This window comes from Sus scrofa, chromosome 6 (genome assembly GCF_000003025.6).
Source record: "Sus scrofa isolate TJ Tabasco breed Duroc chromosome 6, Sscrofa11.1, whole genome shotgun sequence".
Lineage (NCBI taxonomy): Eukaryota > Metazoa > Chordata > Mammalia > Artiodactyla > Suidae > Sus > Sus scrofa.
In genome coordinates, this window is record NC_010448.4 from 64476991 (window position 1) to 64546299 (window position 69309).

At 57.9% G+C, this 69309-nt stretch overlaps 1 protein-coding gene across 1 annotated transcript; it reads right to left on the minus strand.

Annotated features, from left to right (window-relative positions):
- TTC34 (tetratricopeptide repeat domain 34) lies at positions 1127-22044 on the minus strand. The gene is made up of 8 exons (XM_021095208.1): positions 21223-22044; positions 14243-15077; positions 12414-12639; positions 10985-11189; positions 10235-10401; positions 7926-8196; positions 6984-7198; positions 1127-3917 (listed from the first exon to the last, which is right to left on the minus strand). The coding sequence occupies exons 1-8, from the start codon at positions 22004-22006 to the stop codon at positions 3390-3392; spliced, it is 3231 nt and encodes a 1076-aa protein (XP_020950867.1). The 5' UTR covers positions 22007-22044; the 3' UTR covers positions 1127-3389.

Genomic DNA, 69309 nt, shown 5'->3' on the forward strand with positions numbered 1-69309 from the left:
TTAGATTCACATATAAGTGATACCCGATGAGGTTTGTCTTTCTCTGGCTTACTTCACTTAGCATGATCACCTCTAGGTCCATCCCACGGCATTATTTTGTTCTTTTTTATGGCTGAGTAATACTTCATTGCATATATGTGCCACATCTTCTTTATCCATTCATCTGCCGATGGACATTTAGGTTGTTTCCATGTCTTGGTTACTGTAATTAGGGCTGCTATAAACGTTGGGGTGTATGCATGCACCTTTTTGAGTTATTTTTTTTTTTGTCCAGATATAAGCCCGGATTGCTGGATCATGTGGTGACTCTATTTTTAGTTTTTTGAGGAACCTCCATGCTGCTCTCCACAGTGGCTACACCAACTTACATTCCCACCTGCAGTGTAGAAGGGTCCTTTTGTCCCCATGATAGGTTATTCTGGCAACGTGCCACTGGGTTCAGAATTGCTGGTATTTCATTGAGGGTTTCTGAACTGGGAATTTATAAATGTAACTGGTTTGTGGCTCTCATTTGGTTGAGATTGTGCTTTCTTCAAGAAAAGAACTATACTCAATCCCTTGTAACAAACTAAAGAAGAAGAACACAGACGTATACGTGTGTGTGTACTGGATCACTTTGCTACACCTGAAACCAACACGGGATTGTCAACCAACCATATGTCAATAAAAATAAAAAAGAACTTGGAAGCTTGTCTTCTTTTTCTTGGCTATGAAGGTGTTGAAAGCAATTACGAATCGACTGTTCTTTAAAGGCTGGCAGAGCTTCCCGACACCATCTGGAACGGGAGCCACTTTGGGGAAAGTTCCTTAACAGTCTCCCTTTCCCTCCACTCTTTCCTCCGTGGTGATGGTCCTGGGCAGTTTTTACGTCTCCTCTGGAGTCAGCTTAAGCAGTATTTTCCTAGGAACCGAGGCACTTCACCCCGGGCTTCAGACTTATTTGCCTGCACCTGAGAAAAGTCATTTCCTATTTACTTATGTTTTGCGTTTTAGGGCTTCACATGTGGGCTATGGAGGTTCCCAGGCTAGGGGTCCAATCGGAGCTGCAGCTGCCGGCTGACACCATAGCCACAGCCAGCCACGTGGGATTTGAGCCATGTCTGCGACCTACACCACAGCTCATGGCAATGCTGGATCCTTAACCCACGGAGCGGGGCCATGGATGGAACCTGCGTCCTCATGGATGCTAGCTGGGTTCATTACTACTGAGCCACAGTGGGAACTCTAGTAATGTCCTATTATTCTTTAAACCTCCTCCGTGTGATTTTGTCCCTGCTACTTCACAATTTTGTGTATCTTTGTGTTTTCCCATCTTTTTAGATTAAGTTAGCTTTCGGTGCATAAATTTGATTTGTGAAGAATTATATTTTGGATGCATTAGCTCCTCCATTTTCTATTTATGATTTATCAATTTCTGCTTTTATTGTTATTAACTCCTGTCCATTGACTTCCTCCAGGTTACCGTCTTTTTTTAACTTCTCGTATTGCGGACGTGCTTCATTTTCACTGGTCAGTAACATGCTCAGGCTGAACGGCCATGGTGGGAACCCACAGCTGCTCTCCTGGACTGGTTTCGTTACTATTATTTTCCCAGGACCTCGAAATTTCGGATTTGTTTCCCTCTTGGACCCAAAATTGTTTCACTTGCAGGGGATCAAGACTTGATTGTCTGGAATTAGGGGGTCCTCTCTCTATCCTCCCATGGCCCTTTCTTGGTAACCTAAACTGTGATTTTGAGAAAAGAAGGTGCAGCCTCTGCTCTCGGCTAAGAGTCTGGCTTAGATCAGCTCCACCTGATGGAGGCTGCCCAGCGTCTGCTGGTTTTTGTCCACGCGAGCGCCATGGCGGGAGGTTGGGGTGATGACACATCCCTCACGTGTACCTCCAGACGTGGGCACGGCCCTCCGCCCAGCTTGACGTGGGCAGGGAAGACTCGGGCAGGAGAGGCTCTGCCAGTGGAGCTGGGAGGATTAGGGTTTCTCTGCAGGGCCCCCCGCTCCCAGGTTGTGCTCTGTTGCTGCTGCCTGGAGAGCCAGGAGCTCAGGAGTAGCTCCCGTACATCCTGGCTACCTTGACTGTGGCCACGTGCAAATCTAGCTTACAGGACAAGACTCCCCAGTCTCCAGGGAAAAAAGAAAGCAATTTACACACGTGGAAACCTCCTGGGAAATGCACCCAGCACCACTCAAGTGCCAGGTGGGGCGGGGGTGGACAGTGTTGGTTCCGAGCTTCTGCCCCGGAGCTGGGGGAGAGGAAGCTTCAGGCTGAGAGCCCACCTGCGTGCTGGCGGAGATGAGCCAGGCGGCACGGCTGCTCTGTTGGGGCACATCCAGGCCTGGCTCCTCAGCCTCCAGCCAGGGAGTGAGGAGTTGGGGCAGGGGGGTCTGCAAAGAGCACCAGCTCCTGGAAAGTCAGGGCGGAAATCAGGCACCTGCAGACGCAGCGTGACGAGCTCTGGTCCTGAGTGGACGGATGAGGGCAGGACGTCTTGGGCAGGGGGAGCAGGAGTGAATCCACCACTTCGCCCAATGGCCCATCCAGCAGTCATGCTCTCGAACACGGGGGAGAAACTGCAGAGCTGGGACCTGGCTTCTTTGAACCTCCCGAGGTTGCTGTGAGCCTATAGCAATTGCAGCTGTGCCAGGTGACATCCGTGACAACGGGACAAGGGCTGGGCTTCTCTGTTCCTTGCAGGAGAGGTTGTCCAGGCAAACTGTGGTGGGGGCGGGTGAGCTTCCCCCACGTAGGCTGGTCCTTTCCGTCAGACAGCTTTGCCAGAGCTGGCTGCTCTGCCCATCAGGGGCTCCTTGGGGGTCTCTGCTTGGCAGGGGCGGGGGGCACATCCGCTCTCCCAAGGCACTGGGTTCCATGGAGAACAACCTGGATGAAAGAAAAGGTCTTGCCCGGCTTGGGAGTTTTGGCCTTGAGGGGCCCAGGCCCTGTAGGAGGCTGGCTGGAAGGTCGGGCCAGGGTCAAGGACTGCTTCACACCTGGAGAAGGGCTTCCTGGGCTGGCATCGTCTCCCCAGGGCCACAAAGGGCCACCCGAATCCTGCCCAACCTGCAACCAAGCAGGGGACAAGGACCAAGACTGCTCTCTGAGGTCTGAGCCCCATGTGTGGGTCAAGACGGCCCCAGCTTTGGGGACCAGGTAGCCGCAGAGGTGAGGGGCTCTGAGCTGCCCGGGATGGTCACTCCAAGCAAGCAGGAAGCTCTTCCCAAGGCTGGTTGTCCAACACCGACTGGCCCAGGAGGGGGAAGGGGAGGAGGGTAGGTGAGTGCATCCCTGACTTGGGGGCAGGGTGCACGCCGGGGGTCTGGACCAGGAAAGATAATGACCGGGTGGCCCCAGGACTGGGCCTGGAGGGCGCGGGGTCAGTGGAGCCGTGGTCAGTGGAGCCGGCAGCCTGAGGATGTCTCCCTCCTGAGTCTCGCTTTCAGCCTCTTCAGGCCCCTGTGCTCTGGATCCACCAGGAGGCCGCCCTCGGCTGCGGTCCAGGCCTCGGTGTAACACTGCTCCTCCAGGCAGCGCTGTGCCCGGCACAGAAGCGCGCGGGTGGTGGGGGCCTTGCCTGGCTGCTCCTGCAGGCTGCTCTGGGCTAGGGTTGGCGCCAGCTTGAGGGCCTGGGAGAAGGCCCTGGCAGCCCCAGCCTCGTCCCCCAGGTTCAGCAGCAGGCGGCCCTGGGAGCAGAAGTCCGCTGCCTGAGTCTGGAGGTCGCTGTCCCCTGAACCCTCTTGGAGAACGTGGTCCAGGTCCCTGAGTGCCCGGCCAAACTCGTGCAGCTCGGCTAGGCAGGTGGCCCGCAGGCGCAGGTGACAGGCCTGGCCGCCACCTGCCAGGACGGCCAGCGAGCAGTAACCTAGCGCCTGGCCCGGCTGCCCTGAGTTCAGGAGGGTGTCAGCTTCCTGGGCTGCAGCCTGCATGCAGGGGACGGAGGGAGGGGAACCAGGTCATCCCAGAACATGGCAGGCCCCTCGCTGGCCCTGCACAGTGGCCACTGCTTGCTCCCTGTGCAAAAGCTGCCCCTTGCTCTGGAGGGGGTGGAGGCCCAGGGCAGAGATGCACTCCCACCCCTCAATTCCACCACCCTGGAAGCTCTCCAGCGGGCAAGGCCTGCCCAGAAGGCGTCCTCCCCCTTCTCACTGCCCTACCTGCTGGCCCAGCTTCTCTACCTGGGTGACCTCCTCCCTTCCCTCCCCCTCCCTCCACTTCTCCCCACAAAGTCACCTCCCCGACAGGCCCCACTGATAGGGCTGCCTGGCCTCCCACCCTGCCAGTTGGGTAGAGGTGCTGTTTGCTGCTGTCCTGAAGGAGCCCCTTCAGCCCCAGGTCAGAAAGGCAGGTCTGTTTCTCACTTTGCTCATCAACAAGCCACTCTTGCAGACTCTGTGGCGCCAGAGTCAAAGCAGGGGAGACCCTCATCGTCCACTGCGCTGCCAGCGCCTGGCAGCATGACCCCGGGGCAGGGGTTCAGCGTTTGCTCCCCTGGAACTGGAGCTTCTGGGAGGGTGGTGGTGGACTGGACCTCAGCCTGGGTGGATGCTGCAGGGCGAGGCCAGAAGGCGCTGTCCACCCTAGCACTTCTCTCTGGGGACTGCTGGATTGAGGCCTGGCCCCCTCTGCCTGGGTGGCCCAGCTTGGAGGGCCCACGCCTCCCCTCTGCCCCTCAGGCTCACTTTCCTTTTCTGAGTGTAGCTGAAGCCCCCTCTCGACGAAACCCGCCAAAATGCCCACCCGCCCCGCATAAAACCTCTTGCCTCATTCTTCATCTCCTGCTCGCAAGAACCCACCGTGGCTCTCCCTGGCCTGAAAGGGCACATTCCAGACCCTGCCATTCCCGCTCTCCCTCCTTTCTCCTTGCGGCCAGGTTGTACCAAGGCCTCCGCCCTCGCCACGTCCCCAGCAAAGCACAGGGCACAGGGTGAGCACGTGGCCCTGCCTTCCCACCCGTCAGATCGCGCACAGAGCGGGCAGCAGCCGGAGCCGGGACGGGAGCAAGCTTGGCCCTGCGGTAAGTGGATCGGCAGCCAGATTTCTCTGTGCAGCGCCCCCCTCCGCCTGACTCCACCTGGTCCCTGCTCGACTGCGCAGGTGCAGTGTAGCCGGAAACGGGGATCAACCACTTCCGGATTACTTCCGGGTCTGTCCGTGTCGCCCGGCAACGACTTAGCGTCGAGCTAATTCTCCCGGTAGCAAAACCCGCCTCCAGGCGGCCCCGCTCAGGGCTCTCCTGCAGGTTCAGAGACCCCCGCCCAGCCCCTCCTACGAACTCAGAGACAGACCCCTGCCCAGACCCGTCCTGTGAACTCCGAGACCCTATCCTAGATCCCTCCTCCCAGCTCAGAGCACCCCGTCTCCGGGCTCTGGGACCTCAGCCAGACCCCCTCCTCTGAGATCCCCAGGCTCCGCGGCCGCTCCTGGGAGTGATAGGGCCTGGAAACTCTGCTCCTTGGCCCCCTCGGCCCTGCCAGGGCTCTCCCCACTGCATTACCCATTGCTCGCGTTGCTCTTACTGCTCCCAAGGCCTGTTTAGCCAGCTCCTCTGTTGACCCCTTCGTGGAAACACCTAGTGTGGTCTGTTATCCTGACGCACCCTGAGTGATAGAGCCGCCAGAGCCGTCGGCAGGCGAAAGCCTAAGCGGGTGAAATACTTGCCGCAGGCCCAGTGGGAGCTTGATTTTGAGTCACTAAGACTCCAAAGACTGCAGACGCTACTGGCCACCCCCCCACGCCCCCCAGCGGTCCCCTCCCCATCCACCACTCCTCTGCCCCTCAAGCAAAACAAAAAGAGGAAATTCGGCCACTGCAGGGAAGTCCACTGTGCAGTTTCTGTCCCCCAGCCTGCCTCTCCTACCTGCCAGGCTGGGTTCTGCCTCCGGCAGGTGGAGGGGATAAGGTGCTCACGGAGGACTCGAGGACACCCTGTCCTCTGCCCCTCCCCACCCGCTCCTCCATCTGTCAGAGCTTAGCCTGGAAACCTTTTCGCCACCCGAAGCAGCTCCCCCTGCACTCCACGCCAGCTACATTTGTTTGTTTGTTTGTCTTTTTAGGGCTGCACCAGAGGCATATGGAGGTTCCCAGGCTAGGGGTCGAATTGGAGCTGTAGCTGCCCCCCTACACCACAGCCACAGCAACGTGGGATCTGAGCCTTGTCTGTGAGCTATGCCACAAATCACGGCAATGCCAGATCCTTAACCCAATGAACAAGGCCAGGGATCAGAGCTGCAACTCATGGATACTAGTCGGGTTCCTTACCACTGAGCCACAATGGGAACTCCCACTCTGGCTGTATTTTGACTGCCTGTTTCTTGAACACTTGAGCTCCTTCCTGTCCCCGGGCCTTTGCCTTGGCCTCTGACACCATCATGGGCTCACCTCCAGGGCCACCCCATAACCTACTGCCCTGTTTCAGGGTCTTCCTGATGCCACCACCCTCTGAGGGAGCCCCCTTCCCCCAGGAGTCCTGCCTGAGAGGTGACACCAGTGTGGGCAGTGGCACCACCCAGTGCCTGGTGGAAGTTACTTTTATATTCTTGCCAATAAGCCGTGGAACAAAAAGTCACACAGCCAAAGGGGCAGCTGTCCAGCCCAGTCCACTCAAGGACTCTCAGCTCCCCAGGTGCTGGAACCCGCCCCACAGCCACCTGCTCACTGGGAGGGACCTGCCTCTCCTGGCCAGACCTGGTGGGCTGCCGGCGAGGGCCAGGTGTCCTCGGCTGGCTCAATCTGCTCTGAGGACTGGGTCCCCTCCCTCTCTTGGATCCTGAGTCAGCTGTGGCTACACGCCTCATGCGAGGAAGCCTGGAGGTGGCTGGGTGATCCGCTTGAGCTGGCCAGACAGCTCAGAGGACAGACACATGTCCACCCCGCCCCACGCCCAGCTGAAACCAGGGGCATGGGGAGGTGGAGCCGCCCTGAGCCTGGGGCCCGGGGGGTCTAACAGCAGGTGCTGGAAAGGGGCTGGGCTAGGGTGCTGGGCGCACCTGGGTGAGACGCTGCTGCTCTGAGGCCTCCAGGAGACGCAGCAGGAAGCCGAGGTCCTGGGTGTCCGACTCTGCCAGGCACTGCAGGTCATGTGCAGCGGCCAACACATCTCCCTTCTTGAGCCGGAGCAGGCCACGCCGGGCCCGGGCCGCCTCTGTTGGAGGGGTGGGTTGCAGGACTTTTTGCAGGCAGGTGCCAGCCTCCTCAAAGCTGCCTGTCGGGGATGGGGAGGAACAGTCACGGTGGGGGCTGGGCCGGGGGGCCTTTTGTCCTCAGTGCTGGCTCTGGGAGCGGCCAGCTGATGGAGGGGCTCAGCCCCAGAGGGAAGAAGCACCACATGGACTCACCTGATGACCCAGTCCCCTGACCCGGGGGCATCCCTAAAAGCTAAGACCCCAGGTAGAGCAGCAGGGCTCTGAGCCCCCTCAACTCGGACACCGCAAGGACCTGCTTTCTCTCCTGAGCAGGGCTGCTTGGGACCAGGGCAGACCCGGGTCCCCGAAGGTTGTGGCACCTGGAGGCACCTCACAGGCTTGGAAATGACAGTGACAGGTCCAGAAATGCAGGCTGCAGAGAGATCCCCTTTCAAAATAGCGCTGAAATACCTTCAAGATTTTGCAGAAAAGACTGACATTTTGGCACATGTGGGCCCAAGATAACCTCACCTAGAACAGGGCGCCCAGTGACACCTGCTGTGCAAACATGAGCTAAGGAGGAGGCCCGGGTATCTGACTAAGCCTTTTATGAGACCCCAAAGCACTCCTCTGCCTCCCTCCTGGCAGCCTGCATGGGGACCAGGTCTTGGGCCCTGGGATTCCCGGTGGAAGGGAACTTAGAAGCCACTGAGTCCAGGGTCTCTCTCTCTCATTTTACAGGAATGAACCCAGGAGTGGGAGGGGCCGGGCCGGGCACCCACATTCCCCGCCTGGGCTGACACCTACCCACTGTGGCCAGAACATCTGCCAGGAGGACGTGCCAACCGGGCTGCCCCGCGTCAATTTCAATCAGCGCTTTCCCCGCCGCCAAGAGGCTCTGGGTGTCCTTGTCGCTCAGGCGGGCCCCGGTGTCCCGCAGCTGGCTCAGTAGGGCCCGGCAGCGGGAGGAGAGGCCCTGCGTGATGAGGGCCTGGGCCTCTGGCTTCAGCGAGCGGATCTCAGGGACTGCGGTGCTCGGGCCGCGCTGCAGAGCCGATAGGATGTCGTCCACGGCCTCCTGCGAGGGGGATGGTGGCTGCGGTCATGCCAGCCTCATCTTCTCCACCGCCCTTCCTTGCACACTGAACGACAGGAACGCCTCCCCAGGCAGAGCCGGGGACCGTGGGCTGCCCTCGCGTGGTTCCCCTTCTCTCAGGGCTGCTGTTCCTCACGGCCTGTCATTCAGGGCCTGAGGGTAGTTTCCATGTGTTTTATCTTCAGCAGCCCAACACCAGTTACCCTCTCCTGGCTGGAACTGCAAGTTTGCCCAGAGACTTTTTTTCTTTTCTTTTTAGGGCCACACCTGCGGGACATGGAAGTTCCCAGGCTAGGGGTCGAATTGGAGCTGCACCTGCTGGCCTACACCACAGCCACAGCAATGCCTGATCCTTGACCCACTGAGTGAGGCCAGGGATCAAACCCGCATCCTCATGGATATTAGTCGGGTTCTTAGCCCACTGAGCCGCCACAGGAACCCCTGTCCAGGTACTTTTAAAGTCCAGGCCTGGGGCTCTTCTGGAACAGGCGTGTAGGGGATGCAGGTTTTGGAGAGACAGAGACGTCAGATGGATGGATGGCAGGACGGTCCTTTCTGGTCCTTCCTACACCGTGGCCAGGGCTTACCTTCCAGCAAACCTGACCAGCTGGTTACCTTGGCAGGGAAAAAGCCCAATTCCTTGCTGGCTCATGGGAATTCCAGCTGCCACATATGGAATCCTCATTAGGGATCAGGTACCAGGCTGAGCATCCGACGGCCTTGAAGAAGCCCTTCAGCCCCATTTCACTGATTCTGAAACACGGCTTGGGGTGGCACAGGACTTGCTCAGAAAACTGGAGGTCGGGGAGCAGCGCTCTGGATTTTGGACCCTGGCAGGCTGCTCACAGCCCCTCTCATGGTCAAGGGCCAGAGGGCATGTGGGTGCTCGGCCTCAGCCCATCGCCAGGAGGAGGAAGGTCAAGGGTGTGATGGGTGGGGTAGCCCCTGCTCCCACGTCCTGATTCTCGGCCATGTAGGCTGACTTTCCCTGCAACCTGCCACTTGCCCGGCGCAGAGTGAGAGAAGCGGCTAATCTGAGGCATCTCTCAGAGGGGCTGCTGGCCTGCTGAGGGCAGTGGGGGTGGGTTTCCGGGGGTGTGTCTCCTGCAGCAGGGCCCTCCTGGCTGCAGCCGTCTCTGTTTATGGGCTTGTCCCTGAGAACCACGGTGTTTGCCCAGCATAGGAAGGGGCACGCGGTGGGCTCCTAACCACAAGTGTGTGCCCAGCTGGAACAGAAATCAGGCCGCCAATGCCCTTGGGGGAAACCGCCCCTGACAGGCACACACACCTTCCTGAGATGCTCTCTCTCATCCAGGGGCATCTCAGATGGGCGTGTCTTGTTTCAGGACTCCGGCCCTTAAGAAATTCAGAAACCTGGCAGGCAGGCCACCTCTGGGCTGTACTTTGACCCAGTGAAGAATCAGGGTGACAGTCGATTTCAATTAGTCGCCAATGACATTGCCTTTGGCTGAGAAGTGCCCTTGTCCAGGGCTGTTGGGCTGCGGCTGCCTCTGGGCACATCTTCTCTGTGGAAAATACCTGCTCTGTGCCTGGCAATGGACGATGTCTGGCCGCTGCGCGCTGCCCACCTGCACCCACAGTCCCCGTGTAGACAGTGCAGGGTGGTACCCAAGAGGGCAGGCAGGCTTCCATTGCTCTCATGACTCGAAAGAGAGGTGGCATCTGGGAGGGCTGCTGGGCACTGCAGCTGCAGGAGTGAGGCCAGGGGTGGGGCCGGGGAGGGGGAGGAGGGTCCACAGGCTGGTCACGGAATGGCCCCCAGGAGTCTCAAGGAGGCACGTCTGTCCACCCTGACTTGCACTGGGAAGCATGGGGACTCCAGATGACAGGCAAGGACGCCTCGAAACCCAGGATGTGAGCCCCAGTGTAGGCGGGGTTTGGATGTCTCACCCTCAGCTGGCCCGGCCCTGCTGCTTGTGTCCTCGGGGGTTGAGAGGAGGATACCTCCCCTAAGCGCCCCCCGCCTGCGCAGCCCCAGATGGGGAGGTGGGGCCGGTACCTTCTGCTGGTCCAGGGCCAGGTGCAGGAGCGCCCGGCCGCACAGCGCCTGCGTGTTGCCCGGCTCAGCCCTCAACACAGAGTTGAAGTCGAACATGGCCGTCTTCTTCCGGCCCAGGAACCCGTAACAGCGGGCGCGAGCGAGCAGGGACTCACTTGCCTGACTCCCTGGAGGAAGAGGGGCGGCATCAGGATGCGACCGAGGCTGGGCACTGCCAGGTCCTGTGTGTCTGCCCGCATCCAGCACTTACTGCACCTGTCCTGGTGCCCAAAGGGGTCGGGGCAGGGGTGTACCAGTCCTGGGGCCACCAGGGAGCTCACAGACCCTCGGCACCAAGATGGACAGAAGGGCAGCCTGGACTGACCTGGGGGCACTGGCTGCGGGACATGGGGAGCCCACCCCGGAGAGGTGGCATCTGGGAGGGCTGCTGGGGCACTGCAGCTGCACCTGAGGGTGGGAGCTGGGAGGGGAGGGTCCAAGGGCTGGTCACCGAAGGGCTGCAGGTGTGAAGGTGCCAGGACCAGAAGGCCCCGCTCGTTGACCCTCGGGCACCCAGCGCCAGGGGCACGGCGGGTTGCCTGGGTGTGTGGCGAGAGCAGGCACATGCGCATCTGCCCCCCCATGCTCCCAGGAAGGGCTTAAGGGAGAGGCGCTCCCCCTGAACAACACTCCCCCCATGGCAGAGGCTCCCCTTGCTGCCACATACCCCGCACAGGATGGGAGCCCCAGGGACAGGCGGGGCTCTCCTACCTGCAGCGAAGATGGCCAGAGAGAGGTAAGCGATGGCCTCCCTGGTGTGGGCCCCACCCTCGGCACCTCCCGGTCGTGCCCGCAGGATGGACAGGGCCCTCGCGTGGCAGTGGCCGCGCAGCCGCTGCCGGTCCTCGTGATGGAAGACGTCCAGGGTGGGCTGGAGGCAGGCAGTGTCCCGGGACTGGACCACCTTCTTCACCAGCTGCAGGGGCAGGGGCGTCACCGCAGTGCCGCCCGGTGCACCCCCATCCAGACCTTTCCATCCCAGTCCTCCGGGGCCCAACGGGTGTGAGTGTGGAGGGGGCTCCTGGGGGCGGGGCTCAGGGATGTAGCCCTCAGGGGCGTGGTTTGTGGGCGTGGCTCACGGGAGAGACTTCCGGTCCCAGTACCCCCCCCCACCCCCCGATTAAGCTGGGGTCCAGGTGGTGTGGTCCGGCTCTGGGCGGCTTGTCTCTACTGCGCCTCAGGAGCTGCGGGGGTGGGCGTGGAGGTCCCCGTGTCCCTGAGCTGCCCCTCCTCCTCTGTGCCATGGGGTGGAGATCTTGCCTCAGGGCCCAGCACCTCTGGTCTGAGAAGTTTAGGGAAAGGGGGCTTTCAAATGGTAAAGTGACAAGGGGCGGGGGGGGGGAGTCCTTCAGAAGGCACAGAGCAAAAGCCCCGGACCAGCCCCTGCTCTGGGCTGAGTGAGACCCTGCGGGTGGACATAACGTCACAGAGGCCCACGGACACTGCCCCTGCCCTGCGCGGTGGCCGCGGGTCCCAAAGTAGAAGGACGGGTAGGCCCAGAGCACCCACCCTCCCACCCTTATGGCTCAGGACAGGGGGGTGGGACCCAAACCAGGCCAGAGCAGAGAAAGGAAGCGGTTGGGTCCTGCAGCCCCCGCCCCCAGCCATGTCTCCCGCTGGGGCACGGTCTCCTGCCCAGGCTCTGGGAAGCTCTCCTAACACCTGAGGGCGTGAGGGCAGCCTTTTCCTGGGGGCAGAGCGGTCTTGGAGGGAGGGGAGGCAGGCCGGGCTCAAGGGCCTGGGGGTTCCTCTGCTCCCTCCCCAGGACAGGGTGACCGCCAAGCCTAGTTTACCTGGGAGACTGGGGACTAAGCCCTGCTTACACTCAACTCCTGGCCCTTTTTCTAAATAACACAAGAGCAGCGAGCACCCACTGCTGGCTGGAGACCGGCTGGGCCTTGGGCCGCCTGCTGCAGCTAATTCTCATGAGAACCTGAAAGACCAGGGCACTGATGCGGAGACTGAGGGTCAGAGAGGCCAGGCACCTGCTGGAGGTGGCAGAGTGGGGCTGGAACAAGCTTGGCCTGTTCCCAAGTCTGGGCTGTGGGTGATGAGTGCGCAGCCGCTGGAGGCCAGGTGCCTGCCACAGAGCTGGGCCCCGTGTGCGCCCACTCTGCTGAAGCCCACTGGGCCCCCTCACCTGGTTGGCGTCGTAGAGGAAGCCCCTCCGGAGCTGCAGCAGGGCCAACCGCACCAGCACGGGGGCCGCCTGAGGCCTCCGGGAAAGGGCCACCAGCAGGGCCTTGTGGGCATCATCCAGGCGGCCCAGGCGGTACAGGGCATCGGCCACCAGGAGGCGCGAAGCCTCATCTTCTGAGTCCAGCTCGGTCAGGAGCGTGGCCAGCTGGTACACACCGTGGGCAACCCTGCAGAGAGAGCAGCTGACCCTTCCCTGCAGCCCCTTCACCTGCCCAGGGAGGGGGGCTGCAGGCAAAGGGCAGCCCTGTGCCCCTGGTCCAGGCAGCTCCCTTCCTGCTGGGCTTCAGAGACCAATCTGCTGATAGGACCCTCGCCCACCCCATGCCCAGAGCCCATGGCTGCCCTTTCGGACACAGAGCCCTCACCCCCCATCCTGCCCACCACGTGGGGCAGGCATTTTACAGATGAAGAATTGAGGCTGTATGCTGACCCCCAGCCAACCCCGCCTTGGTTTTCTTTGCGGCAAAAACAACATAAAAGTGTTGGCCGCGCAGGGCTCAGGAGGGCTGCAGCACATCTGGGTGACAGAGGCAGCACTGGGAAGAACCCTGGTGCCCTCTTGGGAATGGGGATGAGCTCCTACTGGAAAAGGGGCGGCCGGAACCTTGAGATCTAAAGGGCCTGGAACAAAATGGAAAGTTCCTCCTTAGCAGCAAATCAAAGCAAGTAAATTAATGCACTGGGAGGGCTTGTCTGCATGTGTGCGTGTGTGTGTGTGTGCGCGCGTGTGTGCGTGCATGTGTGTGTAGGGGGCTGACATCAAACATGCCTGCCAGGGGGCCTCCAGCTCAGTGCTCTTAGCGTTGCTAAAACACCTTCCTGCCACCAGAAAAAGCAAATCCAAGCAGCTGCACGCGCACTCACTGGGCTACACTAGCCACAGTTTTTGTAAGAGGAGTATCGGGGCTGGAGTGCACGGCCCACATGGGCAGCTGGGCAGCTCCTGAAGTCAAGGACCTCACGGGAGGCCATGCTCTGGACCCGGGAACTCCATCTGTGCCTCCACCTTTGGGCAAAGCATCGTGGAGACCGGACGTCACCCGGCTGGTTACAGCCAAGGGCAGAGCTTCTGGGACGCCCGAAGGGCTGATGGCTCAGTCGCAGTGTGGGCGCTGGTGGCCCGAGGAACGTGTCCAGTGGCAAAGAAAAGTTCATGATCTAGGGGGTTAAAAAAGTGGAGTATATTTGCATGCAGAGCACAGATTCAGTTTTGTGAACAATTTTTCTTTCTTTTTATGGCCTCCCCTGCGGCATGTGGAAGTTCCTGGGCTACAGCCACAGCCATGCAGGATCCAAGCCACATCTGCAACCCATGCCACAGCTTGTGGCAACGCTGGATCCCTAAACCCCTGAGCGAGGCCAGGGATCGAACCCGCATCCTCATGGAGACTATGTCAGGTCCTGAACCCACTGAGCCACAATGGGATCTCTGTGTACAATATTTTATATGCACAAAGAGACACAGCTACACGGAAATGCTAACAGTGGGATTACAGATACGTTTTATTTTCTCACTTCCATTTTTGAGTTTCGAATTTTCTACGTCAACTAGGTCCATAACGCGTCCTGCTGTTTGGGATCGGAGGTCCTAAGACCTGGGCCCGGGCACTAAACCTGACCCAGTGCTTTAGGGAGATGGCCTAGCAGCTCCCTGCCTCAAATTACTCATCTGCAAAGTAGTAGGAAATACCGCCCCCCCCCCCCCCGATGACCTTGGAAGAGACCAGAATGAAGCAGCAGCCCAGGTGAGGGCTCAGGGCTAGTTTTTACCCTTCCTGTGCCACAGGGCCATGTATCTCCGCAGCCTTACGCCGGCAGCCTGGCGCGCTCTTGGATCCTGGGTCCGGCCTCCGCTGCAGCATCCTGCGGCCCTCTTCCCGCAGCACGGTCAGCAGCAGCCCCCGCTGGTTCCAGGGTACATAGGCCTTGGTGACGAGCAGGGCCTCCTCTAGCCGCAGGCGGCAGGCAGTGACATAGTCCAGCGCTCCCAGGAACTCGCTGCCCGCCAGCACCCGCAGCAGCCCGCGGCCGCACAGGGCTCGCAAGCAGCTGCCTGGGTGCGGCGGCCCCAGCTCCACCACCTTCTGGAAGTCCTCCTGGGCGCGCTGAGTGTCGCCGGTGTGCAGTGCGCAGAACCCGCGCAGTGCCAGCAGGGGCGCGCGGTCCCTGGCACGGTCCCCGGTGTGTGATGGCCGCAGCAAACGCTCGCACAGTGCCCGGGCGCCTGCTGCGTCCCCTGCCAGCAGCAGGCACTCGGCTAGGCGGGTGCCCAGTGCTGGACGCGCCCCGGGTGGTGCCATGCGCACCAGGACACGGAGCGCGCGGGTCACTGGGGCCAGCAGCTCTCGGTCCGAGTCCTCCCGGAGCTCTGGACGGTTCCGCACGGCCTCCTGGAAGTGGGTGAAGCCCACCTCCGCGGCCTCCAGCACCCGGGCCCGCAGGCACGCCTGGTCTGTGGTGGAGAGCACGGACTCGAACTGCTTTCGTGCTGCCGAGGGGCTCTCATGGAAGGCCTCGTGCAGGTCCCGGAGAAGGTCCTGGGCCCTGCTGTTCAGGAAGAAGGCTGCGGCAGCGCGGGTGACCAGCAGGGTGGCCAGACGCGCCCCTGGGGAGAGAACAGAGCCATTGGTCCTGCTCTTCGGGCCACGTCCTCCAGCCGTGCCACCTGCGGGCCCCACCCCCCCCGAGTGCTCTGGTCCCTCTGAAGCATCTCATGGCGATACGCTTGAGCCTCCTGGGAGCCCAGCACATCACACCTGTTGGGGGGGCGGTGCTGGCGGGAGGCCCAAGTCCATTAGCAGCATCAGAAGCAGGGGGCAACCAGGGTGGCACCTGCCTGGCGTACCTCCCCAGCGCAGTCCTCCACGTGGCTTCGAAGCCAGCCCAGCCAGCGTGGACATTTAGTCATAACCTCCTGGCTCTTTCAGTGATAGATTTTAGGAGTAAATTCCCTCTTCTGCCTCCCCGCCTCCCCCCACCCCCAGGTCAGAGCTGAAGTTCTGACCCTGTGACTTTCCTAGGGACCAGCTGTCACCGCAGCAACGTTGCTTCATGTGTTCTTCGGTGACTTGGGAACCCAGTGCTTCCATCTTTGAAATGAGGTCGCCCCATCAGGCCCCGGAGGGAGGAATGCTGCAGCCAGGGCCGCTTAGCGGTGGTGGTGGAGGGGGGACGCTGTATCGCCCGCACCTCGGCTTCCTGTCTGTTGGCAATGGGACAGCAAGACGCCTATGCCCACAGGGCTTCGGGATGACATGGTTGATGGATGTCCAGTGCCTGGAACAGGGCCAGCTTCTGCTGACTCTTTCTTCCTTCTTTTTAGGGCCGCACCCTCGGCATGTGAACGTTCCTGGGCTAGGGGTTGAATCAGAGCTGCAGCTGCCTGCCTACACCACGGCCACAGCAACACCGGATCCGAGCCACATCTGCAACCTATGCTGCAGCTTGTGGCAAAGCCAGACCCTTAACCCACTGAGTGAGGCCAGGGATGGAACCCACGTCCTCATGGATACTAGTTGGGTTCTTAACCCACTGAGCCACCAGGGAACTCCTCTGTTGACCTCTTTTTTTCCTGACTGTGGCTCACGTTTGATTTTCCCGTTTCTTTGCATGACCAGTAATTTTTTTAAAAATTGTATCCTAGAGATCTGGTTGATTCTTTGTGGAAGCTGGGTTTGGTTTTGTTCCTCTGGAGAGAACTGACTTTTGTTTTAGCAGGCACGTCAGGTGGCTGGGATCAGACCCCCTGCTCTCTGGCTTCTCAATGGGGCCAAGACTGAAAGCTCCCCTTAGTTCGTGCAGCAAAAAGCCAGTGTTGCTTTTTCAGGCCCCGCAGTCTCTCCCACGTGTGTAGTTTGAGGCCAGCCACGGATTTAAGTGGATTTTATACACAGATCTGGGGTCTCACCCACTTCCCTCTTGAATATCGCTCCTCCTCTCCAGGAGTTCTAACCTTACGGCTGCATTTCTTAACCCCAACTTCTGTCTGATTTCAAGCCAGTAAAGTGGCAACTTTCTGTTTTTCATGGATAAACCGCGGATTGAGGAATTTCCCCAGGCGAAAAGCTGCAAGCCTGCTAATCTGACCTTGCACGGTCTTCATCTTTTAAGGATCAATTTCCAGTTTCTGCCTGCATTTTGTCACTCTTCAGTTTTGCGAAATATTTGCATTTGCTTTTTCTTTGTAAATTTTTTTTGGCCACACCGTGGCATGCAGAAGTTCCTGGGCCAGGGATTGAGCCTGTGCCATAGCAGCAACAACCCCACCCCCTTCACCCACGGAGCCACCAGCGGCCTTCCTGCATTCTCTAGTTTGCCCAGATGTTACAGTTCTCATCTGTGGGGTACACAATCTAGTCAAGCTACTTCACCATTACCGAGAGCCGGAATCTTCATTGTTAGACTGAAACATTTCGACCGTCTGGTGGTGGGGGGATAGAGAATGCTATAATGCCGCCCCCTTGTTGGTTTAATTTTTCTTTTCCTGATCGCTGGTGAGTCTCCTTTATTTCAAAATGCTTCCTTGCCAATCCGGTGGGTAGGAGATGGTGCCGCAGTGTTTTAATTTGCATTTGCCTCGTTACTGTGATGTTGGACTATCTTCCACAGGTGTTTTAGCCATCTCGTGTTTTCTCTTCGGGCAAATGCGTTTGCCAATTCTCGTCCTGCATTTTTTCTTATCGGTAGGAAGGGATTCTTCAAATACGCTGAGTACTCACCCATCTTCTGCCCACTGAATATCGTGCAGGTGTTTTCTTTCTGTTGGGGCTTTGTCCTTTCATTTTCTTTCCTTCCTTCCCTCCTCCCTCCCTCCCTCCCCTCCTTTCTCTCACCACGCCTGTGACATGTAGAAGTTCCTGGGCCATGGACAGAACCCACGCCACCACAGCGACCCGAGCTGCTGCAGTGACAAGGCCGGACCCTTAACCTGGTGAGTTCCTGCAAGGGAACGCCTGTACTTTTCTTTTCTATATTTACAGGCGAAAGAAAAGTTTAAAACTTTCAATGTCATCAAAGGTATCAAATTTTGCTTTCTCATTTCCTCCTTCAGTATGTCTTTTTTTTTTTTTTTTTAGGGCTGCATCTGAGGCATATGGAAGTTCCCAGGCTAGGGGCTGAAACGAAGCTGGCACAGCAACACCAGATCCAAGCCTGTCTGTGGCTTATGCCTAAGCTTGTGGCAAAGCCGGAGATCGAGCCCGCATCCTTGTGGATTCTACTTGGGTCTTAACCTGCTGAGCCACAGCAGAAACTCCTCGATTTATTTCTTTTAAATTATAGTTGATGTACAGTGTTTTGCCAATTCCTGCCGTACAGCAAAATGACTCAGGTATATACATATATACATCCTTTTATGTATTTATTTTTTCTTTTTACTGCGCACCGGTGGCATGTGGAAGTTCCCAGGCTAGGGGTCAAATCGGAGCTGTAGCTGCTGGCCTACACCACAGCCACAGCAATGCCAGGTCTTAGCCACATCTGCCACCTCTACTGCAGCCTGCCACAGTGTCAGATGAGTGAGGTCAGGAGCCAAACCCGCATCCTCACGGATGCTACTTTGGGCTCTTAACCTGCCGAGTCACAACGGGAGCTCCTATAAACATTCTTTTTTTATATTCTTTTCCATCAGGGTCCATCCAAGGCGCCTGGATGTGGTCCCCGGGCTCTACAGAAAGAACTTGTTGTTTATCCATTCTAAATGTAATTTGGTAGGTTTTTGATAAATTTTTATCATTTTCAATGAAGTGTTTCCTTTTATTACTGGTTACATTTTGGAGATGTTAAATATTACAAAATACTTTTCCCTCATTTATTGCAATGAAAATATATTCTTCTTTCTTCCACTAACGAATGTACAAAGTTATATTATTATGGAAACATAAGCCTCAATGTCCTGAATTATCCAACTTGGTTTTGGCTGAAGCATCAAAACCCAGTGCTTTGACTCAGAGTTGTATCAGCTACCATTGCTGTGTGATGGGCCGCCCCAAAGCTTAGTGACTTAAATAACAGCAATGTTTCATCTTTTTTGTCTTCTACCCTCTCTCTCCCTCTCTCTTTTTAAAATCTTGTCAGGGCCATATCCTCGGTATATGGAAATTCCCAGGCTAGGAGTCAAATCAGAGCTATAGCCACTGGCCTACGCCACAGCCACAGCAGTGCCAGATCTGAGCTGCTTCTGCGACCTGCACCACAGCTCACGGCAAGGCCAGGTCCTTCACTCACTGAGCGAGGCTGGGGATCGAACCCTCGTCCTCATGGATACTAATCTGGTTCTTAACCTACCGAGCCACAATGAGAACTCCTCAACAGCCATCTCTATCTGCCCAGGATTCTTCTTCAGTTTCGGCTGGGCTGGGCTGGGCTGTCCTTCTGTGGGTCTTCCCTGGGGGCACTCCTGTGGCTGCAGCCATCTGGTGGCTTGACTGGGCAGGAGGGTGTACGGTGGCCTCACTCACGTGTCTGGGGCCTTGGCGTTGGCTGAACCTGCCTCTCTGGGTGTGCCCTCCTGGTGCACTAGTTCACCTCCTTGCCTGGCACCAGGAATGTTCCAAGCGGGTGGGGGCAGAGCCTGCAGCATCCCTTGAGGCCTGGCCTCCAGAACCACGGGACGTCTCTCCACGGTTTTCTGTGGGTCTCGCTTCTCAAGCCAAGCCCGCTCTGTGTCTGTGCCGGAAGGAGCTCTGACAGCCTTGGCTGTGACTCTCATCTACCCCAGCAGCTCCTAGTGAGGAATTTTGAACAAGTGGAGACGGAGGCCCTGGGGCCTTTCAGAGGATAAGCCGTCAGGGCACCAAGGCCCCTGGACACTCACATGCCAGGAGATGCGAGTTAAAGCCACTCTTGTTCTGGGTCTTGTCCTCATCTGCCGTGTCGCTGTGTGTCACCGGCTAAGGAGGGCAGAGCATGTCCCTAAATATGGGAGGGCTGGTTCGATGGTTCCAAGGACTTCAGATGAGTCACCCTGAGGCTGGAATGCATCTGGGTCAGGACGCCACGTCTGTAAGAAGTGTGTTCTAGGCAGATGTCTCTATTCACACGGTAAGCCAGGCTTGTGTGACAACACCCAGTGACAGAAGGGACTTGGGCCCAGTCGATGCTGCGATCCTTAGGGAAGGCTTCTCCATCCCTTCAGCACCCAGGCGGGACAGAGGCCGTGGGGAGCAGGTGTTTCTGGAACGGTCTTCCCCAGGCTGCAGCCCTCTGGGGGCTCTGATTTCTGCAGGGGTCTCTGCTGGCCATGGGGATTGGAAAGCCTGTCCACCTGGGAGGTGCCGAATGCCCCCAGCTCACGGGCCACCACGCGCTGGTCCTTTAGGCACTGGGGGCCTCCTCTCCCGGCTCTCCGTGACTCTGCTGAGCGATTTTCGGTAATTTACAGCAGAAGGATTTCGGGGTATGCGGTCTGGCCTCTTTCCAGAAGGAAATGTGCCTGCTCCCTTTTCAGTTCTGCCTGGTCCCCCTCTCACCTTGGGGTGACCAACAGCCCCGGGCACACTCGGCAGCCGCTCCTTGCTCCCTTTGCGTGGACGCGGCCGCGGCAGCTCAGAGCCTGGGGCGCACCTCTTCCCCTGGCAGGCCCGTGGGCACGTGGGGATGTGCCAGCACCCTTTGCTGCGTGGATTCAATGAAAATGCCTATCAAGCCCATAAAATGAGTCCACCCACTGAGTGAATGGCAGCAACATGGCCCCACCCTCTCCTCGGCCCCCTCCCCGTCTCCACCTCGACTGGAAATCCCTTCCTGTGTGGATGGGTGACTCCCACATCCCTGCCCCATGCCAGGCCTGCGTCATCTCAACGCCCCCGTGTCCAGATGCCTAGGGACCTGGCCACTTGATCGAGCCCCTGGTGGGGGCCACCATTTTCAGATACAATGTCGCTGAATTTGCACTGCGACCCTCTGAAGTGGGTGTGGCTGCTCCCCTTGTGTGCACGGAGGCCCACTGCTGGCAGGGAGCCGGGATTGTGGCTCCTGGATGCTCCCAGCCACCCGCCCCCACCCCGGGAAGGGGATCCAGCAAAGGGGTCGGGCAGGAGCCGTATGTCCAGCGGGGGTGTCTCCACCCCAGTGCCCTCTCTCCTGCCCTCTCCTTCCCCGCCTCTAGCCCAGCTGCCAAAGACGAACCCTTAAAGCCATCCCTCGCTCTTTCTCTGTGCGCCTCTCTCCATCCTTACATCCGGCCATAATCTCGCCATTTCAGCGATGTTTCAGACCTGGACCGTGGTCTGAAATCTGACTGAGCAGGTTCTGTTCTCACTCTGGCTCGGAAGACCTCCCTCCACAGTTGAAAGCCCCGTGCTGCCAACATGGCATCTTGTTGCTCTGAGGATAAAATCCAAAGTCTTCTGAGGCCAGGAGGGCTTATCCACGGCTCCTGTCTTTAGGCTCCCCCATCTCCCCCTGCTCCCCGCCCCTCCAGCCATTCTGGCTCCCGAATTCTTTCTCACGTTCTGTTTCTGCTGCCTGGAATCCTTCAGTCTCAGCTCAAATGACACCTCCGCCATGAAGCCTTCCCTGATCACCAGGCTTAGAGTAGCGCCTTGCCTAATCTGTTTTTCGAAGCACAAGTTTTGTTTTGCTTCTTTTCTTGGTGCTCCATAAGGTCAGGGGCCTGTCCATTTTGTCCCCTTGGTGTCCCCAGCCCCAGCGCAACCTCCCACCCCCCTACCGGCAGGATTTAACCATGTAGTGAGGTGATGGCGGAGCAGCCTTCCCCAGACCTTGGAGGGGAAGGAGGGCACGCCTACCTTGGGGTCTGCTGCCTGCTGGGTCGACGTCAAGGGCCTGGCTGCATGCCTCCTTGCAGTCTGCATACCTGCCTCTGCGGAGCAGGGCTTCTGGGGACAGGGCGTTGCTCCAAGTGCCCCCAGGGTCCAGGGCTGCCAGGAGCTCCCAGCAGTCAGTTTCCTGCTGGCTGGCACTGTTCCCCGCCTCCTGGTGCCCCACGACATAGCCTTGGAGGGTGCTGACCAGCGCCGGGAGGTAGGGCTGCTGGTGTGTGTGAATGAAGGCCACGGTCCGGTCAGCACTTGTCGCAAAGGCCTGGAGGTAGTCGGCCACCCCGTCGTCCGTCTGTGTTCCGGACAGGATGCAGGCCAGGGCACGAGTCAGCTGCAGCTCCAGGGTTTGCTGGCAGTGTGTGTCCAGCAGGGCACCACAGCGCTGGACCACCTCCTCGTGGCGCCCACGTGCCAGCAGGCTGGCCAGGGAGTGCAGGACCGTGGCGGGGTGCTCCGGGCAGAGGGTGGCCAGGAGGGCGGAGGCCATGGTCCCGGTCAGAGAAACCACCACCATGCCGTCCCAGTGGATGGCCGGGATCTGGCTGTCGCCTCGGCACCAGGCCTCCAGGGTGGCCACCACGGGCGACCCCTGAACCTCGGCCAGGGTGGCTCGGACATGCCGCACGGCTGAAGGGGCGTGGCAGCTGAAGGCGGCCAGGTAGAAGGCGGCGGCCAGTGGGGTGTCCCCCAGGGCCAGGTGCTGGTCACCCTCCTGGCAAAGGCAGGCCACAAGCTCCTGAGCTGACATCATGCCCGGACCTCCGATGGGCCCGTGTCCAGCCGCCACGGCACCTGGAGGGGGAGTGTGGTGAGTGCACAGGTGGCCATCCGCACCCCTGCCCTTGGGTCGCCCCGCCCTGCCTCAGAGAGGGCTCCCCCACTAGACCTCAGGGTCAGGGCAGAGCCCCCTGAGGGAAGCCAGAGAACTTGCCATCAAGGGGCATCAGTGGGGCCTGCCCCGGAGGTGGTCTCTGCGGGCTCGGGGCACATCTTCCAGGCCAGGGCCCCAGCCCACGATCTGCTTTAGGCCTCGGCTCACTCCTCAGGAGGCTGGGGCTGGGACCCTGCTCAGCAATCAACCCTCGGTGGACCTCAGAGCCCTGAGTATCCACATGGGGAGGAGTCGCTCCACTTGCTGCTCCTCCCAGCACGGAGCCCCTTGCGAAGATGGCCCCCCTTCCATGAATCCAGGTCACTCAGGCATCCCTCACCTTCTCAGCGCTCTGAGCATGTTCCAGGACCCCCAGACCTCAGGGCCTCAGCCCCTCCCACTCCCACTCCTGGGCCTTGGGGTGGTGAGGGGCACCTGCCTGGCGCTTGGGTGTGGGTCCGGAGCCGTGCTGGCCCAGGTCAGAGGGGCAGTCCTTGGGGTCACTTCCAGGACCTGCCCTGCCACATGCTCCCCCCTCCCGAAGCCTTCTGACCCGAAGACCTGATCATTCGCGGTCCTTTCTCCCCTGGGTCCCAAAGTGCCTACAAACAAGCCCCCAGCCCCAATACAGGACTCACGCTGAGAGGCACTCACACATGTGTGCGCGCACACACACGCATGTACCCACACATGCACACACGTGCCCTTCTCTTGTGCGCCCGCGCTCACACTCGCCTGTGCTCGGGTCCGTGCCGGATGCGCTGGGAAGGGAAAGGCTCGTGCCACCCGGCTTGCTGCGGGTGGGCGGTGAAGGGGCGGTGGGCGCGGCTCCAGCGTAGGGTCCGCGGGGCTGGGCTCCCAGAGGCGCCCGGGGGTCCGTTTCCCGGGAGACCGTCAACACGCGGGCGGCCCGCAGCTCCGCGGCGCCCCCAGCGGCCAGGCGCCCCAGCGCCCCGCCCGTCCCTCCCCCGCGCCGCTGACCCCGCGTCCTGCCTGCTGTCAGGGAGGGGCCGGGAGGGGCTCCGCAGCAGGACCCGGCTCTGACAGCCTGAACCCGGAGTTTGTTGGGGTGCAGTAGGTACGGGGACTCTGGGAGCCCGAGGCGGTGGGGCGGGGGGCGGCTCGCTGCTCTCACATCGTCACCATCATCACAGGTGAGGAAGGCGCTTCCGCAGGTGCGGGGGCCTGGGCCACTGCCATCCCCAGAACTCTGCCCTGGCCACTTTGGGGCCCCTTTCCACCCAGCCTGCGTCCCTCTTCCTGCAGGCTGCTTCCCAGGAAACCGGCCCCCATGTCACCCGGTCCCCCTGGGCTTCTGTGCGCCTTCCTACCGGCTGGGGGTGTTCCTCCCCACAGGTTACACGCAGCACCAGCAGGCAGACCAGACCCTTGTCTGCACACCCAGCCCTTTCCCTCTTTCTGATCAGAGGGCCTGTCCCCAGGAGGTGGCCCTAAGGGGCTGTGCCTGCTGGCCCAGGGTCCCCTTGCCTGTGGTTGAGGAAAGCCAGGTGGTATTTTAGGAATGGTCCTTTCCTGCAGCAAGGAGGGTGGGTGCAGGGGAGCAGCAGAGGTGGGCGGGGCTGCTGCACTGGTGTCCCCCACCCCACACCCCGCAAGGTGGGTGAGTTGCAGGGCCCTGAAGAGGTGGTCCTGTGAGAGCCCCTCCCAATTCGAGGGGCCACAGGTCTCAGATGCCAGGCGAACCTGGTCCTCGTGGGGCTTAGGGAGTCAGGTGGGGTGCCTACTGGGGTCCTGTGTGCATGAGGCAGGATGGGCTGCTTCTCTGGCATCCCTCCAGGGTTCTGCCCCCGGAACGTGGCCCATCCACGGGCACAGGCAGCGTCTGGGGTCAAGGTCTGCTGAGTCAGGCAGGTGTGGCTGGCGGGGCCCAGCCCCCTGGTCTGGCTCCTGGCCCCTTCTCTAGCTCCTTGACATTCACAAAGGCGCAGCGCCGGAGCGGTGAACACAGCAGTGACAGCCTATTGAGAGATTTCCCATGGTTTTGACTGCTTTCATTTTATTACCCTAATTAGGCAAGAGCCGTAATGGAGCGCGGCTGTCACAGGGGCTGTGGGAAGGGCCCGGGGCGCGCAGGCAGCAGGGCTGCCCGATGTTCGCCGTCTCATTAGCCTGATGGCCCCCCGCCCCCCACCCCCGCGTTCTGCTCTGGCACATGGTGCCTGTGGACCCTCGGGCGCTGGCCAGATGATCCCCGTGGTTTTCGTGCGCCGGCAGCTATGATCGCAGCCACTACCAGGGAGCAGCACACCTGGATACAGGTAACCCCAGGGCACCTTTCAGGATGCAGGACCAGGAGCAGGTGTCCTGTGTGCCAGTGTGTGTCACTTTACCCCTGATGTGACCACTGGATTCAGAAGGAGGCCACTTCCTGTCTGGGGCTCCCGTCATCCTGACTCTGTCCAGGTGGAGGGGGTCCTGCACACCTGCCCTTTGCACTGTTTGCCTCCCCCCCCCCCGCCTTGACAGGCCAGGCCGTGACTTTGTGGGGAGTTTGTGGTTCACCGACAGCCTCAGGGGCACACGGGGTGTCACTGGGATGGAAGCACTAAGCTCTGGCTGAACATGCTTAGGCAGATGCCCCCCTGAGCCAGGAGCCCAGTAAGAATCCAGCCAGAGCCCACAGCCCCCGAAGGTCATGGGTCAGGGGTCGTTACTGCTCGCAGTGAGGAAGTTCCGACACCCCAGGGGCTGGACCTCCTGCTTCCGTCCAGCCTGCCTGCTGGCCCTGTATGTGGGCAGACTGGGCCGGATTTGGGGTGCCACCACTCCTCCCCTGCAGGGACTCCCCGAAATGGCCAGGATGACTACCCTGAGGGACACGGTCACCCATGTTGCAGTCCCACCAGGAGCAGGGGCTCCTTTTCCTGATGCATCGTGGTCACAGCCCTGACTGGGGTGAAGGCCTGGTGGCTGGAGCAAGCTCTGGGCCCGTTTCCAGAACTGCCTTTGGAGTGAGCAGGGGCAGAGCTGAGAAGTTGGAAATAAAAGTTGCTCATGAACGCAGATGGTTGGTGATGGCCTTGAGGCTGACCTTGCCCTTGTATGGCTTTTATCTTCTGTGAGGGGGTGTGCTGGGCGCTCCTAGGCCCTTTCTGCGGAAAGGCACAGAGTGGTGGGGTCGTTGGCCCATGACCAGCTCTCTGGGCCTGTTGGAGCTCATTCCGAGCTCCCTGAGCTGGTCCCCCGGGGCTCCTCTGACAGGGACTGGCAGGTGTCAGGCTGGGGACCATCCGTGCACCTGTCACCTTCCCCGAAGCAGTTGCCTTTACTCCCCCCACTCGCTCCCACCCCACCTGATCCCAGCACCGGGCCCAGAAATTGGAGCGTGGGTGCCAGGCCTGGTCCCGCTCCTGCCACGGCCAGGCCCGCAGACCCCGCTGTGGCCCCAGTACTTGAAGCTCGAGGCTGCCCCTCCTCCACCCAGAAACCTGTGAGCTGCCTCCGCAGACAGGCCTGGGGCAGGGCTCCGAGCTGGGGCCTTGGTGTGACCCTGGAGGCAAACTGGTCTGTACCCTGCACACGAGGCAGGGAGAGCCCACGCAGCCCCCCGCCTGTATCCCTGGAAGCTCCCCTGGGGACCCTCGTTCACTGGCCTCCCCTCCTCCCCAGGCACCCACCGGGAAGGCAGGCTCCCTTCATCACCACGAGCCTCAGTTAGAAGGGCCACAGCCCACGGCTGCACCCGACACCCCGAAAGGTGACGCTGGGCTCTTGGCCCTGCTCTCCTCCCTCCCCAGGAGCCAGGAGAGGCTCTGGTTGTTTTTCTGGGCTCAGCAGCCCCCTAGCATGCTGTGCTCCCCGGGTGTGTGGCCCCACTGCCAGGGCTCAGGGCACCCCCACCGCTCTCTGCGGCACCCCCACTCCCCAGCCCTGGAGGCTCACCTGTGGAACAGCGGCCGAACACCAGCACACCGGCAGGGACACTGGCGGGATCCAGGGGACGGGGCTGAGTGGGGGCCTGGTCGTCATCAGATGAAGTTTCAGTCTCTCATCCCTGCCGGCAGGTGGGCAGGAATTGCAGGCCCGGAGCTGGGGAGGGGGAGACCTCTCCTCCTCGTAGCCCCTCCTCTCCCTCACCACCCCCAGGCCTGGACCCCTCCTTCGCTGGCCTCACCCTGAGCCTCCTGCAGGCCCGGCAGGCCACGAGCGGGCTCGGAGGCCACACCTGTCCCCAGCAGCCTTGCCTCATCAATAATGCAGCAGGGGAGGTGCATCCCCACCTTCCCCTCACCCACCGCCCACCTGTCTTTTCATCTCAATTACAGTGGCTGCGGTTTGCCAAGGGCCACCTCTGCCTCAGGGGCACTGCTGTGGGTGACACTCCTGTTAGGAGCAGGTGTGCGATGTTTACGTCCTAGGCTGATGGAGATGACCCCTGTTTTTATCAGGGAGGCTTCTGGGGCTCCCCTAAACAACAGCTCCTGCCCATGTCACTTGCCCCCAACCCCGCCCATCTCCCAGCACCCTGGTCCTCCAGTCCAGCCCTCTGGCCCCGCCTTGTGCTCTCTCTGCCCAGTACCCTCTTCCTGCTCTAGGGCCTCTGCACTGCTGGCCCCCCTCCTCCCGCCCCCACTTCCTCACTCACTTCTGTGCTAACCCCCCCCACATACCCGTCCCTCTCTGCCCCGTTGCCTACGTCACTGCCTGGCACTGTCCCCTTGTTTGTTGTTGGCTTTTCTTGCTGGAATGTTGGCTGCAGGAGGGCAGGGTTGGGCCGCCACTGCCCAGCAGGCACCTGCCAGGTGGGAAGGAAGGAAGGAAAGGATGGAAGGAGGGAAGGGAGGAAGGAAGCGGGGAGGCCGGCCCTGCTCCCCGAAAGGAAGCTGCCTTGAGTCATGGATCGCCCCAAATTTAGCAGGTACCAGCTGCCATGGCTGAGAGCAGATTCTGGGGAGCCAGCTCCTTAAAAGCAGAAAGTGCAGGAAGTTCACTTTTCCTCAAAGTGGCCGAACTTTCTCCGTTGCCTTTTCCTTCTCCTGAAACTTTGCAGCCATCAGGGGATGCAGAGATTAATGGGCCGGGCCTGCTGGCCCGTTTGTGTACACAGCCTATATTGCTATGAACTAACGAAGTTTATCAACCAGGCACAGAATCATTAATCACCCAGAAAAATAACACAGCGAAATGACTTTTCAAAATGTCGCTGGCCTAATTATCATCTTGCCCATTACACTAAATACCGCCATTTATATCCACGATGCTTAAGTATGCAAACAGTAATTAACGTGGTAATGAACTGGGGGCCCCAGAGCCTCCCCTCCCCGAGCTCATTTGCATGTTAATTATCATTAGCGACCAGGGAAACAAGTTATAAACAGCCTAATTAGCAGCCGGATCATTTTTACAAGAAATTGCCGTGCACTCTGACACGTGAACCAGCGTTAGATTAATAAAGTTCCGAGGACCTGCCCCTCCCGGGCGGGGGGGGGGTGCCTGGGTGGGAGTCGGCTCTGTGATTCGACGTTGCGGCTGGATGGATCCTCAGGCTGGCCCTGGCCCTGTCCAGGGCCTGAGTGCCCCTGCTCAGGCTGTGGTCTCTGGATGGGCAGGAGGCTCTGACCGCGGCCCAGGCTTGCGGTTCGTGTTAGAGAGTGTACGGCTCTGATACCTGTGACCATGGTAAGGCCGTCTTTATTCAAGGCTACTGCAGCAGGGGAGAGAGGTCAGACTCTGGAAGCCGCAGGACAAGGGGATCACAGCCCAGGAACGGGGTGGGGTAAGGGGCTGGGACACTAGGAACAGACATCAAGGGGAGAGAAGACTTGCTGAGGGCAGGCCGGGGGGTGGGGGGAGGAGGAATTTGACCCAGTATTGACGTGATCAGCCATCAGGCTGGGGGCATTCTCCCCTGACAGACTCAGCAGGATTCCCGCCCCCACCCCGGGCTTGCCAGGCTGGAGGCAGGGCCCAGGGGTGGAGCATGGTGGGGGGTTGGGCTCCAGGCAGGGTCTGAGGCTCTGCCAAGAGGAGACTCTTCGTCAACCCAAGGTCCGGGGAGTTCCCGTTGTGGCTCAGTGGGTGAAGAACCTGACAACCTGACTAGAATCCGTGAGGACATAGATTCAATCCCCGGCCTCTCTCAGTGGGTTAAGGATCCAGTGTTGCTCTGAGCTGTGGTGTAGGTTGCAGACATGGCTTGGATCCTGCATTGCTGTGGCTGTGGCGTAGGCCAGCGGCTGTAGCTCTGATTGGACCCCTAGCCTGAGAACTTCCATATGCCGGAAGGCAGGAAGAAAGAACAGTAGGCCCATATTCTCCAGGTTTGCACCTGTTTCCTGTCCCTGACCCCTGCGGAAGAGCGGGACGTGGTGTCTGTGCAGCCCCCCGCTCCCTCTGACTGCACTGCTTTACAGGGTTTCCTGCCCACAGCCTTGGCACCTGCCTCTCCTGCCTCCCAAAGCACCTGCCTGGTAGATGCTGGTAGGCTCGCTTGTGCCCCTCTGTTAGGGTCTGTAGAATACTCCTCCTCAGAGGGACCCCCCCCCCAGCCCCTCCAGACCCACCTGGTCACGTGTTTTACTCTCTCTCTCACTGGCTGAAAGGTCAGCTTACCAGGGTAGGAAGGGCCACACGGACCCCTGCCTTACCAGCGCCTGGCATAGCCTGGCCCGAGGCAGGACTCAGGGAGCCCTGGGGAGCTGGGGTCAAGCCTGGCTCTGAGTTACTCCAGAGCAGGAGTGGCCCCCTCACTGGTCAGAAGGTCTCTGTCTCAAATACTCAACTCTGCGGTCGGGGCACAGAAAGGGTCACTCAGACATCAGCAGATAGACTGGCCGGGTGCCCGTGAAACTGCGGTTGTGGATATGCCAACGCCTCAATCTCATTATTTCCCCGTGGCCCACAATATTATTCATTTCTTTCATATTTTCCAACTGTTAGAAAGTGTATAAACCATTGTGAGCTCACAGGACCAGCCAGGGGCCAGACTGGGCATATCCTGTCATACTTTCCCACGTGAGCTTTAAAGTCTGATTGGTTCCAATAAGAAGCTGCATGCTATGCTTTAGAGGGATTTAAAAACAGTTTTTAGTGAAGTGTAGTTGATTTACAGCGTTCTGTCAGTTTAGGTGTACAGCAGAGTGATCCAGTCACACACACACAGATATCTATTCTTTTTCAGATTCTTTCCTGCGATAGGTTATTACAAGACATCAAACACAGTTCCCTGTGCTGTACAGTAGTAGGTCCTTGTTGTTTATTTTAGGGGGATTTTGATCAAATGTATTGATTAGTTCAGGAAGGCTGGCCCATTTCTGAGCCACTCCGACCCACTTAATCATTTTCCCCCTTGCTTTTCACACGAGCAACCGCTTCCATCGTATATTCCGAGGTGGCGTTTGCACGCAGGTTTCCTGGGTTTCTCCAGGTTAATTCTGGCCCTGGTCGCTTTGTTGGTGTTTCCCGTCAGTTAGAACCCCCTTGGGCCGATGCCGGGGGATGCTGCTGGCCCAGGATGGCGTCCCTGGAAGCTACTGGCTTTCCTTCCTCCGCTTAACACCTCCTACATTGCTGTCCTGCCCTCGCGTCCGCTGAGCCGCTGTCCAGTGCTGACGAGCGGCTATGGTCTCCTCATCCACCCCTGGCTGTGGGGTCAGTGATGACGCGATTGAGGTGTCGCCCTGGGCACGCCCTGGACTCTGGGTTCCACACGTGCTGCTTGAGACACCCGCAGGCTCCACTCAGACCCTGCGGCCACACCAGCTCCTCCCCAGCCCATGGAGGCGTGGGCGCCGACACCTCCTGGTCCCAGAGGGCGTCTTGCTGATGTGCATGGGCCATGCCCAGAGTCTGTAGCAGTGAACACCCCGGGGACTGGGAGCTGACACCCCTTCCCTGCGCAAAGGCTGCCGTGAGGGCCCCATGGATCAGGCACATGGGAGCCTGTCCTGGGGACCCCTGGCCCCACTTCTCTCGCTCTGCTCCCCATGAGAGCACAGCCCCAAAGCCTCCCTGTTGGGCTGTGCTTTCTGCGGGGCCCAGACCAAGGTGGTCCTAGAAGGCGGGCCCTCAGGAGGGAGTTTTGGAGGCAGGTCTCCCACTGAGGGAGGGGCTCCCGGAGCCCGGCTGCTGGTGCAGAGTGGGGCAGTGACTTCCCCAGGCTGCAGCCACCACGTGGGGCCAAGGCTCTCTCGGGAGTGGAGGTGCAGGTGGAGGTGAGGTGCTGGGTGGCTGTGGCACTGACCGAGAAGCCTGGTGACATCCGTGAGGACCAGGGCGGCAGCCTTCTCTGTCCGGAGAGCCTCAGGGAGAGAAGAAGGTGGGCTTGGCAGCTGGTGGATGACAAGGAGGTGTGGGGGGGTGTGGGGTGGAGGGAGGGACGCCTTCTTAGCAAGTTCCCCTGAAGCTGGGGAGCAGGGTGGCACAGGTGGCTGGGTGCTCAGCCTCTGGGGTCAGTGGCACAGGCAGGGTCGTGACCACAGAGGAACAGCACCCTGGGAGCAGGGCTGGGGACACGTGGCCCCAAGTCCTCTGGGCAGCAGAAGCAGACCGCCTCCAACTAGAGGAGCAAGGCCGCTCTCCCTGCCAACCAGGGACCATTTGGGGACCTCAGCTGAGGCAACACTTCGTAGCATACCCCTCTCTCCCAGAGCCCCACCCCCACAGTGCTGGGGAGGGCTCAGCACAGCCCTCCAGGGAGGCTCCTCCTGGAAGGAATCCCAGGCCGGCCAGTGTGCAGGATGCGGGACCCCGTGAGCGTGGCCCCTGAAGCTGCTGGGCAGCGAGGGGGACCGCGAGGCTGGCCGGGGTGGCTCCATGGGAGCGTTCTCTCGTGACTTGGGATTCCATGTCCCAGAGGCTGTCGGGACTGCCCCTTGGAGCATGTGGGGCAGAGATGCCTGGACATGCTGTGGTCTTGGGGTGGGGGCTCTGGGAGGCGGAAGGAGTAGAGCCCAGAAAAGCCCCCAGGATGCTAGGGTCACAAAAGCAACCAGGAAAAGGGGGGGTGGTGGTGAGAGGGTCTTTAAGGAGAACTGTTCACTAAGTGTAATGGTGGGATCATGTTCCCAGGATGTGTTGGAGTCCTACCTCCCCTGCCCCCCACGAACGTGACTCGAATTGGAGATAAGAGGACATTGAAGACACGATTAGGTGCGTGGTCCCCAGTCTCAGGGGACCGTCCTAGTGGAAAGGGTATGTTTGGACACAGACACGCCCAGGGAGGTGTCGTGGGAGCAGGGAGGGGAGGGATCAGGGCGGTGCGTTTACAGGCCACGGAACGGAACACCAAGGGGTGCCAGCAGCAGCAGATGCTGGGCTGGGCCAGGTTTTCCCTGGTCTCCAAAGGGAACCAGCCCTGCTGATGCCTGGCTCTCGCCCTCCCAGTCTCTAGACTGTGAGAAGGTAAATTCCTGTTTGGGCCCCTGGACCCTGGGGTGCTAAGGTTCCAAGGATGGGGGTTGAGGGATGGGAGGCATTGGTGCCGTCTCTGGAGGTGGGGCTGGGGTGGCGCTGCGGCTGAAGAACCCCAGAGCTGGGAAACAGGGCCTGTCGGCTCGCAGGGGAAGCTTCTGCCTCCACTAGGTTCCCTGTGCGCCTGTCGAGGGGGCTGGTCCTCTGGAGAGAGACCCCCGTACCCTTTGTGCTGAGTGTGTCCAAGGTTCTCCACATCCACAGAATTTCCTGGGGACACCCCAGGGCGCCGGTCCTCCCTGGACTGGAACCAGCAGTAAAGCCCCCTCGCCCACCTCCTCTGCTGGGTCCCCTGGGCTGCGTCGGCCCCGCCTGGTCAGCTTGGCTGTGGGGGGGGCGGGGGGCTGCAGTCTGCTACACGTGCCCTCCCATTCTGGGGGGACCAGGGTGACAGTACAGCTCCACATGGGACAGGCCACCCTCCATGGTGCCAGCCTCCCTCGGGGACGCAGGAGCGGGGTGGCCGAGCAGCACAGGGGGACACTGCCACCCGACCTGGAGGGGGCTCATGAAAGGCGAGGATGCAACCCCTACCCCTGTGCCCTGGGGGGCTGGGTAGTGGCCCTCGTAAGGGTCACACGGGCCTGAGCACGGTCACCTGCGGTCTGGCCTGATGCCTCCCTGGGAATCCAAAGCCTCGGTCTTGGGCCTCAGGCCTCACCCTGATCTGGGACTGGTCCCTGGTCCCAGGAGTGAGACCCCTGGGTCCTGATGCCGGTGTATGGGGGAGGCACTGGGGGAGCACGTGGGACCCTGGGGCCCTGGGCTGCGTGCACGGCCCCAGGTCGCCCACCCTCTCCTCTCCGCCCCTCACCCTCCACAGGCATGCCTGGCTGGTTTCCTTTTCCAGAACACCCTTCCAGGCCCTGGCCTGCGTTCTTTGTGCCCCCTTGCCTGACAGCCTGGAGCCCCATCCAGATCGGGAATGGCAGGCTCAGTCCCTCCAGAGAGGAAACATGCCATCTCAGGGGCGTGAGGCGGGTCTCACCCTCCCTTTGCTTCTTTCTGGACCCTCGACTGCCTCTCACCCAGCTCACGATCCTTTGGGATGCAGCTCCAGGTGCCGGGCCCCAGCTCCAGGTGCCGGGCCCCTGCCTCCAGGCAGCCCTCCCTGACTTGCCAGGCTCCGCCCTCCTGCAGCACCCGTGGCCCGCTTCTCTGTGGGCACCACTTCTCCTCTGCTTTGTGAGGCGGGCCGTCCCCCTCCTCTGAGGGCCGCAGTGAACCCCAAGGGGCCGTGACCCCCCTCTTGTGGTGCCTTTGGTCAAGGACGACCCAAGGCCAAAGACCTGCCCAGAGCCACCTGCCCACTGGGCGCAGATCTGCCCTCCTGCTGTCACAGGCTTCCACTTCAGGAATTGTAACATGGTCTCCACTCTTGCAGCCTCCTGAGTTTCCTCTCCGACAAAGCTGCTGTCGCAGTGCTGTCATGGTCACTGGAGCATTTTGGCCTCAGTCGGCTTGGCCTCAGACACGCGCGGCATCTCGGAGGTCCCCCCGGCCCCCAGCCCTTTCGTGCTGAGCGTTTGTTTCTTCGTTCCTTCCTTCCTTTTCTTTTCCCTTTTAAAAGGCTTATGGAAGGAGAGTTGATTCCCAAGGCTGTGATCATGTCTGCTGTGCAAGCAAGAGATTCAGTTTTCCATACGCTCACATCCATTCGTTTTCAGATTCTTTTCCCACGTAGGTCATCACAGAATATTGAGTATGGAGTGGAGTTCTGTTTGTACAGCTACCCACGCGTCCCCTTCACAACAGTGTGTGCGTTTCTCGGTCACTTTCTCGGCGGATCCAGGCTGATGGCCGCTAGCGGAGGCCAAGAGCCAGAGGGCAGAGCTGACCCTCCCTGGAGCCGAAGTGGCATGACGGGGCCCCGCGTCAGGGGGAAGGAGATGCTCTGACTGTGCGGGTCTGGGAAGGGTAGCTGTGAACAAGCGATAGAGACTTCAACAGGGATTACGTGAAAACAACGTAACGTGGTGGGGAAGATACAGGGTTAAAGACAACTAACTGTGCTTTCTTAATGCAGGACTTCTCAGAGCCTTGAACAGGCTGAAAGGGTGCGCTGGGACAAAGCCTCTCCCAGGTACCTTTGATCAAAAACCACCTCCCTGGCCCGCAGGACTTATTCACCAGCAGCCGAGCCCGACTGGGAGACGTCGCAGGCAGGGTGTGGTTTTGGAACTGACTACCGGTACCTCGGGGATGTCGCGGGTTTGGTCCAGACCCCCGCAGTAAGGTGACTATTGCGACAGAGCCAGTCACACACAGTTTTTGGTTTCCCAGTGTGTAGAGAAGTTATGTTTGTGCCACGCTGTGTTTCTACTAAATATCCAACTGCACTATGCCTAAAAACCAATGTTCACACCTTAACCAAAAAGTGCTTTATTGCTGAAAAATGCCAAAAGCTGTCATAATAGTAACATCCTGACACCCCCCCGCCCCACCCCCTCCTGGGGGCAAGATGAGGGGAGTCCGAGTTGGAAGAAGGGGGGTGAGAGGCTGGATGGCAGCTGCTCTGGCCCAGAAGATGCTGCTGTGTTTCCAGGGGACCAGTGACAGGTGCTCTGGTCACTTTGGCTGCAGGAACAGCCCTGCCCTGCATCTTGGTGGCTCACAACAGCCATTTCTTGGCCACATGGCATGGACACTTGGTTGACCGTGACTCTTTGGGCCTCTGCTGGTCTTGACCAACTCTATTCCAGGAGCCAGGCCAGCCTGGGGCTGAGCAGGGGCGGCTGGCTTCCCTAGGGGCACCGAGCAATGCCCGGATTTAAACCCAAGGTTTGGACTGTGGGACCAACCCTTTTTAGGTCTGGAGTCCACCACGCCGTGGCTATAAAAAGCTCAGCCCTGCGGATCATGAGAGAGGTCAGCGGGCCGTGGGCAAGCCACCATTCCCTGGTGAGTAGCCCCCACTGTCCCCTTGGGGAGCAGGAATCAGGCACGGAGATGACAGGCAGAATGACTCAGTTTGTTAAATGTGTTAAATTTAGAAATCTCCCTCTTCCTGGTGTTTTAGATACTTGCAGTATTTAAGAGACGCTGGGATACCAGATCGTCCAACAGACTGGCCCTGTGCTTCTACTCGAAAATTTGTAATAATTATTCAGGTTTGTAATTTTCAGTTGAATGACGTCATTTTATTAAGTGTGAACAGCGTCGGCGTTTTAAGAGAATTTAAAGATTTTTTTATATGTATATATGTATGTATGTATCTATCTATCAAGTTTAACTCATTGGAATTGTAAGGGTTATTTGGCAAGTACTTGGGGAGTTTTGCTTTGTCAGAAAATGGAAGTATTTTAAAAGGAAATATGATTTATTTCCTCATCAATGTCTAACATGTTTACAGGTATTTCCCTCCTTTAAAAATTATTGTTGCTGGAGTTCCCGTCGTGGCCCAGTGGAAACGAATCTGACTAGTATCCATGAGGATGCAGGTTCGATCCCTGGCCTCACTCAGTGGGTTAAGGATCCAGTGTTGCCGTGAACTGTAGCTCCAATTCGACCCCTAGCCTGGGAGCCTCCATATACCATGGGAGTGGCCCTAAAAAGACACACACAAAATTATTGTTGCAATTTTAAAGTCAGGAAAAAAATAGTAAGGTTTCTGTGCTTTACTCTGGATTTAAACCCCAGCTTAAGGATGAGCCGGATTTTAACTTTTTTTTTTTTTTTTTGTCTTTTTAGGGCCGCACCTGCAGCATATGGAAGTTCCAAGGCTAGGGGTCAAATTGGAGCTGTTGCTGCTGGCCTACACCACAGCCACAGCAACGCCAGGTCCTTAACCCACTGAGCGAAGCCAGGGATCGAACCTGCAACCTCATGGTTCCTAGTCGGATTTGTTTCCACTGTGCCACAATGGGAACTCCCCTGGATTTTAACTTTATAAGGACAAGAGGCCTGGGCTGGAATGCCCGTGGCAGGGGGTAGGGGTAGGGATTAAGACAAAGAATCTTGGACAAAAAATTAAATGTCATGTGATTGAAAAAAAAAAAGCAACCCAGCTGGACAAAAGCTCTTTCTGCATCTCAATGCTTTAGAAGAATGGTGAGGAGCCCGATTTCTCCAAATATCTATCTTTGATCCTTCTGTCCTCCCGTGAACCCCTCTGTATCAGTCAGCTACAGCTGTGTAGCAAGCCACTCAGAACTTAGAACAATCAGTGCTGGTCATTTGTTTGTGTCTCTTTGGTTGGCAGCGGGTCAGGTAGAGGGACTCTGCAGGCCAGGCCGCATCTCCTGTGTGGTCCCGCACGGGGGGGTTGGCCGGGTCCCTGAGCCTTGTCCACACACTGTGTCCTCCACAGGGCAGTCCGAGCTCTTCTCACGGCAGAAGCAGGGTGAGGAGAGAGAGTCAGGGATAAAGCACAGGGCACCCAGGCAGCCTTGGACTTGCTTGTTGGCCCAGAAGCAAAGGGTTGGGGTGGATGCCACCTCTGTGGGGCCTTGATGATGCCAGCTTGTGGCCACGGCAATGAGGGGAGGATAAGGATTGGTCATGACTGCTCTGCGGACTGGGAGATGCCCTCAGTTTTTAAGGGATGGTCCTTGCTCTACTGGCAGCTCGTCGTCACTGTTGTTTAGCGTTTCCTGTTTGTCTTTGTCTGCTGGGTTTTGTGGGGTCTGCGTGGAGATCCTGACACAGCTGGAAATGTATCGACCCTCTCCCCCATTGAGCTCACACTGCACCTTCCTGGCGCCCCTTCGGGCTGGAGCTACAATGCCTCCGGCTTCCCGCCGCGGCCACGTGGCTGCTGGCTGTGGCTCCCTCGGGTACCCCGTCTAGACCTCGGGAAGCTCTGCGGGTTTCCTTCTGAATAAACCAAGCACTCCATCATTGGCCCTAATTCCATGATGCGAAACGTGAAGCCTGGAACTTCTAGAAACACCGAGATCCTGGCAGTGCCCAGCACACCTTCCAGGGTCTCAGGTCTTAAAAATAGCATGGTATTATGGGACGCTGAGATGCAGGGGTCCTGGGAAGCCTTGCCTGGGCTGAGTCGGCTGGTCAGCAAAACCCATCCCAGGAGCATTGCTGCCCTCAAAGCCCCGTCCAGCACCTTCTCATGGCTCTGGGGACAAGGCCCACACTCCTGTGAAGGCTGCATGCTCTCCCCTGTTGTGGCGGCTCTGACCTTGGCCCCACAACACAGGTGTCCCAGAATTGTCTGAGTGCTTTTTCTTCTCAGACTCAAGCAAAACCACCTCTGACCTTGTGTGGGCAGGTGGGGGTGCAGTGTCGTGTGTTCCGGGCCCCCTGCTCCGAGGTGCTGCAGAAGCTTCTGGGCCCCTCCAGGCTCAGCACTAGCCAAGTGCTCTAGGTGTGGGCTGGGGCCACATGTGCTGGGCCCATTTCTGACAGGCCCTTGGGTGCCGACTGGAGGCCTCACTGCGCAGGGCTTCTCATGCCCCCCATACCAGCACTGCAGAGACCCAAGCCCACCCACAGCCTTCCTCGGCCCTCCTTCCTGGGGTGTTGTAGAGGAGGGGTGCCACAGTGCTGCGTGCCACTGACCTGAGCCTCAGAGCTCCTCCACGTGCTCCACTCTTGCCTGCTTCACCCGGATGCCCCGAGCTTCTAGAGCCCCAGGGACATGGGTGCTCTCTGCACGTGTGGGTAGGGGTGTGCACCGGCCTGGGAGCTGTGTCTGCAGGTGAGTGTTGGTGCTGCATTTGTGTGTATGTGTGTGTGCGCGCGTGTGCGCCTGCATGCTGCGTGTGTACCTGTGTGCGCACCTGTGTGCATTTGAGCGTGTGTGAATTTGGGTGCGCTGTGCATGAGTGCACACGTTTCCACGTGTGTGCATATTGTACCTGTGAGTGTGCTCATGTGTGTGTGAGGACGGGCCCCCAGGCTGGTAGTGAGAGGGAACACCTGCCTTAACCTCCGGGGCCTCCGTTTTCTCCTCGTACCCATGACCCTGAACTCACGGCAGTTGAGAGGCTCAGAGAACTCAACCTGTGGGGGCTTGAGGGAGGCACCCAGGCTGGGAGCCTCTGGGAGGACCCGCCCACCTGCGTCAGCTGTCCCTGCAGAGGGAAGCGCTCCCGACGGCTGGGGTGACTTGGTCCTCGAGCCTCAGTTCTCCACTTGGGCAGTGGCTGGCCACTGCGATGCCTTCGGGGGCTCTCCCTGTCCACGGGGCATGGCCTCTGGGAAGAGGGGTCCCCATGGAGCAAAGTCTCGTCTGTGGATCGCTGTGTCTCCCCCGCCTCAGTTTCCTTCCAGATGAAACAGTCTAATGATGCCCCTCGAGGTTGTGGGGGTCAGGGAGCCCACCCCCAAGGACAGCTCAGGGTCGCTCTGCCCGTGCTCAGTCCCTGGCAGACCCGGCTCTGCCCACTGCAGTCAGCGCCTGGCCTTGCGGGGCCGCGTCCGCAGCTCCGCTCAGCGGGAAGGGTCTGCCCTCTGGGTCCTGTGGTGCAAGGTGTGATGGCCCCAAGGTGGCCATTCCCTCCTGTGGTCATTGCGCACAGGTGCCAGCAGAGGGGGGCCGAGCTCCACGCACAGCCGGGCCTTCCAGACGCGCGGCCTCGCCTCAGTGTGTGCGGGAGGGAGGGAGGGAAGGAGGAGAGAGGCACAAAGACGGGGTGGGGAGGGGGCTCTGCACTCTGCAGGGGCTCTGACGTGGTCTCTGCGCCGTCACCATGAATGGTGGCAGGGGTGGGGGAGAGGCTGCTGGCCCTGTGCCCTCCTGGCTGGGGCTGCCATCCGAGTGGCCACACTTGGCCCCAGAAGCTTGTCTGGAAGATGATTGCCAGACAGACGTCCACCACCCCAACCCCCCTGGTGCTCCATGGAGTGGGGAGCAGGGCACACAGGGCAGGCAGGCAAGGGCTTGATCACACCCACACAGCCTGCAGCTCTTCTGGGTCTCAGGCTGGAGACCAAGTGGGCACTGCCCCGCCACCCCCCCGCCCGGTGGGGGGAGTGTCCGGGGCTGGGAGGGGTTCTGACCATGAATACTGCACAGCCGGGCTTCCTCCATCGTCTCGTTCTGCTCACATGGGTCTCGGAGCCACAGGACCAGGTGTGTCACATCCCGGGGTGGGCTGTGGTCTGCCCCACGTGCTCAGCGAGCGGCCACCTCTCCAGGCTGGGGACAAAGTGGACAGAGGCCTAGAAATGGCCTCACTAACCTGGGAGGAGGGCCCTCAGCCCGTCTGCCAAGAGGCTGGCGCCCATTAGGGCAGAAGAGCCCATGTGACCGGCGGGGCTCAGAGGCTCAGGGACTGGGGTGGAACCTGCCTCCCGTTTGTGAGGGAATGAGAGCTCCACCCCCCCAATAAGCCTGGACCGAAGCAAGCTGTCCTTACCGCTGGCCAGGATACCCTGCAATGAGCACCCGTGCCCCGTCCAGAGGTGACAGGGGCCGGGGCTTTCGGAAATCGTGCCAACGGCCTTAAAGGTACTTGGAGCCAGCAATCCCGCTGCTGGGAATCCACACGAGGGACACAGCGCGGGACAGCACGGGGCGCTGTGAACCCAGAGACCCCTCAAGGGTCACTTATGATGCCCCCAAACGCCCGGGACCGGAGGAGCGGCTGAAAAATGGCTGTACAGTCATGACGGGGAATTGCCCTCACTTCACTAAGTTATCTTAAGAGGAAAAACCCCAGGGCTGCCCGTGTTTCTTACGTGCGGCTGCTGTAACAAGTGACCCTAAATCTAGTGCCTGAAGACAACACAAATGTATTACCTTGGAATGTGGCGGGTCAGAGTCCTGCAGGAGTGGACGAACCGGGTTCCTTCTGGAGGCTCTAGGGAGTGTCCGCCTCCCGGCCTGTTGGGCTTCTGGGGGTGCCCGCAGTCCTTGGCTTGTGGCCCCTGTGCTTCATCCTCAGGCTGGCAGGGCAGCATCTCCCAGTCTCCCTGTCCTCTGACCTCTGCTCCCTCTCATGTCCCCTGGCTGACCCCCACCCTCCTGCCTCCCTCTAGTAAGGACCCATGGGGTCACATTCAGCCCCTCCTGTTAATCAAGCATATTTGCAAACTCCTGCACTGGCGTGGATAAACAATGAGATCCTGTATAGCCCAGGGAACTGTATCTAGTCACTTGCGATGGAACGGGATGGAGGATAACGGGAGACAAAGAAGGCACGTAGGTACCACTGGGTGCCTTTGCTGTGCAGACAGAACATTGTAAATCACCTGTAATAAAAAAATTTGAAAAAAAATCCAGCATAACCCCGTCTCAAGGTCCTTAACTTAATCTCAACTTACGTAAACTCCTCTTGCCAGGCTGAGGTTTAATTCACCTGTCAGCTTGGCTGGGCGATGGGTGCCCAGACGTTCGGTCAGTGTGGGGTATGAGTCTGGGGGCAGCTGCAAGTGTGTGTCTGGAAGAGACAATGTTTCAGTTGGCAGATCAGGCGGAGCAGGTGGACCCCCCAGATGTCGGGGGTCAGCGCATCAGCTGAAGGGTCTGAACCAAAAAAAGTCCTGTTCCTGCCGACCTTCGACCTGAGACTCTGAACCCAAGCATCGCTCCTCCTGGGTTTCACATCTGCTGGATTTTGGACCAGAATTTCTCCATCGGTCTCCTGGGTCTTCAGCTGGCCGAGGTGTGGAGGCCTTGTCATCATGGACCCAGCAAATTTCTTACCAGTCCGTCTCTCTCCCTGTGCACATCCTGCTGGCCCAGTTTTCCTAGAAAACCCTACTTCCACGGGAGTTTACACAGCCGGTTTCTGGAGGACAGGACCATCCCAGGGACCATGGCTGAGCTGACCATGTGGCCAGGATGGTCGTAACTGTGTCAGAATGTGTGGGAACCCAGCTGAGGGCAGTGAACGGAGGCCTGGCTGTGCTCCTCTCTGGACACTGGGCTGTGCTTGACCGGCTCACTTCTTTTGATGTTTCTGGGTTTCTCCGTCTTTCTGTTTGAATGGGAAAACTGGATGCAGGTGGAGCTTCCCGGCCGAGGGGGAGGCAAATGCCGGGACCTGGTGGGACGGTCTTGGGGGTGGGGTCGCCCTGGCAGCACCCATCTCCCTGTGAGCCCCCACTGAGCTCCCCAACTTGAGGACGCTCCCCAACAAGGTGGGGTGGCTTCGGGGCAGCAGGGGTCCAGCTTCTCTCTGATGCCCCAGCGTCTGGTCCTCACACACACGGCCTCCTGCTCCCTGAGCCGAGGCTGCCGCCAGGTGCCTACTCACCAGCCGGAGGTTTAGAGCATGGCCTGCCTCCCAAACCCTGTCCTTCCAGGGTTAGTGAGTTCGAGGAAAGGTTTTTATTTTTTTTAATATCAAAATTCTAATAGCTTTTATTTATTTATTTATTTATTTTTAATAATTTTTTTATTTTCCCACTGTACAGCAAGGGGGTCAGGTTATATCCTTACATGTATACATTACAATTACATTTTTTCCCCCCACCCTTTGTTCTGTTGCAACATGAGTATCTAGACAAAGTTCTCAATGCTATTCAGCAGGATCTCCTTGTAAATCTATTCTAAGTTGTGTCTGGAGGAAAGGTTTTTCTGATTCCCACTTTCCCAGCCGTCCGCACTGCCTGAAGTCCATCCTGTGTAGACTGGGCTTGTGGATGACCCCCTCTCAGGTGGGCTGGGCAGACCCTTGGTCCATGGTCAAGGAGCTGTGGTGGGCCCTTGGATTGGGGATGAAGGCCTTTCCTGGGGGAGCGAGGGTGGAGGCCCAAGGGCTAGGGCCTGAGCCGGACCGGCTGGCTGTGGCCCCCAGCTGGCCAGAAGGACAGCTTGAGCTCTGGGTGGTGGAACTGGGGTCCCTGGCTGGAGCTCCACGAGGGCAGTTAAACTCCCCCAGGTAAGGCTGTCTGTGGGTGTCCCTCACCCTGTCCCCTGTGGGCCACGTGTGGGGTGTGGGGTGCCGCAGGGGACAGGCACACCCCTCCTCCAGAGGGACGTGGTCTCAGCCGTGGGTCCGACCCTGCCAGGCGCGGCTGCCGCACCTTCATGTTGGGAAAGCCCCGCTCCTGGACTGTCCCTTGCGTCCAGCCTGGCCAGGAGGTGCCAGGGCCCAGGCCTGGCCTCCAGATGTGACCCCACGGCCCACCCCGCCCGCCACAGCCTTGGGGATGTGCTGATCTCCCACCTCTTGTTCCCTCAGGGATGCCCACACTCACTCTGGTCATGCAGGATCGTGGAGGGTGACCTGTGGTACCTCCTGAAATGGATGAGGGGCACTGCTTGCTGGCCCTGGAGAAAGGGGTGCCGGAGGGGTTGGGGCATGGGGCTAAGAGTCCCGGCCTCGCCGCTTCTCTCCATCCACAGCTCTGCAGTGTCTTCCAGAGCCTCCTGGGAGCGGCTCTCCAGTCTCGCTGTGGCTCATCCAGCTTCCTCATCCTGAAGGCAGGGAGGGCCCTGCTCTGTCCCCCCTCCCAGGACCCCCGACGGACCTGGGGACATTGCACCTCGGCATCTGTGTGAAGGACCCAGGTGGCCCAAAGTGCCAAGACAATGGCTCTGGGGACTCTGTAAGGGACAAGCCTGCAGGACAGTGAGGACACCGAAGCTCTGGGCTGGGGGTCCCTCTAGGTCACCCTGGGGGTCACTGGAGCCTGAGCCCTGACCCTGCTTCTCCCCCTGCGGAGGGTGCGAGTGAAAGCTTCTGTACCGTTAGCTGGTCCCTCCCACCACACAGACCCGCTCGGGTCCCTGGGGACCAGAGGAGGCCCCCGGGCGGGGGTCCGGTCCCCGGGCTGGCACCGTCACAGGGGGTTGCTTTTAACAAGCAGCACGTGTGCGTCCCGGCTGGCTTCCTGTGCATTATGTACATGCCCAGGGCGCTGACATTTTCTGGCGACAGAAGAATTTGGCCCCTTTCCCCCTGTGCCTGCCATGGGGGTCCCCACCCTGGCGGCAAGGGTCTTGGCATCCGAATTTGCCAGGCACGGCCTGGGAGGCGCGGGGCGGCCTGTGGGCGGTTCGCGTACAGATCTGGGTGGAAAGCAGGGGTGGGGACGGTGGCGAGGGCGGAGAGGTGCCTGGCGGAGGGGCCATTAACCACCAGGTAACAGACTTGATTAATTTTGTGCCTGGAGGGTTTTTTTTCCCTTTTCCCAAAGAATCAGAGAAAACAAAATATTTTTCTAATTAAATAAATCTACGGTACACGCTAATGGAGGCCGTCTGTGGGTTTGTGCCAGGGCAGGGGGAGACGGGGAATAATGATTTTATTTTTTTCATTAAATAGAATTATAGGCAGTTACTCAAAGCAACGCTGAGCCTAATTGAAAGAAACCCATTTCTTCTTAATTTACTTTCACGGTTTTGGATGATAAAAGAGTGTGTTCGTTGGAAAATTAAATAAAAAACACACCACGAGGAAAGGGGTCTCTTTCGGTGCCTTATTGCTCTTTCCAGCTTGAAGGAACAGCCAGGAGGCTCAGGTGGGAAGAGGGCACTCAGGCCGCGGGATTCTGCCTGGGCTCTCGGGGTCGGAGGAGGTGGTGCCATGGCATCGAGACTCCGAGACCACCAGGCTCCGCAGGGTCCCGGCTCCCCCTGTGGGATGCCCGGCGTACACTGTCCACAAGGCGCCGACTGCCCAGTATCCGCCCTGTGCCCTCTCCCCTCCCACTTGCGCAGGGTGCAGACCTCCCTCCCGGGGGACCCCTGCTCCTCGGAATCCTCAAGAAGACGGATGGCCAGGAAGGATGGGCCATCAGGAGCCCGTGTCAGTCTTGCCCCCGGGGTCTGGGCACACCTGGGTGTGTGTCATTTCAGCATCGTTCAGCTCTGCCTCCAGGGTCCGTGCTGACCAGGGGCGCAGCGTCTCTGCTTGCGCATCAGCTCTCCTGCCTGTGGCTCTGCTTCCTCCAGGAAGCCCTCCCTGGCCAGCCCCTCTCCTTGCTCAGGTGCTGTGCCCTGTTCTGGGTGCACCCCCTCCCCCACTGCCATAGGCAGTGAGTGAGGATGCAGCTCTTCGAGTATGTGCTGAGCTCCTACTGTGTACGGGGGAGTCCAAGGCCATGGTGGCCGAGGGCGAGACTCGGAGCTCTGTGCACGCCACGAGCATCCTGTATCTGTGCTGCCACACCGGCTGCTGTGGCTACTGAGCATTTTGGATGTAGCCAGTGTGACTCGGGAGCTGGATTTTAAATGGTCTTTATTTTAATTAGTTTTCATGTAATCACTACCAACGGCTAGTGGCTACTGCATCTCGCGGTAGGTTTTGAAGCTCTGGCCACGTCCTCTTGCATTAGATGCAATCTTTGACACAGAGAGGCGGTCCTGGGTCTCTGTAACCCCCCCCTCCCCGCTCAGTTTTGGGGGCAAATAGCATTTCATGGGTGAGGGAAATATACAGTCAGACAAGCGTGAGGATATTTATTTTTAATTGGATTGTATTTTTTAAAACATAACATGAAGTTCAGAAAGCACAACAGCCTCCAGTGGGAAGCAAGCCCCTCTCTCCATCTGCTCCTCTTTTGACCCCTCCAGTCACAAGGGAGGGGTGCAGGGGTCCGTGGAGGGCGGGGCACCTCCTGTGTTCCAGCCTTGGGGCTGCCAGTGACACCCCACCCCCTAAAACCTCCATCCTCACTCTGCCCCCCACCCCCACCCCCATCCCCCGCTGGGCTTTTCTAAGTCAGAACCAGGCTCTAGGTTCCTTGAAGTCAGGGCTGCTCAAGGATGCCCCAGACAGACGGACGGACAGACGGACAGATCGGGTATAGACCAAGGGCCTCATGAGAGTTTTGGTGGGAATTTCTGGCTGTGAGTCCTGGTTCTGCATGGCCTCTGAGCTGCTGAGACACAGAGCCCCCGGCCAGGGCTGACCCTAGGTGTGGGGACCCAGGAGTGAAGAGCAGCCCCCAGGAGCCCTGCCTCCCCCTGCCTCCTCCCCCAGTCTCCCACCAGCCTCCTCCCTGCCTCTCCCCGGCCTCCCCCGCAGCCTCCCCCCAGCCTCTCTAGGCTATGTGTGCCCCCTCCAATCCCCCATCCTGGCTCCTGCCCCGAAGGTCTGGTCCCAGGGCTGGGAGCAGGTCAGAGCTAGGGGGGGCTGGGTCTCCTGCTGGGGTCTCCACCTGTCCACGCTGCTATGGCCCATCGGTGGCTTCTGGGTCACTCCCCTGGGGCCCCTTTGCTGGGATCTGTCTCTACTCACCGTTTCTGCTACTTTTGATACCACCTGCTTCCCAGGAAGGGCCTGGTGGCCGCAGCTAATGGATCCCGTCTGCGGGACCTTCCAGAACGGCTTCTCCCGCTGGCTCCCCACTTCCAGCCTGCACCCCTGGACCCTTGGGGCCCTGAACCAGGCTGGTCCTGTCCCTGGAGCTCCTCAAGGAGGCAGTCCAGGGTCCTTGCTGCAGCCTTTGCTCTCACCTGGGCCGAGGGGGCCTGGGCTGGGCCTTCCCAGGTCTCCCCAGGCCCTCATGGAGGCTCTGTACACGTGGCTGCTCAGGCCACCTACTCTTATTAGGCCCCTGCTGTGTGCCCAGCTCTGTGCTGGACACTGAGTCCAGGGTGGGGGCAGGAGCACGGCCTGGAGCAGAGCTGGGCTGGGGTCCAAGGTCCTGCTTCCTTCCGAGCGGAACCGGGGAGCTCTGGGTGCCCCCTCCACGGCTCGGGTTCCCACATCAAATTCCGACATCTGGTTTCGCCTGGCACTCCCGTTCCGAACGCACCCTGACGTGGGCCTGCTGGGTCTGAGCTCGCCACGTGGCGGTAGATTGGTGATGCCTGCCACGGAGTGGCTGCGGAGGTGGGCCTGAACCGCCGTGTCTCTCCTCGGGATCCTGCCCCGCCCGGCCAGCCTTGGCCTCTTTGAGTTGGGAGGGTGGGTGCTGGGGGGCCACCCCCGCCCTGGCACCGGTTGCCAGGTCTTTTCATCAACAGCATCGTCTTCCCAAGAGCAACCACTGAAGCCGTGGGTGAAGCTGTGGGTCGGGAGTTGGGTGGGGTGGGGCAGGGCAGCAGGGCCCACCGTGGGGAGAAGCATGAGCTGTGACCAGCAGGGGTGGGGCGGGCAGAGCGGGGAGTCATCAGGCTTGTGGGTCTCTGCAGCAAGTGGCAGGTGTCCCGGCTACCTGAGCTGTGGTGCTGTGGCCGGGCCTCGAAGTTTCGCTGGGGGGCTCTCTGCCCCATTCCTCTGCCCAGATGGGCTGGGAGGATGGTGGATATCTGTGCCCCCCTTTCTGGACTCCACCTCCTCCCCAGCAGCCCTGCTGGACCCCGGCTCCAAGGGGTGGAGCGTGAGCCTCCTGCCCGCTGGGCGCCACCCCCAGGGAAGGGTGGGGAGGGCCCAGGGGACAGAGATGCTTCCCACAGGCCCCTCATAGGATGAGAGGCCTGGAGGGCTTGGGTGCGAGGTGGACCCAGCCTCTTCCATGTGTCCTCCCTGGTGGCCTTAGCACTCTGGGTGGAAGCTGATCCCGCAGAACCCTGCAGGGGCAATTACAGCACGAGGCCAACCGGCCAGCTGCAGAGGCTCGGGGGGCATGATGGATGGGGCAGCCACCCTGCCCAATGGTGACAAACGTCCCTGTCCCTTGCAGGCTCACTTCAGAACTCTCTAATACTCCTCGAAGGTAAAGTCCCATTTTTCCCCCTGTAATCACAGTATTAAACTTTAATGCCTGGTATTAATAAAACATACGCTCCCTAATAGAGCCAGCCGGGGCTGGGAGCTGGCGTGTGGAGAATGGGCCCTGGGTGACTGTCCCGAGTGCTCTCCCACAGCCAGATGCTGGGGACAGTGTCTCCTGGCTGCTCTCTCCCCTGCTGCACCAGGTCCCCCCAAAAAGGGTGTCTCTGAGTGGTCGGGCTGAGGGCCGTGACCTCCTGGGGACCAGGCAGGGTCCTCTGCCTCCAGTGGACCGTGGGGCAGGAAGGGCATCCTTGCCATGCGGGGTGTTTCATTTCTCCCAGCGGGGCTTTGCCTAACTTTCTCTGGAGTCATTTTGAGATGTAAGTGGGGAGCGCACGCCCCCTTTCCAGGGACGCAGCAGGTGGTGGCAGGGGAGTTGAGTCGCTTTATTGACAGGTTCGGTGTTTGAGGCCCCCACATCGACCCCACGGCCCCTCCGTGGTCACTCACAGACGCGTGCCCCTGGCTGAGTGTCAGCTCCCACCGGGACAAGGGTTTGTTCCGTGGCCTGTTTGGTACCAAGGTGTCCACACTTTTGTGCTTTTTGTTATTGATTTTGCTCTTTACAGCAAACACCACATGGCCCCCTGGTGCTGGGACGCCACGTGGCCCGCGTGCGGCCTCGTGCAGGGTGATCGCGTGCAGACACGAGGGACCCAGATGCTGCAGGAATAGGCTCTGTAACCCTCCCTGTCCTCGACGGGCATGTCCAGTCCCGCCCGAGGCCAGAGGACTGGGCAGGAGTTGAGGCCTTTCCCTCCACCACCCGGGGAGCCAGGAGGGGTCTGTGCCCTTGCCCTGCTGGTCCTGGGCAGAGAGCAAGGAGGGAGGGGGCCCTCGGGGTCTGCAGGCTGGTGGCGGGTCGGGGGGCTGAGCCCAGCTGCCCCCTGAGCCCAGGCTGTCAAGTTGAAGGCGTTTATGGAGGGGGAGGCCAGCCAGGAAGTGGGAGACGAAGAGGCTTTGCCAGGAGAGGCACCTGGCACAGGATGGGAAAGCTTCACGGAAAATCTGGATGTGGCTTTCCCGTCCCGGGAGAGAGGGCAGCGGGGAGGAGAATGCGGGCTTTGTGTGGCCGCCCCGCCCTGGCGGCACGTGGCTGCTGGCCTGCATTCCACCACCTGGAGCCTTCCAGAAGCTGACCAGAGCCAGGCCGGGTGGTTGGGGTATGAGGCCCCAGGGACCCCGGAGGCTCTGGGTTCCAAGATTGTGGGTTTGGAGACGGGGGTGGGGGGAGTGGGGAGGGCTGAGGGGTTGATGGGTGAGGAGGGGGAGAGGCTGGAGTAGGATTGTGGGCGACCTTGGGCCAGGGAAGTCCAGGCAATTGGAATCAAGCTGGAGCCCCAAGACCCTGTGAGGTCACCTGGAAAAGATTCACCGCCCCCCACCCCTGCCCAGGAGCTCCCACTGTGGCTCAGGGAACACGAACCCGACTAGTCTCCGTGAGGACATGGGTTCCATCCCTGGCCTTGCTCAGTGGGTTAAGGATCTGACATTGCTGTGAGCTGTGGTGTAGGTCCCACATGTAGCTGGAATCCTGAGTCACTGTGGCTGTGGTGCAGGCTGGCGGCTACAGCTCGAAGTCAACCCCTAGGCTGGGATCCTCCATAGGCTGTGGGTGCGGCCCTAAACAAACTAACTAACTAAAAGGGCCCCCAGGAAGGCTTCTGCTCCCAGGTCCCCCAAATCTTTCTGTAGGGCCCGAGACCCTGAAGGAGCCACGGTTCAGGCTACTGTTCAAGACTGAGTCCTCAGCCATGGTCCCCTCTCGGCTGGGCGGCCTCCCCTACCCGGTCTCAGGGTTCTGCCGCCCTGGGCCCCATGGATCAAAGCCACACATTCCGGTGAAGCCCCTCTTGCCCCCGAGCCTGTCCCTTTCTCTCTTAGCCTCAGACCCAGACTTCCGCAGGGCCACGGGCCGCGGGTGGTCCCCAGGCACCTCCAGGGTCCTCAGGCAGTGTGGCGGCTTCGGATGAAAAAGTGGCGAAGCAGAAAGGTTCACATACATTCACCAATGTGAAACGCAAGATCAATTATGATTTCCACAAAAACCCCATTATGCAAATCACAGTCATTTTCTTCAGAAGGGCTGCACGGGGTGGGGGGGCCCTGCGGCGCCCGAGATCCATCTCCGGACCCCCAGGGCAATATCTGTTATGGACCTTTGTCAACTACGGGCACAGAGAGCCCTCCAAGCTTTTGCCTCTTTTCCCAAACAGCTCAGGGACCTCGGAGTAAATCCGATGATTTGGGTTTTTTCTTTCCTCCGGACAACGACAAAGAGCTTCTCAGATTTAAGCAGAAAAGTTGTGTTGCTAAAGGCTGAGAAATGATGAAAATTCCCTCAAAACTGCATAAAATAAGCACCCAAGCCCCTGATGAGTAGCTTGTACGAGGAAGGAAGGAGCTGGTGCTGGGGCTCTGGGCCCACATGGCGACGGCTGTCGGCGGGGGGCAGGTTGCGCCTGGCCAGGCGTGCTTCTGACCCTTGGTCCTGTTGTCCCTGGCAGCTCATCATGGCAGGAGGGACGGATCACCATCCCTGTTTGGGGAATGCCAGGCAGGACCGGCCAGGGTTGCGGGGCCCGCACAGAGGCGGTGGACACATTGATGTCCACGCAGGGGAGTGAGGCGGGCAATGGTCCCCTTCCAGTGTTGACGCGGAGCTGAAGGCAGGTCCGAAAGGGTTGAGCGCAGCCCCAGGGCCGCCAGCATTTATCTCCTCCACGTGCTGCTCAGACAAGGGCACACGGCCTCCGGCGTCTCCATGCATCTGATTCCCTGGGTCGCAGCATGGGGTGTGGGCGCGGTGGCACCTGTCACTTTCCGTGTTGCTCCCCAAGGCAACTGCCGCTGTGTCCTCCCACGTGCATTTCTTTTGCCCCTTTCTGAATTTCACGTAGGTGGCATCACACACGTGGCCTCTTTCGTGTCCAACTCCTTCCCTGCGTGCTAAGTTGAGGTGAGTCCATGACACATGGGGCTGTGATCTGCTATCTTTCCTGCCATCTTAGACTTGCTGCCACCATCTCCATCCATCCCATTGCCAGTGGGCACTTGGATTGTGCCTACCTTGGGCTGCTGCCTGTAGTGCAGCTTTGAACACACGCTCCCAGTTCCCCTGAGAACACACCTCACGGAGCAGAACTGATGGTCACGAGGAACATGTAGGTTCAGCTCCAGTAGATACTGGCCCTCACTTTTCCTAAGCTGCACCGAAGCGCCTTCTTGCCAGCAGGGTGTGAGAGTGCCAGGGGCTCCAACCGGCGCTGATATGATCAGCCTTTAATATTAGCCATTCTGGTTGGCCTGTAGAGGTGTCCCACTGTGGCTTTAATTTTCATTTCCCCGAGGAGTAATGACATTTCAGGGCTTTATTTCCCAATTGCTCATGGGGGACTTTCGGGAAATGCTCATTCTGCTTTTGTACCCATTGTCTGATCACTGGATGAATTTGTTCCTCCCGATTGGCTGGAGGTCAGTAGACATTCTGGACAGGAGTCCTTTGCCAGTTGTCTGTGGTTTGCTGGCTGCTTTCTTGCCTCGTGGTCTGTGTTCTACCTGAGAAATCTTTGCTCATCCCAAAGCCATGCACGTTTTCCCCTGTGTTATCTTTGGAGAATTCTGTTGTTTTATCTTCTGTTTGTAGAATTCACAGGCCTAGGAAATGATATTTATGAATCAATTTATCGATTGTGAGGCAGGGATCCAGATTTGTTTTACCCTTCTGTTGGTACCCAAATGAATCTGTAATTTTTCTTGAAAAACCTGTCTTCCTCCGTCTACACTGCAATGTCCCCTTTATCTTTTCCAGGTGACTGGGTCTGTCTCACAGCCTGTGCGTCCATCCGCAGGAGAACTCCCTGACCACTTTTTTTTTTTCCTTTTTACAACCACATCTGCAGCATATGGATGTTCCCGGGCTGCGGGTTGAATCAGAGCTGCAGCTGCCGGCCCACACCACAGCCACAGCAAGGCCAGATCTGAGTGACGTCTGTGACCTACATCACAGCTCATGGCAATGCTGTATCCTTAACCCACTGAGCAAGGCCAGGGATTGAACCCATATCCACATGGATACTAGTAGGGTTCTTAACCCACTGGGCCACAATAGGAACTCCTCCCTGATTATTTTTTGATTGGGTTGTTTGTTTTTTTGATATAAAGTTGTATGAGATCTTTGCATATTGTGGAGATTAATCCCTTGTCAATTGCTTCGTTTGCAAAGATTTTTCTCCTATTCTGTGGGCTGGCTTTTCATTTTGTTTATGGCTTCCTTGGCTGTGCCAACACTTTTAGGTTTAATTGGGTTCCATTTGTTTATTTTTGTTTTTATTTTCATTACCCTAGGAGGTGTATCAAAAAAGATATTCCTGTGGCTTATGAAGATATTTTACATGTAAAATCAGTTGTCTGGTGTTCTTGTCATGGCTCAGTGGAAATGAATCTGACTAGTATCCATGAGCCTCAGATTCAATCCCTGGCCTCACTCAGTGGGTTAAGGATCCAGCATTGCCATGAGCTGTGGTACAGGTCACAGACCCAGCTCGGATCCTGCATTGTTGTGGCTGTGGCTGTGGCTGGCAGCTATAGCTTCAATTCGAGCTAGCCTGGGAAACTCCATATGCCACTAGTGTGGCCCTAAAAAGACCAGAAAAAAAAAAAAAAAGAAAGAAAGAAAAGAAAGAAATGAAAAGAAAAAGAAAATCATATTGTCTGCAAATAATAAAAGTTTCATTTCATCTCTTCCAACCAAATGCCTTTAATTTTTTTTTTTCTTGCTGTATTGCACTGGCTGGCAGCTCCAGCATAGACTTTAATAGATGGAGGAGCAGGCATCTTTGTCTCATTTCTAGTGAAACATTTTGTTTCATTTCTGATCTTTTGATCCTTTACCACAAAGTCCAGTATATGCTCTAGGCTTTTTGCAGATGCTCTTTATCATGTTGAAAAAGTTTGTCTTCTATTGTCTTCCCAGAATTCTTCTTATTATCATGACAATTTCCCTGCATTCTAGTTATCTTTATTTCACTGACTTCTAGCCCAGTTCCACCATGATCAGTGATAAGTCCATGCCTGCATGAATTGGAAGTGAATAGCCCCTCATATTTTGGGAGTGTCCACTAGCCTCACCCTCATCCTGGCTCTGCCCTTGAAGTTTGTGAGGTCTGTGTTCTGTCCCAGGATATGATAAACTTTGGTAAATATTCCTTATGTACTTGAAAGGAGCTTGTGTCTTGTAGTTTGGGGGTATAGTATTGTGTATCTGTAAATCAGGAGTCATTTAAATCCACATTTTCACACTGTCTATTTTCCTAGCAAATTTCTGCTTGTTCTGTCAGTTACAGGCAGAGGCTGGTGAACAATTTTCCATTATAATTCTAATTATGCCAGTTTCTCCCTTCCCCTCTGTCACTCGTTGCCCTCTATGCTTTGAAGTTGTATGATCTGTTTCATATACATTTAAAACTGTTGTGTTTCCCTGAGCAAGCAACCATTTTTTTCAATTCAACATTAAGAAGTTTATTAAATTTAATTACCTTAAATATTAAAGGATTACTACTACATTATCTATATGATTTGTAAATATATGCTCAAAACCTTCAATGAGATTCAGCAACTATTCCTAATTTTTTTGAAGTAGAAGTAAAATAGGAATAGAGAAACCTTTACAGATATGATATGAACTAAATGACACCAACAGCAAACATCATAATAAACAATGAAATGCTAAAGCATTGCTTCCATAATTATTCTACCTTGTCTTGGAGATCCCAGCTAATGCAGCCAGACTAGGAAACAAAATAAGCAATATAATAAAATGTAAAAGAAAATATTTGTCAATGCTGCTGTATCCACAAAACTTAATACCGTTATACTAAAATTAATAAGAGAATTTGCTAACATGCCTGTATAAATATGACAATTAGTACCCTGTCTCTATGCTAGCAAAGCAGAGCATCCATTTTTGCCTTCGTTGATTGTCTTCCTTTATTTCTCACCCAGCTTCTTTCCTGGATGTCTGCCTTGGCTGACACGAGTGCAGTAAAAGCTTCTTTTGTCGAGTTTTATAGGGCAGAGATTTTTTTCTATCCTTTTTCATTTTGAATTTTGCACTTTTATAATCAAAGTGTGTCATAAGCAGCATATCATTGTTTTTTTTTAAATCAGTCTGACAGTTTAGCCTTTAATTGGAACATTTATTATTTTTACACATCGTATAATCACTGATATTTGGGGGTTTTAATTTACCATCTGAATTTCTTGTGGCCCGTTTTTTGATCTCTTTCCTTTTTGTTGCCTATTGTTTTATTCCTTTCTCTGTTAACTGGTTAGAGATGGTATGTTTTATTTTTCTTTTTGTCTTTACCCTAAAGGTTGATGCATGCATGCTTGATCTGTTAACTCCCCTGTAACTGGGTGCTGTGTAAGCACCTTTAACTCCCCAACCCTTTCTTGCATGTGGTACTCTTGCTGTGATACATGTTACTTTTATGTATATTCTAAACACTATGACATCATTGGTATTGTTTTATGCAGATAAAACCCATTCATACTGAGCCACCTAGTCATCCTTCCCATGCATTTAGTTATCTCACTAATTTTATTTCTCCAGGCTGGGATAATTTTCCTTTTGCCTGAGAACTTTTTAATGTTTGTGTGTGTGTGTGTGTGTGTGTGCATGCATGCGCGTGCGTGCGTGCGTGTGTGTGTGTGTTGCTGCCGTGTTAATTTACTCAGTTTGTATTTGTCTGCAACTTTTTTTTGGCCTTCACTAAAATCAAGAACTTTATCGAGCATTGGTACATACCACTGAATTCATGTGTTAAGCACTCAAGTCAGAGAACTGTGTATTTGCAGAGTTGTACAACAACAGTTCCATCACCTAAAAGGAAACCTCATAACCTCTTTAATTACTCCCTGTTGCCTCCTCCAGCAGCAGGCAACAACTAAGTGACTTGGAGCCTCTATGCCTTTGACTTTGGGGGCTGTTCCATAGAAATGGAGTCGTGCAATATGTGTTCTTTTGTGCCTGACTTCCTTTAATGAGCATAATGTTTTTGAGGTTCACCCATATTGCAGTTTGAACTGGTACGTTTTAGGGCTTGATAGTATATCATCGTATGGAAAGACCACATTTGATCTGCATTCAATAAGCAAATGGGTCTTTGAGTTGTCTCCTCTTTGGGGCTTTTGTGTATAGAGCAGCTGTAAATGTTGATGTGAACTCGTTTTGTGTGGATGTATGTTTTCTTTGCCCTTGGATAGATATCTGGGAGTGGAATTAGGTCAGGTGTTAGTCTCCGTCTAACTTTTTAAGGAGCCGTTGGCCTTTATTTTTTGTCGTTTTCTCTTGTGCTAGATTTCTAAGTTGGCATTATTTTATCTCTGGGCTTTGTAGCACTGACGTTGTCCTTTGACTTCTATCGTTTCTGTTAAGAAGTCTGCTGCCAGGAGTTCCCGTTGTGGCTCAGTGGTTAACAAATCCAACTAGGAACCATGAGGCTGTGGGTTCGATCCCTGGCCTTGCTCAGTGTGTTAAGGATCCGGCATTGCTGTGAGCTGTGGTGTAGGTCACAGATGTGGCTCGGATCCCATGTTGCTGTGGCTCTGGCATAGGCCAGTGGCTACAGCTCTGATTGGACCCCTAGCCTGGGAACCTCCATATACCACAGGAGCAGCCCAAGAAATGGCAAAAAGACAAAAAGACAAAAAAAAAAAAAAAGAAGTCTGTTGCCAGTCCTAATAGTTTTCCTTCGAAGGCCTTTTTTTTTTTTTTTTCTTTTCAGTTCTAGAATGTCCATAAATGATTTTTTATAGATTCCAAATATTTGGTGAAATTTTTCCTTTTCTCAAATAGTTCTTGGTTAAGCCTTTTCTGATAACTCCAACATCTGGTTCACCAGTGGGTCTGTTTCTATTGCCTGTTTTAACTTTTGATCTCTTTGTTGGCCTAGTGTATTGGTTTCCCTAGGCTTTGTAACAGATCTCCACATGCTGGTGTGGGGAATTTACTTAAAACAGCGGTATCTTACTCTTTCACAGTTTGGGAGGCCAGGAGTTCAAAATTAAAGTGGTGACAGGTCTGTACTCCCTTCAGAAACTCTAGGGGAGGGTTTATCCTGGCCTCTTTTGGCTTCTGGTGGGTTTTTTGGCCTGTGACTCCTCTCCAGGCTGTGTGTCCTTGGTCACATGGCATGCTCCTCTTCTTGTGTGTCTGGAATATATGTAGTCCAGAGTTTAAAGCTATACTGTCAGGAGAGTTTTCTGCTGCAAGCTACAGCAGGAGGGGAAATGTGTGATGCTTATAATAAATGGAAACTTGAAATTATTTTCATTCTGGGCATGAAGTAGTTATTTCTTGGCAAAATTGAACTGTGGCACAAGTGATCCAACTACCAAAACTTGATTGTTTCTGTTTTCTCTAATTTTTTGAGAAGTAAGTTGATGGCAAATCATGAGCATATTTTAGAACTATGTCTTAAGTCTGCAGGGGAACATGGAGACACGCTTTGAGAGCTGCATGACCCTGAGGAGTGACTGGGAATTCTTTGGCCTTGACTTCTTCATCTAACTACTTCACCTGCTCTTTCCAAGATCATGTCCAACATGGCAAGATGCTATTTGTGCTATCAGCAGGCGTCCTGGGCCCCAGATGCCTCTGTCCAAGTGATGGCCACTCTCACAACTCACCTGTGCCTCAGTTTCATTTACTCTCAACTGGGGATGTTAATACACCTGCTCACAGGGGATTGTGGGGTTGAAATATGGGCAGAACCTTAGGAGAGCAGGGTCTGAATACATGGTAACCAGCCAGGAAAAGCTAGCAAACAGTTTCTGCATAATTCCAGGTCCTCTTTTTTCCAGATATCCAGAATTTCCCTTCAGAACTGCCAAACCCATCTATATCATTCCTGATGACCTGCCGTGTGAAAAGGAACCCATAATTTTTTTTTTTTTTTTGGCTGTACCCAAGGCATGCAGAATTTCCGAGGCCGGGGATTGAACCCATGCCATAGCAGTGACAATACTAGATCCTTAAGCCACTGAGGCTCCAGGGAGCTCCCGGACTTCGATAATAATGGAAAGAGTTAGAAAAGACAAAAGGCATGTAAGCACCAGCCGGTTGCTGGCTTGGGAAGGCTCCAGCCACTTCCACCACCCGCCTGGCTGCCATCCCAGCTGCCAATCCGTGGCGATGTGTCCTCGACTGGTAACCCCCTCCCCAGCTGCCCTCCCCCAGGCGGCTAATTACTTCACCCTCCCTAATCGGTCTATCTTAGCGGTGATTTTGACCACAGGAGATCTTCAAGGTGTGTACATGGACTCAATCAGCGTCCATCAGGAGAACAGAGCTGAAACGAGAGCCCCAGAGAGTCCCAGGTGGAGCCTGGTTTTCAGCTCCCACAGGCCAGTTTCTTTCTTTTTGGCCTGAGCCTGGGGTCCCCAGATTCTCAGAAACACCCAGGATGGGGGTGAGGCCAGCAAGGCATCGAGGGTCTCATCTTAGAGATGGCTGGGGACAATCACTGGACATGCAAAGGCCCAGTCTGTGTATGTGTCAAGACCGCTGGGCTATCTGAGGATTAAAAAGTAAGCCCTAAATTCTCCCCACAGCACAGCAGGGGTGTGTTTCTGGCTCAATCACTGTCCCTGGGGGCTCCTGAGTGGGAGTCCCAGGTGGCCTTGGGGACCCAGGCTCCTCCTTGTGCAGCACATCACCTGGGGGCTTTGCTTCTGCTACATGAACGAGAGGAGGGAGCAGGGGAGCAGGGGGCCTCGGCTACCCCACCCCAAGCCCCTCCCCTCCCCCACCTGGATTGCTATTGGCAGGACCCAGTCATGTGACCTACCACGGCTTCCTGGATTGGGAGGTTGGAGGGCACAGGCTGGGGTGCTTGGGGCTGAAAAATAGATTCTGCCTCTGTTTGCTTTGTGCTTTTTAATAGGAAAGACCTGCTGTTCAGACCTTGAGGACGTAAATGTGGGGCAGCCAGCTGGGGAGAGGCTGGGCGTCCAGGTTCCCAAAGAAGGAGAAAAGCCTGAACCAACCAGAAATGGGCGGAACTCTGTCCACCTCCGAATTCTTAAGGTGAAGCCCTGGACCCCAGTATCTCAGGATGTGGCCATATCTGGAGGGGGGGGTATTCATAGAGATGCATAGGGTGTTAAATGAGGCCATTAGGGTGGGTCCTGATCCAAAGTGACTGGTGTCCTTTTAGGAAGAGGCGATGAGGACGCAGACACACGCAGAGGGATGGCCCTCTGGGGACACATGGAGAAGAAGGTGTCTGCAAGCCAAGGAGAGAGGCCTCGGGCGGAACCAACCTGCCAGCACCTTGCTCTCAGGCTCAAGAATTATGAGAGCCGACGCCTGCTGTTCCAGCCACCTTTGCCGCTGTGCTTTGCTATGGCAGCCTGAGCAGTTGAAACACGGTCGAGCTGTCAAAAGGCTGAGCCCACTGCCCCGATTGCAAAATGTGCGTCCTGCTCAGGTCCGCTACATACTTGAAAAAACCAGCCGCTCTTCATTCGGACGGAGAGTTTAAAAGAGGACCCTGAGCCCACGGATGTGGGTTTAAAAGAGGACCCTGAGCCCACGGATGTGATGCGTAAATGGCACCACCTCCTGGAGAGAGTGCCCTCAGCCTGGTAAAAAACAGGTGTCCTCCAGTTTATGTGTCTCACCTTGGGGGGTGCTTGTTGTTCCTAAGATCGGGAAGCGGATCCCTGCAGGTGCTTTCACGTGACTGGGGGAGAGTCACGTGAAAGCTGCCATTCTGCCTAAGCTCCCCTGGCCATGCAGCACCCCCAGCTGTGCCCGGCCCAGCCCTGGTGCCCGCCCAGCCCAGTGCCTGGCTCTGCTCCATCTTAGAGCTTAGGAAGGGGCCTGTACATGGTCATGTCCCTGTGGCATTTGCTGCCTGGATGAAAGAGTCACACGCAATGTTCCTGACCCCAGACTTTTCTCCCTCCACCCCGGTTCCCAGTGATCCCATTGTCCAACCACAGAGCTGGCTGGCTGGGACCAGCAGCATCTCTGTCCAGGGAGAAAAGTGCCTGGGGCAGGGGCTTGGGCCCAACCCCTGACCCTCAGAATGCAGCCACGTCCTCCCTGGAGCCTGGTTCTTGCTCTGCCCCCACTTCCGCCCCGGGACTGCCCAGAATCCAGTCTTCTTTGTTTGTACCCAGTGGCCTTTTGAGGACTGAAGAAAACTGCATATCCCCCACTCAGGGCCACCAGGACTGTGCCAGTATCCAAAGGCAAAGCCCTGCCTCCCGGAGACCCCTCAGTCCTGGGCATGTCGGGTGGGCCGGTCACTCTGCATCAGCTTCTCCAGCTCATTGACCCACAGGCTGTGGGCTGGGCCCCTTCACGTCCTGTCCTCTTATCTCTGGACACGTTCTGGAGCCCAGAGCAGCCCCAGGCACTTGGGGGGCCCGTCCCTGTCCTGGGCTCTGAGGAGGGAAGAAGCCTTTGTGTGGCTGGCTCCTTCCTTCCTTTGGGTCCAGCTAGACATCACCTCCTCAGAGTGAAGCTGACCCATTATTCTCTCACCAAACTCTGCTCATTTCCCTCTCAGACTTAGTACAACACATGCAAAGTAGCTTTATTCTCATCACCACCTCATCTTCAATCTTATTTCATGACTGTGGGCTCCATCGTTCTGTTTTTCCAGCACTCTCGCCAGCACAGAGTGTGGGGCTGGTGTTCCAGCAGTATCTGTGGGGTGGGGGCATGAACTCTGCTCTGCCTTGGGTGACCGTGATCCGGGTTTGGCTTCTCAGGACAAGGCATCACCCCAATCAAGTTCTAGCACATTGCCGTCTCCCTGGAATGTTCTCTCCTTCCTTTGCTGGCAATCTTCCCCACCCTCCAGCCCCGGCAACTCTGGATGGGATTCCTGTCACCACAGATGAGGGTTGATTCTTCTAGGGTTTTACACAAGAAGAGAACAAGGATGGGCTCATTTGGTCTGACTTCTTTCTCTCAGCATAATTGTTTTGTGATTCATCTAGGTTGCAGCTGGTATAAATAGTTCACCCTTTCCACTGCTGGGAAGTGGTTGTGTGTATCCAGACATCATTCCATCATATACATGGATCCACTGTATCAGCGGATGTTCATTATGCTTAGATACTTTGTATTCACTCTATGTATCCAGCAATGTATCCATTGTCTATAACCATCCATTGTATCCATTGTATATATCACCCCATAGCCATTCACATAGATACTGTATTCATTGTTTGTTTGCATTCATTGTATATATATCCATCCAGATGCACTGTATGTGCCGGGTTGTATCTCTGGCATGTATCTACCATATCCTCACCTGTTATATCCACTGCATGTATCCATCGCATGGATGGAGCCCAGGGCTTCTTCCAATCCCTGTGGATGGACTTGTGGGTGGCTTCCATGCAGGGCTGCTAGGAATACCGTGACCTGGAACACTCCGCTACTGTGTCTGTGGGTAGACACATGTTTTCATTTCCCGGGTAAATAACTTAGGAGGGGAAGAGCTGGGTCCTAGGGTAAGTTTAGGTTTAACATGAACGGAAACTTCCAGCCTCTTCCAGAATGTCTGCGCCCCGTTAGCTGGGTCCTGGTTGCCCCACATTCCCATCAGGGCTTCGCGTCCTCAGAATCTTTGATTTTAGTCATGCCGATGTTTTGTTTTATTTGGTGTTCATTGTTTTTCTCATCTGCTTTTGAGCAGGATCTGAGTCTCCTTGTCCTTCTTCATTGGCCTCCTCGCCCTACACACCTGCCGGCCAGCAAAGTGCCCGGCTGCGTGGAGGTGATGTCAGCGGGAGGAAGGGGCTGGCCCTGCTGTTGGGGGCTCCCTCCCCACCAGAAGCCGAGGCTCGCATTCAGGAGGTGACACCTGGGACTGTCAGTAGGCCTCCTGCCTGGAGGAGGCAGGGATGATGCTGAGCCCAGAGGCCACAAAAGACTGACGGATAATGGGAGGAGGGGACTGACTTTGGTGGGGAACCCGTGTGTCCTGCCCAGGCCCAGGGCTAGGAGGGGTTGTGCTAGACAGTCTCTGACCTGGTCCTCACCTTTCCTGAGCGGGGAAGTACAGCTCCAAGGTCCAGGTGACAAAGGCAGCCTCGGAGCAGATCATCTTGCTGGTCCGCGGCCTCGTCCGTGGGTACGGCGTGTGGACGCAGGAGACAATGAGGAGGGCACGAGCCGGCCTGGGCAGGGCCCGGCTGGGGCACCATCTCACTTGGCCCAGGACGCCGTGGCTTCGATGGATTGGCTCAGAGTAGCCTGTGGGCCGGGCTCTGCTTCCTGCCCTGAAGTGTGTAGAGGCTTCCAGGGGAGCGGGTCTGGGGGGTCCCGCTCAGGGGGATCTTGGGGCTTTCCTGGGGGAGGTCTTCCCACTCCATGGACCATTCTAGAGAAGCTGTGGCTGCCAGGCCGCGTGTGCCCTGGGGGTGGGGGTTGGCGAGCGAGTCATGCACCTGTAGCTTTATGCCCCAACTGGAAGCAGGCCATGAGCCAAGGTCAAGAACAGCAGAACTTCACCCAAGACCCTGCAAAGCAGGGGGCGAATTTGGGCCTCTGCTCGGAGTTTCATGTCCGCGGTTTAGCCCAGGCCCCGAGCTAATCCCTAACCACAGAGGCCCATCTCTCCTGCCTCCGCCCCCCCCCCCCCAAAACCAGGTCCCCAGACGCGTGGCCATTTCATCGTTTCTCTCTCCTAGACCCTGGGTCTGGGGACTTGCCTTCATTAAGTAATGATGATTTCAGTTTCTCTTTCAAAAAAAAACTAATCAGAGACATCCCAGCTGCCAACGGAGGTCTGATCGGCCGCGATAACCAGCGTGCCCACACGGCGGTGATAGGATTCCAGCCCCGAGCACGGAAACTTGACATTCTCGACAGCCTGGAAATGGAGGATTTCCGTTCGGCTTGTGGTAACACCAGGGCCAGCTCCAGAGACCCCCGTCTCCTGCTTTGCAGCAGCCCCACTGTCGGGGGCCAGCTGCGGCCGAGCAGCCTCAGCAGTGGGGAGTCCTGCCCTCTGGGGCGGGCTCAGTCTCCCTTTCCCCTCCGCCCCTCCAGGAAGCTTCCAGAACCCCCCTTGACTCTGACCCTCAGGCGGTAGGCAGGAGAGCCCGGGCCCCAGGCCAGCCTCCTCTGCTCCCCCTTCGCCCGGGGAACTCACTGGTTCTGAGCTATCATGCCCTCTATCGCCTTTGTGTGAAACGTAATCCAGAAAATACTTTCGTGGTAACCTTATCCATCGCAGCCCGCGATAGCATCTCGCGGCCCCGTGACAGGCAGGAACTCGCAAGCATGGAGTTAATAATGCAGACTTTCCAAAAAGGAGGCTGGCAGAGGGAGAGCCGGCCGGGAATAAAGGCGGCCGATGTGGCTGTAATTGGGACCATGTGAACTTCTCGGAGGAGGATTAGGGGGAAGAGACAGGCCTTGCCCGCGAAGATTAGTTTCAATTAGATGGGCTGGAGGCGAAAGGCCGGGCTCGACGGAAGATTAAAACAAGAAGGGGAAAGTTTCCGCGGCGGTGGCTCCGGGCCTGCAGCGGCCCGCGAGCTCCGCTAATTGAAGGCAAAGCATGCAGGGCGTTCGGAAGAACTCGCGTTAATTGATTCGATGCTGGCTCTGCTTCGAGGCCTTTCCCCCGCTCGCCCCACCCCCTCGCCCTTTGCAGATCTTCATTTGTGCAAACCACTTGGGGTGCGCGGGCTGCTGTGCCCGGCCGGCAGGGGGAGAGTGGAGGGCCGGGGTCCTCAGGCCACCCTGGCCTGATACCACCCATCGCTCGGGGCTCTGTTCTGGCCGGCAGCCTCAATGCCAGGACCCAGAGGGCAAGGAGGGTGCGTTCCTCCCTTCCCTCCCTCTTTCTTTCCTTCCAAGAGAGGCAGAGGTCCCCAGACCGACTCTGTGCTCCCCAGAGGATCCTATGCGCGGTGCCCCGCATCCTGGCCGGGAACTGGGTGTGGCCCGGGTGATCGCCTGCATGTCGGGGGAGGGCCAGCTGCCTCCTGGCACTTCTCCGGGTGCTGTCCTCCAGGTCTTCCAGCGTGTAGTGTGCGTGTGTGTTTTATAAATCCTTCCCATTGTAATGACAGCTAAATTATGGAAAATGCATTTTCACAGCTGGCGAGAAAAGCCATTAGCATTAATCAAGGACCCAGGCTCGTTGGGGATTTGCGGCCGAGTGTGTTGGTGAAGTTACGGACATGCTAAACAGTCATTAATGGGATTCGCTGGAGAGGGAGCTGATCGTTCATCTCACATGGCACTTGGGAGCCTCCTTGCTCGGGGCCGAGGGCTGAGTTCACTGTGGGGCACCTGGAGGTCAAGGTCCCCCACTTGTTTCTTGGGTGAGGGCTTCTGATTGTGGGGGGCCCACCCACAGCAAAGGGTCCCCTTTGTGTTAGGAGCCAGGCGATGTCATCCTAGTGACGTCTGTGGCCATCTTGGTCCCCAGCAGGTGTCAGTGGAGGCCATCCCTGTCCTGGGGTCCGTGGGGCCCACTCGCCGGATATGAGGCCAGGAGCCTCAGGGTCCTATAGGTCCTGGCCTCCCAGTTCTTATAGTCTTGGACCTCAGTGCCCCTGAGAGCCCGGCCCCCGGGCACGTGGAAGGTGCTTGGAAACACCAGGGATGAATCGGTCTAGGCAGGCCATTGGCAACTTCTAGATTCTTGAGTATTGGCTACATTAAGGCACTGTGCTGGATTGACTTTGCCTTTTTTTTTTTTTTTTTTTTTTTTCTGTTTTGGCTGCCCGGCAGCGTATGGGGGTCCTTGGGCCAGGGATCAGCTCTGAGCTGCAATTGTGACCTAAACTGCAGAGGCAGCATCGCCGTATCCTTTTAACCCACTGTGCCGGGCCAGGCATAGAACCTGCGTCCTGGCACTGCAGAGAGGCTGCTGATCCCATTGTGCCACAGTAGGAGCTCCTGGGAAGATTTAAAAAAATTTTAATTTTGGAAGAATTTCGATTAGCAGAAAAGTTCCATAGAGTGCAGAGTTCTTCTCTCCGCCTCCTTCAGGACCCTCCCCCAAACCCAGCCCTCCAGAGTGACTGCCAGAGAGACATCGGAGGACCATGGCCAGGTCTCCTGGAGACTGTCTTGGCTGTCCCATGTGCCCCTCTGCTGCGTGTGAGCAGACGTCACTGGCAGACCCTGGCAGGGCTCGGCACCGGCCCCTCCTGACTCCGCTCGGAGTTAGCAGTTACCATCTTCCCTCTGTCTCAGCAAAGGGGGGGATGGGCCATGTGACATCAGGGGGCTGTTGACCTGGAGCCCCTGGTTGTTTAAATGCTGTCCGCCAGGTGTATCCTCTGGAAGGTCAGCAGCCGGGGTGTGGGGAGTGGTTACTAAGTTCCATTTCTTGTGTGGGAGGTGTCAACACGTGCCGTTTCTCAGCCAGAAAGATCTATCCCTCCCCCTCCTTCCTTCCTTCCTCCCTTCTCTCTCTCTCTCTCTCTCTCTCTCTCTCTCTCTCTCTCTCTCTCTCTTTTTCTTTCTTATTCATGTGCATCAGCAGGAACTTGTGGGTCTATTTTACACTCTGTTAAAATGCAACATCATGTTGCTTCTATTGTGGCTCAAGTTTTCCAGCTTCGGCTGTTGGAAGCTTATTCAGCTGAGCCCTGAGTCTCTCTGACATGCCCAGCACTTTGTCTGAGGCCCAAACGTTTGTCTTCTGGGGGAGGCACTTTCTTCTTCTCTGCCCTGTGGGTGCGCCAGGCACATCTTGCGTTTTTCTCCATCCCAGACTTATAACCGTCCAGTTCTCAAAAGATCCCTGGTTCCTTTATTGGAAAACGAATTAGAAAAACCAAGATCTGGATGCTGAGGTGCTTGCGGCCGATGGGGTGTCACTGCCATGCCTCCGGGCAGATGGAACCAGGTTCCTCATGCGTGTGCCCAGCTGTGTGTCCCTGTGCGGGTGTGCTAACCCATGTATTCATACCCTGGACACTAACCCATGCATCCATGTGTGTGCTCCCCTGTGAGCACTTGTGCATATAGAGCCAGCACGTACATATGTGTGTGCGCTAACACTGTGTGCACATGCTGATTCATGGTTAAGTGTGTGTGCGCTAACCTGTGCATACATGTGTGCTCCAATTCATGCATACGTAGGCCTGCATATGAACCTTTGTAGTAGACACATGATGTATGTTAACCCTCGTATGCATGTGTGTGGACGAATTCATGAATACACACACATCCAGAGCTGCCACAGTGGTGTTTATAGGGCTGTGGAGAGATTTGAGTTTGCCCTGAGAGAGCTGGGGATGGGCGCAGTCTGGTACAGTAAGGGACTGAGGGTGGAGCGCCCCACTGGGTCAGGGAGATGGGGGTCTAAGCTGCACCTTACAGGTGCAGAGGAAGAGGTGAGTGTGATGGCAGGGGGTGGGGGAGGCTCTGAGCAGGGAGGGCCAGGACCAGGAAGACCCTTTCGGGGGTCCGTGAGTGGACCCGTTTAATCTTATGAATGCGGGTTGAGCGCACGGTCTCAGGGAGGTGTCCTGGGTCCTCTGAAGCATGTCCCGCCCTGGAGGCTGCCCTGGCCGGGGGGGAAGGCTCGAGGGGACACTGAGGCAGGTGGGGTCTGCTGCTCACCTGCTCTAGAAGAAGAGGGACTGGAAGAGCAGGCTTCCAGCAGAGACAGACTCGGCCTACAGGCTGCCCAGAGGTGGGGGGCTAGGTCCTTGGTGCTTGGGTTTCCCCCTGGGCCCCCCAGGACCTGGCAGAGGCTCAAGGGGTAGCAACCTCCACTTCTGGGGTAGCCAGCTTCTGCCTTCTGCTGTGCTCCATGGGGTGAGGATGGGGGCAGTGTTGGGGCACAAAACCTGCTCTGGGTGCTGGTTCCTGTGGGAGGGGCTGCACCCTGAAATCCTGGGTCTGGGAGGATCCCAAATACCCCTGGAACTCAGGATTGTCTTGAAGGCTGGGCTGGGGGTAGGGGGCAGGTGCCTGAGTTGGGGCCGCCCCTGCTCCCTGGGTGGCCTTGGACAAGCTGTTGGATGTCTTTTGCCTCCATTTCCTCATGTTGGAGGGGGGGTGTAAGTCTCCCACCAAGCCGCCCACTTGCAAGGGGGCGGGAGGGGGCAGAACCAGGTAGTGTGAAGAGCCTGCAAGCTGGTGATGGCTCAGTTTTCTCTCACCACGAGGAGTTCTGCAAAGGCCTGGAGGTGTGTCCTAGCTCCATCTGGCTGGGGAAGGAGGAGAGGGTCCCCCAGGGCTGGCTGGTTCCCACATCCCCATCACCTGGCCCTGGGGGGACCTGGGATGGCAGTCACATCTGGGGAGGTGGGTGTCGAGCCTCAGCAGCCCCACCAGGCTGCCCCCTCCCAGCACTGCGGGGTCTGGATGGGACACAGCCGAATGCACAGGGATGGCTGCAGGCTTGCTTGTGGGTTTGGGAGGTCACTAGGCCCACGTCTCCCGTGGGGACACTTCTTCCCTCCTGGGTGGTGAGGTGGGGACGGCATAGAGGAGGAGGTGGCAGGCAGGCACGGGTCGGCTGATGACTGTGAGCTGCATGGAGGCCCTGGGCGTGGGCTGGAGTCAAGGAGACCCCAACATGAGGCGGGGGAGAGTGGCCTGACCTCCACAGGCGGGGCCCCTCCCTGGGACACTGCCCCCATCGTGCTGACTAAAGAGGGTTTCTCCGCGTTTTGTTTCTTCCTCACAATCTTCTAAAATCCAGCAAAACCAGACCAGTCACACAGGGCTCCTTCCCATGTTTCGGGTGCAGAAAGGCGCAGAGAGGGCTACCGGCTCTTGTCACCACTGGCACAGGTATTGTTTCTGTGCTAGGAGCCGTTTACCACCCCAGGAGTGCTGGGAATGGGCTCAGGTGGGCAGGAGGCCAGGGGCCCCAAGGGGGACCCCTCCATCTGCAGGAGGAAATGAGGGTGGGGGCATGGGGAGGGCTCACAGGGTGCCCACCTGTCCTGGGCCAGGCATCCTAGCTGGGAGGTGTGGGGAGCTGGCCCTGCTGGGTCCAGATGTCTTGGCTTTTAGTGATGTGGCCCTTTCTTCTGGGCTGGCACTCGCCCAGGGGCTCTGGCTCAGAGAGGTTTCTTGGGCCAAAGACACCCCCTCCCTCCAAGAGTCAAAGTAGACCCCCCTGACCCGGCCTTCCATGGAGCTGTGGAGGGCGCCCCTGGTCTTGGTGGGCCTGCCAACTGGGGCTGGGGCTGCCCAGAGCCCTCAGCACAGCCTCTCTGTACCGGCCCCCCCTGTCTCCTGCCGGCATGGCTGCGGCAGGCAGGGCCTGTCCCCTGAGTGCCTGGCTGTCCTCCACGTACCCCATCCCCCACCTGCCAAGGGACCATCTTGCTGGAGCTGAACCCGCTGGGGAGAGTGACCCCGCAGGAAACCGCCCCCCATGAGCACCTCCCTGACCGCTCACCCAGAGCCTGGAAGGTGAGGAGCCCCCCCCCACTTGGAGCCTGGAGGCTGCGGGGAGCAGGGGGCCCCGTATCTGTGCACAGGGTCAGAGCACGTGGGCGGGTCCGACCTGTGGGACAGGTGTTTTCTGGGGCAACGATCGCCCCGGTCTGACTCTCCATAAACTTGGGAGGTGAGAGCGGCCGGCCTGGGGGAGCATCGATTTTTTTTATCAGGCAAGAGTGAGATAGGAGGCTCTGCCGGTGCTGACGCCCGCCCACCTCTGGACCCCCGAGTGGGGGAGGGTCGCGGCCTCTCACCCGTGTGCACGAGGCCAGGAGCAGATTTCATTTGCTAAATTTAGTGTAAACTTTCAGGCGCAATTGATCAGGGATTTTAAAGGTTCTGTTCATTCGGGGCTAAAACAACAGCGTGTCAAGCTCCAAGCTGCAAATTCTTCAAAGTAAATGCCATAATGATGAGCTTGTTAGCCAGAGCTGCAATAAATCCCTGCTCCCGGACTGCGAGCCTCTACGGGTGCTGTGGATGCGGCTGATGGCTGGGTAGGGGTTGTGGCCTGGCAGCCACCGCCTCTCCAGGCGGTGTGCCCTTCAGCCTTAGGATGAGGTGGCAGAGCTGGGGTCCCCACCAGGGCCCCACGAAGTACTTCCCAGCGAGGGGAAGCCCCGCGCGCGAGGGGACTTTGGAAAACCTGTTTCTTGTGGGCTGGGGCCCAGACCTTTGGGGAGGTCAGGCCAAGCCTTCCCTCTGTGGGTGGGTGTGGGGGTGCTGCTTGGTGGGGGGACGGCCAGCAGGCAAGCCTTCCAGCCGAGACAGGCCACCTGGTGGCCACAAAGGGGCTATTGCCGGGGCTTTGGTCCCAGGGCATCTGGGGCCTGCAGGCCCTCGATGGGGTCCCTTCACCCTGGGGCCTGGATCTGACTGCAGACCCGGGCAGGGTTCCCCACTTCTCTGCTGCCCCCCATCCCACATGGCCCCCAGCTCCCCGAAGTTTTGATGAAGTTCGTGACGTGGGCAGAGGACTGTTAAGGCAGGAGAGGGAAGGGGAAGCCAGGGCCCCGGGCAGTGAGGCCCAGCCCAGCTGCGCTGCAGTGGCCGGCTAGGGGCCCTCAGGGGTCACAGAAACAAGCCAGAAAAGTAGCACCATGGTGACAAACCCAAACCAGAGGCACCCCTGGCTGTCTGCTCCACCTCGAATCTGCGCTGAGAACCAGGAAGGATGGGGGTCTTCCTGGGGGTGGCCCACACCATCCCCTGGGGCCCCCAGTTGTGAGTCCTGGATCCCTAACCCTGAAGGAGGCACTGAGGGTGCTCGCAGCCCGGATCCATGTCTCTTCGGACACAGGCTGTAGGGAGGGTGGCTGGGAAGCAGGGTCCCAGCTTAGGACATGTGCCCTGCCCCCCTCCCGGGCCGGGAGGGGCTGGAACAGAGCAGGCGCCGTGTCCCAGGCAGTGGGATCTGAAACCGCACCTAAGGACAGGAGCCCAGGAGCTGGGGCCGCCCAGGTGCTGCAGGCACAGGGTGGGGGGCACCGAGGCTGAGCGAGGCTCCATTTGTGGGGCAAACCCCGGATCCCACCAGAGCCTTTCTGGCTCCTCTCCGAGGCCCCAGCAGCAGCCCAGCTCTGAGCCCATGGGGTGGGGGCAGCTCTGGGGGCTGGGCTGCTGATTCCGGCCTATTTCCCCAGGAAGGGAACGGATATCAACAAACTTCCATCCCAAGATCAAACCGCTTCCTCCCCCGGCCCCTGGCCCCCTGCCCCCCAGGATCCGTCTCCCTCCTCCTCCCCCACCCCCAGGCCCCCTCCCCCACAGGCCCCCTCCCCCTGCCTCAGCACCCCTCTTGCCCTCCCCCTCCCCCGTGTACTGGTGGGGGAGCTCAGGGGTAAGGAGGGGGTGTTGAAGGTGTGGGGAGCCAGGCTTGCCTTATGGGCTAGGGGCTGCCCAGGGCCTGCAGTGCCCTCAGCCAAGGCCATGCCCCCCAGGAGCCCCTGAAAACCCCATCCAGCAGAGGCCTGGCTGAATGGGGCTGGACTCTGCGTCCCCGTCCTCAGGGCTGGGCGGCCCTGTGGGACTTGGCAATGACCTCGTGGTGGTGCCTTCTGCCTGTGAGGGTTACAGTCACAGGCCACTTGGCACAAAGTGCTGGATCCAGAAGCTGGTGACGGGGATCCTCTCCTTAAAGTTTGCCTCCTGGACGCGCCCCCCTCCTTCGGGTGGGGGTGGGGGACAGGCTCTATCATCTCCCCTGCTGGTCTTTCGGAGACCCCCCAGAGGGAAAAGTCAGGGCCGGGGGGGGGGTGTCCAGGCACCCCTGACCTGAGACTTTACTAACCATGGGACCAGAAAACGCTCAGTGTGAGGGCTGCCTATGGAGGCTGGCTGCTCCGTGGGCAGCCACTGGAGCCTTGGCGCCGCTGGCACTCCTTTCCTCTCCAAGGGCCAGCGGAGGGGCCCAGAGCTGCACCGGGGACCTGTGGCTTAGCCCCTCCACGAATGTGCTCCTGGGGGAGCTCGTGCCTGGTGATGCCCAGGTGATGGGCACCAGGCAGCCCAGACCCAGAAGAAGCCTCCGTTGGGCCTCTTCCTGGGCGGTGTCCTGTTCGCCAAAGCCAGACCCTACCCTGTGCACGCTCCGGGCACAGGGCGGGGGCCCCAGGAGGCTGCGCGACCCCTTTGGGGCTCAGGTTCTGAGCAGGACTGAGGCACGCTTGTCATCGCTGTGGGTAGAGCCTCGCACTCCCAGCTGAGGGGCCCTGGACAGGCCGGGGTGGGCAAGGGGTGAGTGTGTGCGGGCCCTGGGAGGACGCAGACCTGGGCGCCTCTGCTCCTGGTCCTGCCAGGGGGCTGTGTCCACAGGAGGCCCTGAAGGCCTTTTCACAGCTCTGTCTGCCCAGGGCCACAAGGGCACTGGTGCCAGGCTGGGCTTCAGACCTGGTGGGCTGGCCCTTGATGGAGTAAGGGAAGTGGGGGCAGGGCTGTGATGTGGGGGTGCTGGAGAGGGAGGCTGGGAGGAGGAGAGAGACAAAGACATTCGGAGAGAGGTAAATAGACACACAGAGAGACAGAGACACCCGGAGAGAGACAGACAGACAGGGAGAGAGAGACGGACAGGGAGAGAGAGACGGACAGCGACAGAGGGCGGGCAGGGCAGGGCAGGTGCCTGTGGTGGACCCTCCCTCAGGGTAGGCCAGCCCTGGGGCTCTCCCTATCCCCCTTGTTCTGGGGCTGGGGCTCTGGAGGCTTCCCTAGAGAGGTCGCTGCAGACAGCTCGAAACCTGTGTGCCAGGGAGCCTGGAAGGCAAGGGGCAGTGGTGTGGGGGGGGGTTGGTTGGCCAGCCCCTTGTGCCCCAGGCCTGAGTCCAGTTGGCTGTCTGGCCCCGGTTCCTTCAGGCAGTGACCACTGCTACAGTGACCTCAGCCAGACCTCCTTAGAGGGAAACTCCACTGGGAGCTCGGGATCTCCATCCCTGCCCTGTCTCTCACCCCCACCCTCCCGGGATGTTCTGAGCCCCCCTGCAGAGGAAGCCCAGGCTCTGCGGGGGTATGGGGGGAGAACCCTCCCAGGACCTCCTCACTCCTCAGTGACACAGCGCTGGCTGAGTCCCCACTCCAAGCCTGCATCCCCTGCACGCCACAGGGGCTGTGGGTCCTGCTGAGTGGGCATTGCCGTGGGGGGCTCACAGGCCCACAGCCCCTGGGCCCAAGGCCGTCGCCTGCCCGCAGGTTGACGGATTAGCCTGGCTGCCCGGCCC

Bases quoted from the DNA above. Each gene is read 5' to 3' on its own strand.
- TTC34 (XM_021095208.1), bottom strand. From the start codon at position 22,006: ATGATGTCAGCTCAGGAGCTTGTGGCCTGCCTTTGCCAGGAGGGTGAC. The intron at 11,190-12,413 runs GTGAGGGGGCCC...CTGCCCCTGCAG, and splicing joins TCCTCTACGACGCCAACCAG to CTGGTGAAGAAGGTGGTCCA. The intron at 7,199-7,925 runs GTAGGTGTCAGC...CATCCCCGACAG, and splicing joins AGATGTTCTGGCCACAGTGG to GCAGCTTTGAGGAGGCTGGC.